The sequence below is a fragment of the Thalia democratica genome, chromosome 1 (genome assembly GCF_965202585.1).
Source record: "Thalia democratica chromosome 1, ktThaDemo2.hap1.1, whole genome shotgun sequence".
In the NCBI taxonomy this organism is placed as follows: Eukaryota; Metazoa; Chordata; class Thaliacea; order Salpida; family Salpidae; genus Thalia; species Thalia democratica.
This window is the reverse complement of record NC_139165.1, coordinates 78,621,780-78,693,868: the sequence shown is the minus strand read 5'-3', so window position 1 is coordinate 78,693,868 and position 72,089 is coordinate 78,621,780. Positions and strand designations below refer to the sequence as shown.

The 72,089-nt window shown below is 28.1% G+C and overlaps 2 protein-coding genes across 2 annotated transcripts; both read left to right on the top strand.

Moving 5' to 3' along the window:
• Positions 1-30,360: 30,360 nt before the first annotated feature.
• LOC145839748 (uncharacterized) lies at positions 30,361-31,350 on the top strand. Its single transcript, XM_082947242.1, has 2 exons — positions 30,361-30,815; positions 31,032-31,350. Exons 1-2 carry the CDS (start codon positions 30,361-30,363, stop codon positions 31,348-31,350), a joined length of 774 nt encoding a protein of 257 aa, XP_082803368.1.
• An 11,475-nt stretch (positions 31,351-42,825) lies between these two features.
• On the top strand, positions 42,826-44,995 carry LOC145839732 (putative lysine-specific demethylase 4F). Its single transcript, XM_082947241.1, has 5 exons — positions 42,826-42,924; positions 43,143-43,701; positions 43,862-44,195; positions 44,374-44,508; positions 44,755-44,995. The coding sequence occupies exons 1-5, from the start codon at positions 42,826-42,828 to the stop codon at positions 44,993-44,995; spliced, it is 1,368 nt and encodes a 455-aa protein (XP_082803367.1).
• The last annotated feature ends 27,094 nt before the right edge of the window (positions 44,996-72,089 follow it).

Below are 72,089 nucleotides of genomic sequence, written 5' to 3'. Positions count from 1 at the left end.
ACATACAGATAATAACATGACGCATCACATCAGTAATAACATGTATGCAAATAAAAACAACTTTTGCGACGAAGATTATATGCAGAACCAAAATATTTATAATAGAAATTTTGATAATATTAACTCAAACCATACAGTATATGGAAAATATATGGAAATGGACAGATTAATAAAAAAATTCAACAGAATAGAGAAAGTAAAAAATCCTAGAGATGTATTGGGGTATTTCCAGGAAGAATTTCATCGACTTAACATACGTGATGATTACGTGAAGTATAACATACTTATCGAAAAATGGCCAACTGAGGATGTTTCGAATTTTTATAGATTAGTGGACAGGGAACATCGAAACTTCGAATCATTCTGTGATTTTTGTGTTAATAGGGACGACTCTCTGAGCGATATTCTCAGTAAGGTACCACAATATGATGCTTCTACCCCGTTTGGTGTATTCCTCGCAGATGCAACTAAATTCGCAGAAAGCAGCAAAGTTGACCGCATAAAATTTTTCTGCTACTACTTAAGTCCACTTTCATTGAAAACAAAAATCAGAGAAAACTTTAATGAAAACTATGATATCTTCAAGAGAAGGACACAAGGTATTTGGAATTGTCAAGAGGAAAAAATACCTTCCAATCCGGTAAATTATGATAGTACGCCACGAACTAATCAAATTTATAGTACAAATCCTAGAAGGTATAACAATCGAAATATCGGACATAAAAACAATAATTTTAATTACAACAATAACAACAACGGAAATTTTAGACCGTATCGAAATCATCAAATTCCAGATTTTTACTCACACAATAAAAACAATAACAATAATTGGAACTACCAACAAACTAGTGCAAAACCAAATCCGTTTACAAACCAGGGTGACTTATGCTATCAACATTGGCGATACGGAAAGTGGGCTTACTCTTGTAATAGGAAAGATTGTAAGATGAATCATCTAATTGCGAATCACCAACAACAGAAAAGTTGCAACGTTGCTGTTATGCAAACAGACTTAACAAAGGACAAGGAAACTAAGTTATACGACGAAGATAATAAAAACTGCAGTTACAAAGCAATACCAGTGGATAACACAGAAAATAGTTTTGTAAATCAAAAGAGCTCATTAACGGTAAGCATGAAAGGAACGAAAGAGAATGATATTCATGAAAGTACAATGCCTACATGTTCGGGAAATACAGATCAAATAAACAACAATCTAGAAAATATTTTGAAAAAGATAAACGAATTGGTTTTGGACAAAAGTAATGTTCCGGTTAAACAATGCTCAGTTTTAGAAAATAAAACAGAAACAACCGATATAAAAAATCTTCCTAAAAACCTCCTATTCGCACTGGAAAAAAAATCGGGAGTCTTGTTATTAATCGATTCAGGTAGTGAAGTGTCTATCTTACCGAAAATGTTAACTAATGGAATAAATCAATACTTCCAGCCAAAAAGTAAAACAATAAAGGGTTTGGGAAACTCAACCATTTATCCAATAGGGAGTGTAGATGTGGATCTCAGCATTGGAAATATGCTTTTAAAAAAAGCCACATTTTGGGTTACCAAGGAATCGGGGGACTATGGAATTATTGGATTGGATATACTCAAAGCTAACAAACTAATTATTTCACCTCACACTTCCGAAATTCTTGAATACAATTTAAATCGTAAAGCCAGACTATATACAGCTGGGGAATTAACCACAGCTGCTGAGGGACCATGTAAAAAACTCAAAATAACTAGTTACCAAGAGAAATCAGATGACAAAAACAATATAAAAAGCATACTTGAGGAGTTCAAAGAACTTACGATGGAACCAGATTACAATAAACCAGTTAAACATGGACATTCACTTGAGATAAAAGTAAATAATCTAGTACCAAGAATGATTAAAGCACGTAAATGCAACGGAATGAGACGTAAAATAGTTGAGGAAAATTTTAACGATTTAATAATAAGAGGGGCAATGTCAAGAGGACAAGAAGCAATATATGTATCACCAATTACGATGGTACCAAAAAAGGATGGAAAAATAAGAATCTGCATAGATTATACAACCTTAAATGCCCACACAAACCCAATCTCATACCCATTGCCTCGCATTGATGAGCTTCCTGAGTTTATTCCAAATGGGTCAAAAATTTTTTCCTGTCTTGACTTAAAAGAAGCGTACTACAGTCTTCCAATTCACCCAAACTCTCAAAAATATGCTGCTATAATTGCTCATCATGGTGTGTTTATCCCTCATCGCACAACATTTGGCCTCATGAATGCGCCGATGCGTTTTCAGATGATGATGGAAGATATTTTGACTCCTTGCACAGGTTTTGTTTATGTTTATCTGGATGACATACTTGTTTTTAGTGAAACTAAAAAAGATCACGAATTGCATCTTAATAAACAATGAACTTTACCGCAAGATCAACAACAACAGCATCCGAGACAATCCTACGACCGGTTTCGTCCTTATTAGGACTCATCAGGCAGGAATAGTCGCGAGAAACCGCTATTGTGATCTTAAACAAGCGGGCTTAAGTACTAAGTACTGAAGCGTCCGTTTGTGGGTAAAGTTGAAAAAATGACACAGCTATATCATTCACAGCTCAACGTCTCAGACATTGTCAGCTTGTTGTGAGATTGTAGTCTGCGCTCGTTTGATCAGTTTTAGCCAATATTTATTTATTTATTTTTAGCTGTGTCATTTTTTCAACTTTACCCACAAACGGACGCTTCAGTACTTAGTACTTAAGCCCGCTTGTTTAAGATCACAATAGCGGTTTCTCGCGACTATTCCTGCCTGATGAGTCCTAATAAGGACGAAACCGGTCGTAGGATTGTCTCGGATGCTGTTGTTGTTGATCTTGCGGTAAAGTTCATTGTTTATTATCGATGGCATAAAACATCTCAACATTGTTGATGATGGCCGAAATAAATATTGGCTAAAACTGATCAAACGAGCGCAGACTACAATCTCACAACAAGCTGACAATGTCTGAGACGTTGAGCTGTGAATGATATAGCTGTGTCATTTTTTCAACTTTACCCACAAACGGACGCTTCAGTACTTAGTACTTAAGCCCGCTTGTTTAAGATCACAATAGCGGTTTCTCGCGACTATTCCTGCCTGATGAGTCCTAATAAGGACGAAACCGGTCGTAGGATTGTCTCGGATGCTGTTGTTGTTGATCTTGCGGTAAAGTTCATTGTTTATTATCGATGGCATAAAACATCTCAACATTGTTGATGATGGCCGAAATAAATATTGGCTAAAACTGATCAAACGAGCGCAGACTACAATCTCACAACAAGCTGACAATGTCTGAGACGTTGAGCTGTGAATGATATAGCTGTGTCATTTTTTCAACTTTACCCACAAACGGACGCTTCAGTACTTAGTACTTAAGCCCGCTTGTTTAAGATCACAATAGCGGTTTCTCGCGACTATTCCTGCCTGATGAGTCCTAATAAGGACGAAACCGGTCGTAGGATTGTCTCGGATGCTGTTGTTGTTGATCTTGCGGTAAAGTTCATTGTTTATTATCGATGGCATAAAACATCTCAACATTGTTGATGATGGCCGAAATAAATATTGGAATTGCATCTTAGAAAGGTGCTTCAAACATTACAAGATAGTGGACTGTATTTGAACGCTAAGAAGTGTATAATAGCAGAATCAAAAGTAGACTTTTTAGGACATTCAATTGGAGCCGATGGTATAGGTGTCATGGATAGCAAAGTGGAAGCAATTATTAATTTACCGAGACCAACAAATAGAAAGGAACTAAAAAGATTCATCGGTTTAGTCAATTATTATTACCATCACATTCCAAGATTATCTGAAATCATAGCACCACTTAACGAATTGTCTGGAGGACCCAAAGCTACTAACAAAAAACCACTAACACTAAATCAGTTCCAAATTAAAGCATATAAGGATACATTGAAGGTGTTGGCAAAGGCAGCAACCTTAGCTTATGAAGATCACAATAAGCCATTAATATTATACTCAGACGCATCCGAAACTCATGTGGGGGCGGTGTTGGAGCAGGAAGGAATAGATGGAAATAAAAGGCCTCTTGCGTTCTTTTCAAAAAAACTTCCTAGCCTTAAAAGATATAGATCTACTTTTTATAAAGAACTAAGGGCTCTGTATTTAAGTTTGAAACATTTTCAAAGTAGGATAATTGGTCGTGAACTTATTATTAGGACCGACAGTCAGTCAGTAGAAAAAGCAATCACAAATCCAATTAAAGATCAGTCACCAATGGAACAACGTTACATCGCGGCAATCAAGGAGTTTAACCCTTTTATAAAACATATAGCTGGTGCCGATAACATAGTAGCCGATATATTAAGCAGACCACCTCATAGCACATCCATGCACATAGCCCTACAAGATAACGATCCAGACTATGTTCATAACTCAAACACAGATTTGAGCTGTTCTGACACAGATGATGATCTGACTGAAAATGAAGAAGAGTTAATAACAGCGGCATCATTAAATAAGTTAGAAATAGCCCAACTTCAAAAAAACGAACCTTTATTATTAAAGAAAGCAAAAGAATTAAAAAAGGAAATAAAATATGTGGGATCGGAGGACTTAGCAGTAATCCAAGAAGGAGATAACCAACGTATAATCTTACCCTCGAAATTACGTTTGACAGCATTTGAATTAGCTCACGGATATCTACATTTGGGAGTAGAAAGATCTATAATAGCGACTGCAAAGGATTACTGGTGGCCAACTTTGAAGACTGACATAAAATATTGGTGTAAGAGCTGTGCCGAGTGCCAAGCTACTAAAACTTTTAGACACAATAGACCTAAAATAGGTCTGTATCCAAAAAATACAGAACGTTTCCAATTTATTCATGTGGATCTTATTGGTCCAATGAATGTAATTTCAGATGATAACAAATATATTATGACTATCAAAGACAGAGGTACCGGATTTTTGGTTACTTCACCTTTACCTAATAAGAAAGCTCAGACAGTAAAAAATGTGCTGATACAATCGTGGTGCGGGATTTTTGGAGTACCACAAGTTATTGTCACAGACAATGGATGTGAGTTTAATAATAGCCTTCTCAAGGAAGTATTCCAACAATTAGGTATAGACCATCGATACGTACCACCTTATAGTCCGGAAAGTAATGGTTTTGTTGAAAGACAACACAGAAGTATTAATGTTGCATTAAGAACGTTAGTCGATAAAGAAAAATGGTCTATGCTCTTACCTCTGATAACTACATCCATTAACAACTCGTTTATTGAAGGGAATCTGTTTACTCCGTCGCAATTAGCATTAGGAACGTGCACAAATATAAGTGGTAGGATATTTTTCAACAAGGTCAGCAACAACCATAAGGAGATTGACACTTATGAAACAAATTTCTTCCTTCATACGATGTCGAATGCATATAGAAAACATAAATGCTACACAGAAAAGCATACTTATTATGAGCCTGGTCTTTTTGACTGTGAGAAAGTGTGGATTCGAAAAAAGAATAAATCACATCTGAGTGCACAATATCACGGCCCGTACCCAATACTTTCTTATTCCGATCACTCCATGATCATAGAAAAAAATGGTAAACCGATAAAAGTCTCATTAAGAAACGTAAAAGGGTATTTCCCTCGTGAGGAACTCGACGCGGAGGGTAACAAATTGGGACCTACGGCTGCATACAATTTGAGGGAAAGAAATATTGAACTAAACTACGCAGATATAGACACTACCACATACGATGAATCCGATTAAAAGTAAGTTTTGAATTGAGAGTAAAAACTAACATTAATCAAATTGACATGTTCAAAATATTTTATTCGTACAATATTGTTTTAGTTAGCATGATATATAAAAATAGTTTTAATATTAAAGCATAGCTGTGTGATTCGTTACAATAAGCAATTGAGTGCGAAATACTTATTTATTAAGATTTTTTTTTGTGTTAATTTAGTAAGGCCTGTTTAAGCCTAAACAAACGATTGTAATCAACTTGTTGTGTTACTTTTTCATCTTATTGCATGTAATTAATTTTTTTTATTTTTTCCATATATAATAATAAAAATTTTTAATAAAAATAAAATAAAATAAAATAAAAATAAAAAATATAAAAAAATAATAAAATTAATAAAAATTTCCAAAAATCATAAAACTTATAAAAATTTTTTTTTTTTTCTGCACCCATTTTAATTTTATTTAGAATAATGTATTATATTATGTATTAACAGTATTTATAAATCTTGTATCGATGTTACGAGTATAAAGCATCGATGGGCATGAGTAAATAAATATTGTTTCAGATTTTATTTAACATATTATATAAATCATTAAGATGCTATAGCTTTCATTTAACACCTTTGTAATATAATATGAAACTTTTTGTCAATAGAAATTAGTAAAGCATGAGAATAAAATTTAGCTTCTGAATAAAATTTGTTTTTTAATAAATTTTGTTAATAAGTGCAAACGAATATTTTAATATTTTTAATATGCGATGTTATACACAAAGGATTTGTATTCGAAATTGTGACATTTAATTAACATGGGAATATAATTAGTGAAACAAATTTTTTAAATTTTTTGTAGGATTTTGAAAAATAAATGTTTTTTATTTTGTTTTATTTTGTAATAATATTCCCAGCTGATATTATTTAGTATAAATTTTTAGCTTGTCGGCGAATAATTGATTAATATTTGTAACTATTTAGATAAATAAAATATAATAAAATTAAAAAAAAAAAAAAAACGCGATACTTAAAATTAGAAATTGTTAGATTAATGAAAATGTTTACACAAAACTTTTTAAATTAAAATATTTAAAAAGTTGTGGCATGAATTTATTTTGCCAGCACTTGGATCATTTAAGAAGCTAAGAAAACTTGAGTGCTTTTATTAAGTTAAACTTTTCAACTTATTCAAAATTGAATTAATCAAGTATAGGAGTCAAGGGAATTCAATTGAACAAGAAACTGAAGATAATTAAATTTTTATCAAGTAGTTACAATTTTGATAGAAGATATTTAAGATTTTTTTCTTTTGTTGTGATCATATATATCTGCTTTTCAAGAAACATTTATAAAAAAAATCAACTGAAAGGAAAGCTCAGACTTCAAAATTTTTTTTTTTTAGTTACATTAGAATTATATGTAGCATACTGAGATTTTTTTTTTTTTTTTTTTTTTTGTGTTTTGTTAAATATGTATTATAATAGTAAAGAGTTAAATATTATTATTTTATTTTTTTTATATTATTACATATTTGTAAGGAAATCTCACTACTTATCTTAACTTAATTGTTAGGGATTTTAAAAATGTTTTAATCTATGATAAATTATAGTACCATAATTTAAATTCTTGAGTTGCGAATAATAATCAATTAATAAAGTACGCGTTGTTTTACAACACGTCAATTTCATACTTCAATAAGGCAGTAGTTTTTACTTTTATATCAACTTTTATCCTATCGTATCGTTGGGCCTAAAAGGAGAACATGGAAAACAAAATTTTGGTGGATAAACATTTTTACGTATTTGTTTGTTGGCCATATGAAGCTTTATGAAGTATAGAAAATGGACAGCAGAGCTTAACACTATTTTTAGAAAATCTATTCTAGAAATTGGGAGAGGTCAAATACATTACTTTTCTTATCGTTGGACCTAAGTTAGAACATGGAAACTAAATTATGCAGAGCCACAGTAGACTTAGCGGGAAATAGTATTAAATAGTCGATAATGAAACATTTAGGAAAATTTAAGCGATCGACAGGAAGCAGGACAACATCTAGGATACTTATTGATTCTGCGCGTGAGGGAATATGAAAGGAAGGTCACGATGCAGACGAGTAGGAATAACTTTTAGACCAGTTTTGAAGAAATCTTGTTTCTACATAATTCAGCTCATTCGGAAGAAATCAATTAAACTGTTAGTAACTATTTTATTTTTTCATTATTTAGATAATTTTTTTATATATTTTTTATTATTACTACTTGGTATTATAATTAAATAAACAATAAGTAGAGATGTTGAAATTTTATATTATTAACAAATATATATTGTTTAAATTATAATTTGTTATCCAAAGTTTAAGCTTATATGTTATTGTAGTATGTGGGTTAATTAAAATTGAATACTTTCATTTGAAAAAATAGAGGAACATTATTAGAAACACATTTAAACACATCAAACGTTATCCTGCGTTTTAAAACAAATTACTTTACGAATAATATTAACAGTTATGACTTCATTCAATAATTATTGTTATCAATATAGACTTCAATTCTTAAAACTAGAAATTTTTTTTTTTTTTAATTTTTTTTTGATTTTTTTGATGTGTTGTTAAATTTAACACCGTAACTATAAAATATTGATACGAGATATTAGAGATGATAATAATTAAACAGAACAGAGATAATATTTATAAAATGATTTTTTATATAATTTTGACATAATGTATAGTTAGGTAACTTCGATTTTGCTTAAGTGCAAACTAATATTTATTAGATTCATATTGTTCAAAATAATCAAAACATTTAAATGTTTTTTTTGTTACTCAATATACTAAATTTTAAGTTATTTTATTTTCATATGTTTAGTTGGTAAAATAAAGAATAAATAAGAAAAATATAAAATTAAAAGATAAAAAAAAAAACATAAAAAAAGTTTCAAATATTATTTAATAAAAAAAAATAAAAAAGTTTTGTTGTTTACATTTAACTATTTAACTATGTCATGTATATAATTATGTTGCTATTATTTTTGTTAGTGTGGTTTTCATTAAGAATATAAGAAGTTTAGATTGTTTTACTATATTCAAACTACAATTTGTGTATAATAAACTACACAATACTTATAACTTTAAGAATGTGTATTTTCAAACTTTAAATTATTACGATACAATCTTATAGCCTAACTTTTAATCTTTTTTTAACAACTTGTTTTATTTTAAAGTTTGGAACAACGGAAGGAGTTTAAATTATTTAACCGCACCTGTTTGTGATAAAATTCCCGTCGTATAAAATCGAATTTTCTTAAGATAAAGTTACAGCAATAAAATGTACTTAATCATAAACAATAGGAGTACTGGTTGACAGTTTTTGGAAATTTTCACATGAGAAATTGTTAAAAATAAATTTTTCAAACAATAACAAAATAAAACTTGCTATTTTCGTTTTACAAGCATCTGATAATTTTTTATAGTTACTGTCGTAAAAGTTAAACTTTCTTATCAATTTAAATTTCAGTTGGATTTTATTTTTTTATCGATAAAATCTAAAACATTAGGAGTAAATAACAATTGTAAAATTTTCATAACATCTGGCTTTAATTTATTCAGCATGGCGTTTGACTATAAATCGATAACAAAACAGAATCTAAATATACTATGAAGATTTTCTTACCAAAACACTTCATTTTATTAATTAATTGTCTTATTGTTCTCTTGTAACATAGCATAAAAAAATAAAACTTAATTCAAATTCAATTGATATATTACGTCACATTGTACGGCAAACTTGTAGTTCAATAATTAGCTTTCTTTGTAGTGATTTATATCTATTGATAAAGTTATAATGATAATTCAGTAAAAAGTTAATTAATACATTTAATATTTAATTATTGATTGCTATAATGATACAATAACTATCAAACATATTTCTGTGAATTTAGATTGAAAAACTGTTATCATTTAATTATTTTCATTAAATTAACTAAATAATATAATAAATATTTTGCTTTAATGAACTTATTAATTAAGTTTATTAAAATGAATTATAAAAAAATATAAAGTTTGAGTAGCTTTATCTATTTTTTAACAATCTTGCTTAATGTCTAAAAAAATTCCACTAATGTTGCTTAAAGTGTATAAAAAATAGGTATATAAACTTTTGATTAAAGCTTCACAAGCGGTTGTGATTTGTTTAGGTAACAGTAATGTTGATATTATGCATAAGGCATTCTATGGGTTTGAGCATCGATATAGGACTTTCGTTGTCTTAAACTACAAATTACTTATTAAGTTTATTCTCATTATGTCATGCTTAGTAGTATATTATGATTTATAGTTACTATATGTATAGTCTGTCTGTTGTAGTTTTCATATTAATTTATCTTATTTTTTTTTCGTATATATATATTGTTGATGTTATTTGGTTTTATAATGAAGAAATTTTTGGTTTTTATAAAAAACGCTAAGTTCTGGTCCTTTTTAAATTGCTAATTTAACTACTTAACTCGTAAACAACCTCGCATGGCATGTTAACAGTGAATTTAAGTATTCACTTAATTATATTAATCTTAGTGCATCGTATATCATAAAAATAATATAAATATAGTTTTTTATTTTAAGCCAGTAGAATAACCACAAATCAAGTGTTTTAAATTGTCAAATCATGACATTATGTTAAACATAAAAAAAAAAAAAAAAACATTTAATAAATAAACTTAAACAAATAAAAAACTAAAAGTTAGTAGTCTGGAGGACGCAATTCTATTCCCGTGACACTACATAATGAAACTTATCAATTTGTCAATATTTTAAACGAACTTCGTTGGCTGAACTCAGAAATATTTATCATTTTATGTGAGGTAAAATTTCTTTTTTAAGTTTGGAAGGGTAATCAGCTCCAGTAATATTAACTGAAAGATAGTCGTTGTGTGGGGACGAATAAGTTGATATGGAAGAAGTGTGGAGACGAAAAAGTTAATATGGAAGAAGTGTGGAGACGAAAAAGTTAATATGGAAATGTGTGGAGACGAAAAAGTTAATATGGAAGAAGTGTGGAGACGAAAAAGTTAATATGGCAATGTGTGGAGACGAATAAGTTGATATGGAAGAAGTGTGGAGACGAAAAAGTTAATATGGAAATGTGTGGAGACGAATAAGTTGATATGGAAGAAGTGTGGAGACGAATAAGTTAATATGGAAGAAGTGTGGAGACGAAAAAGTTAATATGGAAATGTGTGGAGACGAATAAGTTGATATGGAAGATATGTGGGGACGAAGAAGTTGAGAGGGAACTCACCTAATAGAAATTAATTAAACTTCTTAAATAGAAATAAAAATATTTATTATGTTATAAAGATAGTTGAACTATGAAAACATTCCGAGCTAAACTGCTCGAAAATATTTGGAAAAAGATACTCCAAATGAAATATTTTTTATGATGATGTTTCAACGAAAGAAACTTTGCTTTTAAATTCAAACGTCCATGATGAAACAAGAATATACCTTTTTGCTTGACAATTCCACGAGACATCTGTCAGAAAAAAACGACGAAGTTGAAAGGGTCATGGAAAAACGGACGTCAAGTTTTATTACAAAATTGAAAAAACAATATTTAGGTTTTGTTATAAGTTTTTTGTTTTTTTATGTAATTTTTCTAATTACTTAACTTTAAATAATATTGAATTTCAATATCATAATATCTGTTATTTTTTTTAGATTTAAATAGCAAATAAGCAGATATAATTAATAATAAAAATGTATGTTTAAATATGATTGTCTATATTTATAATTACGAAACACAAGTTTATAGTTTTTTATGAATTACTGAATTAATTAAGTAGTTTTACCTCAGAAAATGTTTTGTTTTGTATTTTTTTTAGCCATGTTGTTATTCCATCCCTCACTAATTTTTTATTTTTTTATTTTATTTTTACATCTTCAATTTAATTGAGCTAATTTAGCAAAGTAAAATTTATTGTAGGCATATTGATTAGTAATCACCCTAAAAATTATAACTATTTTAGATAAAAATTGTAATGTTCTTACTTATGATTAACCCCGTATATGGAGAAGACTTCTATAATTATATGAATTCGAATGAGAACTTTAAAGAATTCTTACATAAAAATTTTCATTTATATGAATGTTCAAACAATAATATGATAAAAAATTTCTGCACCCATTTTAATTTCCTTTTTGAAAACGAAGTAAGTGAGAAATGCTCGTACGCAATAGGTTTTGTAGGAATTACTCACATGATAAGTTTTCAAGATATTTCACTATTCAATTTGGAGATGAAATTAAGGTATTTCATCATTTATAACCAACCGTATTTTGGAATGGTGGGAGAGACCAATTAAGCCATCGTATTAATTTTGTATATATCAGATATATGATTTTTTTTTAAGAAATTCCATAACCATGTCACTTTAAACTCGAGCACTTGAAATTGTCACACAAAATTACCGTGTATCATATGAAGTATAATTAATGTGGAAGTTAAAGTTACTTGCTTATTATTTATTTTATTTTTGATGTTGTTATTTTTCCGCTCTCAATACTAAGATGATTGGGCAAAAAAAAAAAAAAAAAAAAAAAAAAAATTTTTTGGCGAACTATTTTTTTTCTCTCCACCTCTCTCGTTTTGGTTATAAATAAGAAAATTTAAGGTGGAAGGTAGACAGTATAATGAAGCTGGTCATGAAAACATTATGGATAACAACACTTTGCTTAGCTATGGTCTATTCAGATATAACAAGGAAGGTATATATAGACCTTTGCAAGAATGAGGTAATACAACAATTCAAAATTATACCCCCTGGGAAATGCATAAACAAAGGAAACACTACTAAAATATACCCAGTAAGGGTTTTTAAACCTTTTAACCAAATGTATAACTTAGGGGCAAAAGCTTGCAGAATGACAAAAGATATTTATAACTGCATACATTACCTTTTCGGCAGTAATGTCTGCAACTTAATAAGAACGGAACACCAGTTAGTAACAAAGAGGGAGTGTGAATTGTGGGAACAAAGACACTTCACTTCGGTTGGGAGACTCTTACCAAACGCGGATGGATCCATGACTACGAAAAACATTTTGGAACCGGAATATGGATGGTTTGGAAACCTAATAGAAGTAAAAAATGTTGAATTAAACTATCTAACAATTACAAAAAATGTGGTGACAGAAGAACTACATCACATATCGTTGGGCAAATTGTTTTGCAGTAGAAAATTCAAAACTTGCACAGCAGGAAACTGGAGAATCAATTATGTAGAACCTAGAGAAAAAACCTGTGAAACTATACCGAGGAGTGAAAATAAAACTCTAATAATTCATAAAACTTCAAAAGGAAACTTATTCGAACTAGACGAAACAAACTTAATTGTATCCAACCTGATGAAATGCTCACCAAAATCATTAGCCTGCCTAAAACAAAAGAAAAAATCGAAATTTTTTTGTACAATGACCAATCATGTGCTGGAAATTCCTGAGGAAAGCAACATTGAGCCAATTGGAACTGCAGATGATAATATACCAGCATCACTACGAAATATTCAAGCCACAATGACATCTATTGCACATGGATCGTTTTTGAACAGCGAAAATTTTAGGAACTATTTTAAATTAGTTACCTGTGAAATGGCACGGGCAAATATAGTAGCCCTTATGGGAAGTCAAAGTCTAAATCCATCTCAAGTCTTGTCTTATCTTCTCGAAAGAGAGGTACAGGCTATATTCGCAGGTGGGATTTTAAAGGAACTGAGGTGCTCAAAAGTCCAAGCAGTTTTGCAGCCTAATTTATATTATAAAGGTCATGTGTCAGATAGGCCATTATTTGTGGCCTATACTGGCACGGAAGCAAAGCTTACATCACTACGCCAAGGAAGATTTCTTACGGAAAAAATTAGCTCTACAGTTACACCTACTAAACGAAAGACATTTAGTTTCAATAACAGCTTGATAATATACAATAACAATACCCTAATCGATCAAATACCAGCACTGAAAAAGATTACAATAAAAAATGTTGAACTAGAGGAAAAAAGTTTCGACATCTTAGAGGAAAACCTAAATGAAGACTTACAAGAAGTTTCTTGGTCTGAAGAAGATGTTACACAGCAGCAACTCAAGAACTTGTTGTTAATTACCAAGGAAGAATATATAAGTGATGGAATCAACATAGAAGAATTACTGGCAGAAACGCATACTATGGACTACAACAATGTGAGGGCCATGCTGGAAAAAATTAAATATTCGATTTGGAAGAAAATTAAGAATATCTTAGGACTTTTAGGACATATTTATACAATTATAGCAACAATCTTAATTGTTGTTGTTATTATTCAAACATTAAGGGAGAAATGTGGAAAAAAACCAAATGAGGGGGATAAAAAATGAGAAATAGGTGGCCGTTACTGATCATGTATATATTGGTTTTATTATTTTTTTTTTTTTGTTTTTCCTTTTTCCTTCATTAGCAGCAAGGTCAGGGATAATTATTATAATATTAATCACATTATTTCTTCATTCACATTACTTTCAAAAAAAAAAAAAAAAAAAAAAAAACACAAAGCCACAGTATACTTAAATTGAGAATGCATTGAAACAATAGAGTAAAGTAAGTAATATGAACTTATAAAATTTACTAAAAATAATATTTATCCAAAAATAAAAAAATAAAACTTGAGTTGGTTAAAAAAAATAAATAAATTAATAAATAAAATATATATTTTAACGTTTGGATAACAATTATTCTTCTTAACAGCATTTTTGTTTAATTAAAAATGAGTTGTAACAGCACGAACAAATCCGAAGACGCTGTGTCTTTGTTGGCAAGCGAAACTGATAGTTTAACAGAAATAGATGGGAACAAAAATAGTGATCACAGAAGAGACAAATATGATTCTGAAGATAGAAGATATGACGGAAGAACGGAAGACAGAAGAATTATACGTCGAACAAATAGTTATTATCGCTGGGACAATAGAAGAACGCCACCTTCCAGGTCCTCATATTATAGACGATCAAACTATTCATTAAGAAATAACCAGCCAAGAAGAGAAGAAGATATGAGACTCAACAAATCAAGATACGAACCAACTAGAAATGTGAGTAGGAATACAATGCCATCGAGACGATGGCAATCTAATGAAGGGTCATGGACAACATCAAAAAATATTCAGGAGAGTCATATGAAAATAAATATCAGCGCTACGAGATCAAGAAAAGTAGAAACGCAATCAGGAGATAGGACATTTTCCTCGACAAATAACATACAAAAAGGAAATAGTGGGAAGCAGGTTACTATGCCAAAGAAAAGAGCACGAACGCCAACTAGCGAAGAGGCAGCCCAGACAACTAACAAAAAGCAAAAAGAAGATGGTACGATTCAAGAAACAAAACCACAAAAGGTACGAACTCAATCTGGTGTAAAAATTTTACATACGACGGAGGAGAAACGAAAAGAAAATAGCAAAGTTCAAATTCAAGAGACGGAGATATCTAAAGGAGTGAAAAATGAATCAGCAACTAAGCTAAAAAAGCACACTTTAAGTGAAATGGAAGTTGCAAAGGAAAGATCTAACAACCTCGAAGATGTGGGAAGTTTTGTTAAAAATTCTAAAGAGTCTAACCTTGCCTACGACCAAAAAAATGTCAAGAAAATGGTCAAACAAAAAGAGGTTATTAAAGAAAAGGATGCAACAAAAGTTATGGTAATTGAGGATGAAAAAAATCTTTCAAACGTTATACATGAAGAGGAAGAAACTCTCCAAGAAAATGAGTTAGTGGAACTTTTACAAGAAGTACTCATAAAGAAAGCTGTACAATCATTTAATGATTCTAGCGTGAAAGGGGCAATGGAATTTTTGGGAACTGAAGTAGAAAGGTTAAAAGCCGAACTTAGAAAAAAAAGTGAAGTTATAAATGACTTAAGGCAGGACGAAATAAATTATAGAAAGGAAGGAACTGAGCTTTGTGACAAAATACTTAACGCCAACCATACCATTGAAATATTGCAAGAAAGATTAAATAAGCAAAAGAGAAAAAAGGAAAACGTCCAAGAAAAACTAAGAACTAAAAAACTAAGAATAAGAAATCTCTTGAAAGAGTTAAAGGAACTCAAACAGGCAAACAAAGAGCATGAAGAAAAACATAGTAAAGAAATAGTCAAATGGAAACAACAAGTTAAAGAGCTCAAACTGAAAAATATAGAAGATGAAAAAATGAGTTGCTTGACCATTCAAGATGGACTCGAGAGATTTTGCAAAGCAAAAACAAATATACACCACCTGTTTTCTATTCAATGTGGAGATATTGATATCAATGTCGTGAAAAGAACTGCGTCCGAGGATAAACCAAATATCAAGATGAAATATAGAGACACAGGAAAGGAAGAGATTGAGACAGACAGTAAAAAATTGAATAAAAAACAAAAGTCATCTTTAAAAAATGAAAAAGAGAAAGTAGCAAATGACGGAGGGTTATTATCAAAAACTTGGAAAAGTGGAGATGAAAGAGATGGGACAGCCAAGATTATGGATCAGTCGCACGGAATCTCGAAGTCATCTATAAAAAAAGGAAAAGAGAAAGTAGCAAATGACGGAGGGTTATTACCAAAGATTTGGAAAAATGGAGATGAAGGAGATGGGACAGCCGAGATTATGGAACAGTCGCACGGAATCTCGAACTGCCTCCAGGTGGGAACGGCCTTGAAATCGGTTTCTAAAGAAGCTAAAACTTTTTCGGAAATAGAAGAAACGTTTAAAAATGAAGATCACATGTCGCATTGGTTCCCTTGTGTAAATGAGACAAATTTAAATACACCAGAGTTTTTCGGACAAGACAATCCGAGCTCGATGTAGCACTCTGTTTTCCTCTCAATCAAGCTAAGTTTTAAGTCCCTAGCACTTTTCCACCAAGGTTACGAGTTTTCCCCAGAAGAACGAACCCCTTGTCCGAGAGATTTCCTTTTCCAGCAACGGGAGGTTCCTATCAACGAGAAGCTGTGTTTTACGAGTTTTCCCCAGAAGAACGAACCCCTTGTCCGAGAGATTTCCTTTTTCCAGCAACGGGAGGTTCCTATCAACGAGAAGCTGTGTTTTACGAGTTTTCCCCAGAAGAACGAACCCCTTGTCCGAGAGATTTCCTTTTCCAGCAACGGAAGGTTCCCATCAACGAGAACTGTGTACGTGAACTTACAAGACAAATTGTAGCTTAGGTATTAATTAATTTTTTTTTTTCTCTGTTTTAAAAATTGTGTGTAATTGCTAACATCTTATAATTAATTTTTTTTTAATCGTTTTAAAAAACTATATTAGTGTATTTCTACAAAAAAATGTTTTTCTTAGTATTTAAAAATAACTATTAATCTGAAAACTATTGTTTATTAAAGAATTTTATTTTTATTTCAATGAAAATGCTTTTTTATTTTGTCATGCTTAACCAAATTAACATTGTTCAAACTTAGATTAAGAAGTGATAGAGACTTCCAGTAAATTTAAATACTAGCATTTTTTTCGTGTATATTTTCTCATATTTTGAGTCTCGAACAATTCATGTTTTAAGGTAAAGTTTTACAGTTTCCTGTAAAAAATTAATTTCGTAATTTAACTTTTTCTTAGTTCTACTAACGACTGTAGTGAGGTTTTTTTGGGTGCAGTGTCTTAAGTTGGGTAGAGGTTTTAGCATAGCAAAAGTAAATACAAACTACAAGTGCTCATTTAGATTATTAAAAAAAAAAAAAAACGAAGTTAGGGAAGGGTAGTATAACAAGTAGTAGCTTCTACTTGTTTCAAAAGCTAGAACGAGAAAATAACTTCAAATATTTTAGCACTCAGAAGATAAAAACAAATCAATTAAGTAAGGTAGGAAGGGTAGTATAACAAGTAGTAGTTTACTACTTGTTTCGAGAAGTACAATGAAGGAGTCAAAGATAAGTTAAGTGGAATTTACATCAAAGGAGTCAAAGTTTTAAGTGGAAAATTACAGAAAGACTTGTGCGTGACGTAGTAAGTAGAGAAGAGAGTGAAAAAATAAATAAGTTTTTCTTAGTGTGTTAAAAGGATGTTTTGGGTTGTTGTTGGGGTTGTTGACGGATTGGCCAAAGGGAATAGAAGCTCTGCAAAGGATAGTAGAATTGTTTGAGTTTTATAAATTGTAACCAGCGTACAGTCACTAAGCTTAAGAAAACCTCGAGTCAGTTGTGGTAGAACTTCATCACGTTACTTTATCACATTGTCGTGTTTTGTTTTTAAATGTATATAAATTCACCATTCACTTAAAGTTGTTTTCTAGATACTAGATTATAAATAAGCTCAATACATTAAAGTTATTGATCATTCCATTAGAACGTTTTATAATTATATTAGAATATATATTAGAATATATATTAGAAAGTTTTAATATTAAATATATATATTTTAACTAAGATTTCATGTCGTCCAAACGCTTATCGATGGACGACATAAAACGCATGACGCGGTCGCAAACTAAGGCGAAAAGCAACAATAAGCAATTACCTAACCTAACTACGACCGAGCCATCGGTCAGTGGTTATAAAGTGGGCGGTTGGTGTTGTACACAACACGTAGCGAAACGCTGTTAAAGGTGGATTTTATAGCCAATGAAGCTTGCTTAGCCAGTCCTATTGAGTTTTCACCCATATAAGGAAGGCGGAGGTACACTGGGCAAGGATGTGGGCCGAAAAAGGGTAAGCGATTCATTTTGGACTGAGTTGCCTTAATTGTCTTCTTGATGACTGTTTCGGGGTAACCTAGTGAGAGAAAAATTTTGTAGATGTTGTCAAATTCTAGATTCAAACAGTCAGCAGTGCAAATTTTAATAGCTCTGTTGGTAATGCATTGTATGATCTTCAATTTTTGTTTAGTGGGACAAAACGAATTCCAGGAAATGTAGTGTGGACTAAAATTTTCTTTTCTGTAGACAGAAGTAGAAAAGGTGTTGTTACTGTTTCTAGTGATGTTAATGTCTAAAAAGTGAATTTTACCGGAAACTTCTTCTTCAACGGTAAAAGCTATGCATTTGTGCATCTTATTTAGCAAAGTAAAAAATTTATTGACATTATTTTTTGAAGTAAAAATAGCAAAAACATCATCGACATACCTATAATATACAAGTGGCTTACTGTTATCTAATGAAAGAAGACTATTTTCATAGTAACCGACAAAAATGTTAGCAAGAATAGGGCCTAATGGGCTTCCCATCGCTACGCCGTCAATTTGACGAAACATAAGATTATTAAAACTAAACTGTACATTTTTCGTGGCCATACATAGCATATCATAGCAAACAGATCTTGGAAAAGGAGGCGGAAGTAAGTCAGAATTGTACAACTGATCTAAACAATTATTTGAAGAATTGATGAAGTGATCAATATTCGTTTAGATCAGTTGTACAATTCTGACTTACTTCCGCCTCCTTTTCCAAGATCTGTTTGCTATGATATGCTATGTATGGCCACGAAAAATGTACAGTTTAGTTTTAATAATCTTATGTTTCGTCAAATTGACGGCGTAGCGATGGGAAGCCCATTAGGCCCTATTCTTGCTAACATTTTTGTCGGTTACTATGAAAATAGTCTTCTTTCATTAGATAACAGTAAGCCACTTGTATATTATAGGTATGTCGATGATGTTTTTGCTATTTTTACTTCAAAAAATAATGTCAATAAATTTTTTACTTTGCTAAATAAGATGCACAAATGCATAGCTTTTACCGTTGAAGAAGAAGTTTCCGGTAAAATTCACTTTTTAGACATTAACATCACTAGAAACAGTAACAACACCTTTTCTACTTCTGTCTACAGAAAAGAAAATTTTAGTCCACACTACATTTCCTGGAATTCGTTTTGTCCCACTAAACAAAAATTGAAGATCATACAATGCATTACCAACAGAGCTATTAAAATTTGCACTGCTGACTGTTTGAATCTAGAATTTGACAACATCTACAAAATTTTTCTCTCACTAGGTTACCCCGAAACAGTCATCAAGAAGACAATTAAGGCAACTCAGTCCAAAATGAATCGCTTACCCTTTTTCGGCCCACATCCTTGCCCAGTGTACCTCCGCCTTCCTTATATGGGTGAAAACTCAATAGGACTGGCTAAGCAAGCTTCATTGGCTATAAAATCCACCTTTAACAGCGTTTCGCTACGTGTTGTGTACAACACCAACCGCCCACTTAACGGAATCGTAAAAGATGCCACACCTACCCATGATTTAAGTAATGTAGTTTACATATTTAAATGTCATTGCGGAAATGACTACGTAGGTCGTACATCTCAACGTTTCCACGTCAGGCGAGAGCAGCATGTCACGAAAAAGCTTAAAAGGTTTATTTTTAATGACGACGTGAAGCCTAAAGGTGAACAGTCATCTATTCATCAGCACCTCCTCAACAACCCTGTTTGTGCCGAGAACTACCTGGATAGTAGGTTTGAAATCCTATCCCGAGCTAGAAACACCTACCATCTTTCAGTTCTAGAATCTCTGTTTATTAGATCTCGCGAGCCAAAAATTTGCAAACAAAGAGATTTTTACAATTTAAAACTTTACAAATAGGGTCTTTAGTAGTATTATTTTTGTTGTCGTTATTGTCGTATTTTTTAATGTGCTTTTTATTTAATTTAGTTTAAGGTAAAAATTTCTACTATTTTAAATGTTTTTGTTTTAGCAATTTTGTCTTATAAATTACTTTAAGTTAGTTCAGTACAGCTCTATTCTATTTTTCAAACTTTTTCTAAACAGACTTTTATACTTTATGACGTAACTATTTTTTGTTAGACTTTTCAAATTCATTATATATAACTAAAATTACTCTACAATATTCATAGTTTTTAGCAATGTTATTCTGAAGAGAGCTAAACGAAATTAATAAATAAAATTTTTTCGAAAATGAGTCAGTTATGTTTAAACTTTTTAATATATTTGTTAGTGTTTGCAAATATTATTAAAAAGAACATGTTCATTCATTGTCATGCCTGGTTTTATAAAGTGTAGCCTTAAGGATTATTTAGTACTTGCATTAAGTATAGAATAAGAATAAATTTAATTATGGTTTTTAGTGTGGTTGTACACTACACAGGGTTGCCATTTTACCTGAAAACAAAGAAAAACATGAAATTTAACAATTTAGAATAAAAATTAACCTAAAAAACCTGAAATTTGATAAATTTAGAAAAAAGTAGAAAAACCTGAATTTTGAAAAAAATATCTGGAAATTTTTAAGTTTGAGTTTTTTCAATTCAGGGTTTTCCAGTTTTTTTTTTAATTTCTCGAATTCCAGGTTTTATTTTGTCTAAATTATTAAATTCTAGGTTTTTCCATGCTTCGAGGTAGAGTGGCAACCTTGTGCAGTGTACAACCACACTATAAACCATAATCAGGGTTGCTACTTTACATGGAAACCTGGAAAAACCTTGAAAATCTGGAAATTTGACAATTCAGACAAACAAAACCTTTAAAACCTGAAATTTGAGAAATTAAAAAAAAATCTGAAAAACCTTTAATTTCGAACACAAATCGCTGAAAAAAACATTGCAGAACCTCAAATTTACATAGTAAAATTTTTGTTTGACTCTAAAACTATATCATATAGACAAAAGTGTTTTGTTATCATCTAAAATTGTTTTCATTAAACACTTGTTTAAAATAGTTATAGAGTATCTTTAAAGTTTTTATACTGTTTAACACAGTTTCTTACTTTAAACTTAGCTTTAAACTAAAAACAGACCATGTGTACTTATAAAAACCTGAAAGAAATTTTGAAAACCTGGAAAAATTTACGCGAAAACGACTGGTAACCCTGCATAACTAAATTTATTCTAAACCTATACGTAATGCTAATACTAAACAAAAATTAAGGCTACTCTATATAAAACTAAGCATGAAATTGATTTAACATGATCTATTGAAAAAAAATTTCAAATACTAAAAAATTTATAAATAACATAAATATAAAAATACTTTAATTGAGGTCAAAACTTTTACACAACAATCTAGTAGTAATATAGTTTAAGAGTGTTTAAATTAAAATAAGAATTAACTGCTTGAAACTAAAATTATATAAACATTTAAAGGAAAAGAGCATTTTAAATAAAAACTTATCAAAAAAAATTTAAACAATATAAATGTCTATTCTTGATTAACTTGTTTACTGCCAAAGGCTGTGGCTAGAATGCTACCACCACCTTCTATGGCTGGTTTAGCTAGCAACGTTCATAATTTTTTTAAACGTTACACAGAGTTAAAAATTTTCAAATTTTTCCAGTTTTTTCAAACTTCTTCTAAGATTTCTAAATCTCTTCCAGGTTTTTCAGAATTTCCTCCAGGTTTTTGAAAATACATATTTTTTTGAAAATTTTTAGTAGTAAGTTATTGTTTAGTTAAAAAACTGTTGTTTAAAAAATATAAATTACTTGAGAGTTACTGTAAGTATTGCAAATTATTTTATAATATTGGAACCTGTACTAAATTATTCTAAGATGGTTGTTCAAAAGCCGTTATGTTGGTCTAATACAAATAGCTAAAAGTCTACTTAAATTTTTCTTAGTTTAATCGTGGTATCTTTTATTAAATTTAGTTTAGCTATTTTACTAAAAGATTATTTGATATATAAAAATTTGCATTATTTAGTTAGAATATTTTTTTTAAAGAATAAGTCCTAGAAGTAAGTACTAGAACTGAAATAAAATTTTACAAGTGCCAAAACTTGTTATGATTTACTATTTTTCATTGATTTCTAAATGCTTCTATTGACACTTTTCTTTCACAACAACTTTTAAAGTAAAACTTATACTTTAAATTTAAAAACAATACTTTTCAAGCTTTATAAACCCTTTAATAAATTTAGGACAAAATTAATTTGTCTGAAGTATGTTAAGTTCATCTTGTGCTAAAATAGGAGAATGACAACATACAAAATGCGCTTTGTTAACTGTATTTGAAAAAAATGAGGAGTTGTGTGTTTACTTCATATTTTTCTGTAAAAAAATTGAGAAGTTTTTGTTCAAGTTCAAATGTTTTTTATTTCTTTCCTAGTGACTTCCACTCACTATCAACATCAACAAAAAATTAATGTTAAAACATTGTTGTTTCTATAAGAACAAAGTTAGTGAACAATATCTCAAATTGCACTTGGTGACTGTTTAAATTGGGTAGCTGTCTAAATTGATCGAGGGGAAAAAATTGCACGAAGATACTTTGGCTCGAAGGGTCAGTTTTGCACAAAAAAAACACTTTTGCACGAGCAGACAATTTTATATGGTTTAGTTTTTTTTATTTAGTTTTTATTTTTTTTTCTATTTCATTATTGTTTTAAATTTTCATTTTCACTGTTACTCCTAACCCTTACCCTAGGTCGGTAAATTATTTTTTTCACTATTTTTAATTTTAGTTTTATTTTTAATTTCTTCTTTTTTTTACTATCACTGTCACCCCTAACCCTTACCCTCGATCGGTAGCTTTTTTATTTCAAACTAAATTTTTTTTTAGTTTTTTTTTTATAATTTTTATAAGTTATTTTTCTTATTTTCATTTTTTCTATTTCACTATCACTGTTACCCCTAACCCTTACCTTCGGTCAGTAACTTTTTATTTCTTTTTTTATATAATCTATTATAATTATTTTTTTGTATTTTTACCCTTGTGTACAAATGTAACTTGTGCAAATTGACTCTTAGTGCAAAATCGTCTTCGTGCAATTTCGTTACCTCGTGCATTTTTGTGCTCTCGTGCAAATTTGGCTTTGTGGAATTTTTTGCTCTTGTGCAATTTTGTTTTCGTGCAAACAAAAGATGTTTTTGTGCAATTTTGTTTTTTAGACCCGTTCTAGTTTGAATTATATTGAAAGCTTTGAGCTAAAATCCTTGTTAATCCATGCGTTAAAGTGAAAGCCAGCAAGACAAGTGTTAAACTTGTGCAAATTAAGATAAAGAGAAAATAAAGCAGATAAACAGATAAGCAGATAAGTAAGATAAGCAAATAAAAAATTCCAGATGTAATGTTGAATAAATTTATGAAAGATAAACCAGCCACAGAGAGTGGTGGCAGCATTCTAGTCACAGCTTGTGGCAGTAAACATTTTATTCAAGAATCGACATAAATGTTGTTTGATTGTTTTGTGAAAAGTTTTTATTTAACAACGTGCTTTTCTTATAAATATTTTTAAAATTTTAGTTTTAAGCAGTTAATTCTTATTTTAACTTCAACACTCTCAAAGCATAATTACTGTTAGATTTAATTCTTGTGTAAAAGTTTTGACCATATTTAATGTGTTTTAAAATTTGATGTTCTTTATATATTTGTTAGTGTTTGCAATTGTTCTGTAATACAACATGTTCATTCATTGTCATGCCTAGTTTTATATATAGTAGCCCTAAGTATTGTTAAGTATTAGCATTCAGGTATAAGTTATGTATAAATTTAATTATGGTTTTTAGTGTAGTTGTACACTACATAAGGTTGCCACTTTACCTGGAAACATGGAATTTGACAATTTAGACAAAAAAATTGGAATTTAGAAAATCCTGTAAAAACCGTTAGCTTTGAAAATAAAACCTAGATTTTTTTAAATTTGAGTTATAGTTAACTTTTACAAACAGATAAAATTAAAATATTTATAGTTTTCATGACTTATAACAGGGTTGCCACTTTACCTGTAAAAAACCTAGAATTTGACAATTTAGGCAAAAACTAAACCAGAAAAACCTGGAATTTTTACTAATAATGTCAGTAGTAAAATTTTGATTTAACTCAAAAAATCTATCGTTTAGATATAAATTTTGTCATCATTTACAACTCTTTAAACACATTTATAGCAGCTTTTCAGTGTCATTTCATTTTTTTTTACTATAAAACACAGTTTTTTACCTTAAACTTAGCTTTAAACTAAAATAGACCCTAAAATTTGTAGCTTTAAAATCCTGTTACATTTTGAAAAAACGAATGGCAGTCCTGTTATAAATCTGTAGCTTTAGCTAACTTTGTTGTTTTGGAAACAATAATATTTTATCATCTACTTTATATTGATATTGTTAGTGAGTGGAAGTCGTTAGTTAGTAAAATTAAAGTATCTGAAATAACGCGTGATAACGTGCTAGCGGGAACACATTAGTTTAAACTACCTCTAATGTTATTGAATTTAATCTGAAAATATGCAGTTATGTTAACACATCAAAAATGGAATCTTGAAGTACGAGTGATAACTGTATACAATGCAATTTATTTTGCTCCACACCCCCTATGACTCATTATGTCATGCCACTTGTGTAAACCCAGAAAATATTCATTAAAAATAAGTATAGAAAATCAAAATTTAACTCAAAAACATTTATATTGTTTTCAAAATCAAACATTTAACGTAGTCAATATTAACAAGAAGTTATGCAAACTTTTGTGACATAAAATTGTATGATTTTGAAGAAAGCTTCCATTAGAATCAATTTTGCAATGCAGTTTTTTGACAATTTAAAGCTTTAACGCGCTAAATGTTACAATTTGGATGTATTTAATTCGTTTAATTCATACGACACTAAAAATGATAAAGAGTACATATATGTCAAAGTTATCTCTCAGGAGTGCATAACTAAGTATAAATGAATACTAAAAGCTAAGAAAGCAGAGTCTTTTCAAGCTGAAATAAAAGCAACTTTTTTCGCACAAAAGTATTTGCAGAATCATACCAAGGTACGTCCCTGATTGGTAATATTTTACTTTACAAACTTAAGGTGACTTTTAGCTATTTGTATTAAACTAACACAACGGCTTTTAAACCACCATCTTAGAATAATTTAGTACTGGTTTCAACATAATAAAATAAATTGCAATACTTACAGTAACTCTTAAGTAACTTATACCTATTCGACAGCAGTTTTTTAATTAGATAATAACCTACTACTAAAAATTATCAAAAAAAGATGTGCTTTAAAAAACCTAGAATAAATTAAACCTGGAAGAAAGCTTGAAAACCTGGAAAAAAACATTAGACTCTGACTACATTAGAACCCTACAAAAATGTAAAATCACAAAAAATTAAAAATTCCTTAAAAGTGCCCAAAAACCCTGAATAAATTAACAATATTGCTCTAAATCTAGGATATTCTGTCTCAATAAGCTTTTCATATTACAGTTTAACTGAAGAGCGCAAACGAGAAATTTATAAGCTGTAAACTGTGAGTGAGCGCAAGCTTCTAGAAAAGTTAAAACCCTATAAAACTCTACTAATCTTATAAATTTTCCCAAACCTTTTTTTCAAATGGCCCCCTTTAAAAAAAATAAAAAAGCCATGGCTCCTTCCAACAAGACTACTCAATGATCACCTAAGACCTTTTTATTTTTGCTCTTCATCTGCAACTGAAGAATATCAACTTTAAGTTTCAAATTATGACCTCATGACCCTGTTGCTCCTTTACTGCTCGTGGCTCCCTTAGAATCTGTCACTTCGCCAACTTTGAAAACCCTATTATATTAAAAATATGCATTTTGTTGATAGACTTATAGACTCTTTATGGGATGTGAAATTGATAAAACTTCTTATTATTTAATATTTAACTACTTGTATTTTACAACAGTAGTTTTTTTGTAATTTTTTGTTTGGTGACTGCTAGTGCTTTACGATATTATTTAATAAATTATTTTAATACTAACATGTTTTTAATACTTGCTAATTACCATTTAAAATTATCATTCTAGTTTATTAAAAAATGTTGAGGTTTTTTTTTAAGTTTTTAAAATTTTTCTCGATAAAACTTGTTGATATTTGTAAGTTTTTCATTCAAATTTTATAAAAGAAGTTACTGAACCCTTTTAAGTTGCTTTGAATTTGTTATATTTCTTAGATTATTTTGGTTCTTACGTATACTTGAATATATAACTTAAAAACTTTTCTAAGTGTTTTATTTACAGTCTTCAAACCTTTATTCGTTAAGCATTTATAAAAGTATTTTTTAAGACTGTACTTATATACATTTTTGACTTTAATAAAACTTAGTAATTTACAACGGTCCATAGAAAAAAGTTAAAATTTAAGTCTGTTTAAATACTGATTTTATATTTGATCTAAAACTATTTACAACTTCTGTTAAATAATTTCAGGTTTGTAAGTAAGTAAGATAAGCAGTATGAAAATTTTCTATTTGATTCTGGTAGCTTTGTTTTTTGCCCACTGCAGAGCTGATGGCGCTGGACTGGTAGTAGTATCACCAAGTGAATATTACGCAAATCAACCAGACTCCTCTTTTTTTCATGAATTCGACGAGGCTGTTTTCAAGGATTACTACAAGAGCATTGAAGATTTCACTTACAATTTCTACCAGGGCGGTCTGAACAAGATTTCCAAGTTCGCCCAGGGTGTTAAAAGTTTCAGCGTGAACTTTTACGAAGTAGTTGTGCCCGGCTACTTTAAAAATGTTCAAGAAACAACTGAAAATTGTGCTTTAGCCCTTCACAGCAGCGCTATTGAAGCTTTTGAGGAATCTAAAGAGCGTGCTTTTGCAGTTGCTCAATACACCAACGAAGCATTTCATAACCATTTTGAAGAGGTGAAACATATTTCTTATGAAGCCTACGAGAGCGCCAAGGCGTACTTCAACACTTTTTATCAAAACAACAATGCTGAAGTTTTAAAGTCTTATGTGATCTCCGGGCTCTCCTACGTCGTGATGGAAAGAATCATACAAATGGGAAATACCAACTGAACATTCAGTTCATCTGTTGATTGTAAACATAGAGAAAATAAACAATTTATAAAACTGTTCCGTGTTGTTTTGTTTACACTCACTAACTGTTGATTTTTCAATAAACTAGCGGAACTATAAACTTAGTTGTGAGATTTTTTTTTTCAATAGCTATTAATAAATAACTAAACGGTTTTAATAAATAGCCATTAAATTAATATTAAAAAATTAAATCGTTAAAATATGTTGAAAATAAGAATTAGTACGAGCCATGGGTTTTCCCTTCTCTTATTACTCTAATACGATTACAAATAACTTTATTTTGTTGAAATGTAGCTATAAATAAGATTTAATTTTATTAGAACAATGTTTCATTCAAAAAAAATTAGATCATCAGTTACTGTTAAAATCTTAAAATTGGTATGGTACAAATATATAAGGACATTAGGCTTAACTTGGTGTAAAACTGTCCATAAGGAATAAGAAAAAGATAATAATTTGAAAACGAAAATACCTAGTAACTTAGCGAAAAATTCTAAACTCAATTTAAATGTTAAAATGATTTTATTTTAAGTTTAGCAAACTGTAGCTACCAAAGTTAACAAAATTTTTTCAAATTTTAGGCAAAAATCAACAAATTAAGAAAATATATATTCATAAAACTCACATTGTGAGAAAGTTATGATGTTTGTTTTACGAAAATCGCCTCTAAAAATTGACACACATAAAAGTTACAGAAATCACCATGCACATCAGGATTTCCCAAACTTTTTTCATAAGGCTTCCTTTTGAAAGTAAATAACGAGAAATAAATAATAAGGTAAACAAAAATAAATAATAAGAAGTAAAATACTTTTTCCCCTCCGGCAAGAACATGAAAATGTCTTTGGAGCAAAAATAAAACGTTATTAGACGCAAAGTTTTTTAGTTTTGCTTCAATGTTTACTTAAAACAATTAAGTACAATATAACAAACGTTATACTATACAAAGTAAACCTATATTTTTGTATAAACCAATAAGTTACTTAATAAGATGAAAAATTACAGCTTTTAGTTTTTAAACCAGTACTAAAGGATGCAAAACCTTATTAATTGGTATAGAAATTTGTTTTTGATCAAAGTTGTTAAAAATGGAAGAAAATATATGTAACGATTTTTAAACTTTTAGTTTTTTGCGTCTCATAGATTTCGCACCTAACGTTTACGTAAAAGATAAAATGTTGTTTGATTTAAACTCAAATTATGGTGATTTGCATCAAACATGATTTATATGAAAAGGATTTGAAACAAACGGTCTGGTTTCATTAGCAAGACTGTAATTTAATATAATATCGAAATTAATCTTAAACCTACAACTAGGTTGTAAAAACAAATATTTAAAAACTGCCTAGTTTGTTTTATTTATAATATTTTTCAACTTTCATGTTTTACTCAATTTTCTAAGTAAATTGATTCAATATTTTTAACAAGTTAAGAATGATTTAAGATATTAGTTTACTTTTTTACTTTAGTTTATAAACCTTAAGACCTTTTTAATTGAACTAACTACTGTTAAAGGTTTTGAAATACAAATGTACTAAATAAAAAAATTAAGGATTATTCAAGTCAAATATGATTTGTCTACAAAAGATGTTATTGGACAAGCATAACTTCTTGATAGGCCGAATTTGGGATTTAGCCGACCTAAGTATTTCTGAGCTTTGTCTTTTCGTTTGTAACTATCAATGTTAAGCGAATATAATCGAAAATGTACCATTAAAACAAAAGCTAATTTAGTTGCTAAAACAATATTCAAAGTTCTTAAGTTTGTTGGCTAACTTTTTTTTTGCCTAAGTAGTAAATTGCTATATTGAATTAGGAAAGTATACAAATGTATTATTCTAGAAGTTTATAAAACGGAGTGTTAATTATTGTTAAGAGTATTTCGCATTGACTTTTAGTCTTTAACTATTAAGCTAACTGACTAAGTTTTATTTACCAAGTTGTTATAAAATAGTAGCTTGATTATTTAGCTTTTTATGTTCAAGAACTGTGTTGCTTCAAACTGACTTATAAATCTATTTACAAAATTTTAATCCATAGTTTATCCAAAACGACCTCGTTTTATAAAAAAAAATTTTGTGACTTATATTTAAAAACTCTAACAAGTGAAAACCTTTAAAAAATACTAAGCCTATAAATAAAATTAATAATTTTAATTAAAATTTTACCATGATATTTAAAAATGATTATATATTGTTAAACATACTTAGTACAGTGTAAAAGTGATTGGTAAAGTTTTAAAATTGAAAACAATTTACTTCGCTAAAACGTTAATATTTAATTACATTTTATTCAGATTACATTAGTAAGTTAATGATTGTAATGTTAGTTTGATACTCACAACAAATAACTTTTTAGTTTATAGTATACGAATTCATAGCAACACTTAATATTAAAAATAGGTAAAAGAAAGACCTTACAAATAACATGATTAAGAATGACTAGGTAACACTTTCAAACCTAAAACTTATACTGTCTACGGCATGTGTGTTTATTAAAAACAAGATTGTTTCAAGTGACAGATTAAAAAAAGCTACTTTTATTGATTAGATATAGCTCATATTATTTTATACTTAATAAAGTATTCAGCAAGTAGCGTTTACTTTTGTATAGTAATACAACTTTAGTACTTTTCATCTAATCATTCTTGTAGTTTAAACTGGTTAACATAAACTAATTAAAAATGAAAATGATTTGTTTTTAATACAACTTAAAGTAAACAAAATGACTCAAAAGTAAGTAACTTTATTGTGAAAACAAAAGCAGTCACGAGACATTTAATCCTTTCAAAAAGTATAAAAGAAGTTTACTAATATTTGTTAACAAAAGCTAGTTTATATAGCAGCAAGTTGCAGCAAAACGCAAGAATCTCTCAAAAAGAAAAATGGCTGGCAAAAAAGGCTACTTGGACGTGTGGGCCCAAAACCTGAAGTCGGCCCTGGTCACCGTGGAAACGGTGTCTCGAACCAACCCACTGGTTGCCATAGACACCGAGTTCCCCGGGGACCCGTTGGGGAGCGACGAGTGCTGGATGATCCCTGGGAGGAGGCAGGGGGCGTATGACGTCATGCGCAATAACGTCAACGCGACTAAAATGGTCACCTTGGGGTTAAGCTTCAGCGATCACCATGGCAACAAGGGAAAGCTGCACACGTTCCACTTCAACATGAAGTGGGATTTGGACGCTGAGACGCACAGCGCGAGCTCGTTGGAGTTTCTTAGGGGTCACGGGGTCGATTTTGAAAGGTTGAAAGTTCACGGGTGCGACCAGAAGCAGGTTGCGGAAGGTTTGAGGTGCATCATGTCCGATAAAAGCAGGAAATGGATCAGCTTCCAGGGGTGAGTTTTTATCTGTAAACACAAATGTAGTTTAGTTTGAGTTTTTATTGTGCAATTGAAATTAAACGATCAACAAAGCGTTTGTTTTAAATTACAACTTTTAGCTGATTAAATAAACAACAAAAACTTCGGTATTATAACTAAACTACTTTTTATAACTTAAATTTTTAATAGTATATTAAAAAACAAGCTATTTATATATTTTTTTAATTAAAGAATTAAGGACAAGGCGTACCTGATAAAAGCGCTGACGGGCAGAAATCTCCCTGAAAAGGTCGATGACTTCCTGATTCAGGTGGAAACCTACTTTCCTGACTTCCTCGACCTCAAATACCTCGTCACGCACCATTGCCTTCTCACCAACGTCAGACAGTTCGGGTTGACAAAGTTGATGGGAATTTTCGACCTGAAAGTTTCCGCTGACGCGCACAACTCGGGTGCTGACGCGGAAATGACGTCATCATTGTACTTCTTTCTCTGCAGGCGGCTCGGGGACGTTGAGTTTTTCGGCAAACGACTGTGGAGTCTGACTTGACTTGTTTAATAAAATTTTTTAAAGTTTTCATTGTATTTTTTGTATAATAAAATTAGTAGAGTACTGGTAAAGCATGTAAAAGTTTGTTAACAAGATAGAACTAGCTTAAGTTCAACTTAAACTTTGGACTTTATTAACATTTAAAATAAATAACACGTTAACAAAATGTTAAGGTATCAAAAAGCTAATAATGTTCAGTTTAACATATTTAAAAAAAGTTGTTACTAAAATATTTTGCTAACAGTCAGTAGTTCTATTTTTCAATTTAGTGCTTATAAACATGTAAAGAAAATTCAGCTAAAAACTAAATATTAGTTAATTTTTTCACGAAATTGTATAAATACAAAATTTGTGCATGTAAGACTTAAGAACGTACAACAGCGACTAATAAATTTCAGTAGTCTCGGCTGTAATTGTTTTTACTTTAAACTTTTATATTTCTAAAAATTATCAATATCAGGCTTAATATTGGCGAAACTCATTTTAACTTTTAAACAAAAGTTTAGCACTGGCTTATATTTTACAGCTTCTCTGTAACAGCCATCGTGAGTACCGCAGCTAATTGTTCAAAAATATTGGAATCTTTGTACTTCATCAAAGATTAGTAAGCAGACTTTATAGATAGTAGTTAAATTATAATTATTTAGACTGTTTTTCTTTTTGAAAGTTTAACTTCTTTAGTTTTATTTGAAACTTTTATACCATTATAAAAAACACTAAAAATAAATTACTTATTGACTTTTTTTGTTATTACTAAAATATACAAAGTTTCAATGGTCATTTAAAAGTTTATCGCTAATCTTTTAGAAGCTTGATGAACTTTTTGACATTTATCAAATAATAGTTTTAATAACTGACTAAAGGTTTTTATATAATAGTTTTAAGTATAGACTACACCTTTAAAGCTTAAATACTTCCTGTTTAAGTAATTTTTAAAAATTAATAAAATACATGTTTCTGAAGTTTTTATTTTATTTACGAGTTACCAACAAAATTAAATATCAACTTTAACATAAAAACATAAAAACATATTATACATTTTTTTTGTAAATTAAATTGGTTGTCAGCTTGTAAAGTTAGGTTTTTTGAAAAAAGTAAACAAGCCAAATTACATTTAAAGTTATAAGAACTACGTTTAAAAATTCTTGCACCTAAAATTCTAAAGTAACCAATATGTAACTGTATGATAACAGATAAACAAAATAATTGATTTTTTCAAAACTAATTCACTTCTCTTCTTGAGGCTGACTAGTTGTCTTATATCTTCTTAGATACCTTCTGATTGCTCGTCGTTCGTTCTCAAACTTTTTCTAAAATTTAGCATTATTAATAAAATTTTCATGTTGTACTTTTTAATTTAACTTGATTACGTTTTGTTACATTTTTGTTTTCAGTTAGTCGAATTCTGTTGGCTTGCAAGCTTGTAATACATGCCGAATAAGCGCTACTTACTAAACGTAACAAAACTAAACGTGCTTTTGAGCATTTTTTAGCTTATGCAGTTATTGGCTCAACTTACAACCAGTGGAGATAGGTGGTATTTTTTCTGATTGTTGCGAAAAATTTTCAAATATTTAAAGAAACCCTTGGCTTAATACTTTTTAAAACTAATTGAGTGAGATAAAAGTATCGCATTTATTGTTTGTAAACAAAAGTTTATCTTAATTTAATATTTTAAGCAGTTTTATAATACTGAAATAATTTTTTTGACTGTGTAAGTGGATCATCCACTCAAGTACAAGCAGTGTTTGGCTCATTTGGCAACTTTAAAATATCTGCTTAATCTTGATGAAACGACGTTCTTAAGAGGTAATTAAAACGACTCACTTTTATGAATCGTTGACTGAGTCCCGTCTTAGACACCAGTTCGCCCAGGGTTGTTGGAGTTAAGTATTGGTTCTTCTGGAATTCTTCTTCGATGATGGCCTTTTGCCTCCACGAAAGTGTTCTCCGAATGCTTTTTGTTGTTGTCAGCTTCTCCGCTGAAATTTCAGATAAAAAATGTCAAGCTAAGAAGAAAGCTAATTGAACTAAGATGTTTTTTGAAAAATTTTAAATTTGATCAAAGTGGTCACATACTAACAGAAATCTCTTGAATTTTTGAAGTTTTCTGGCTTTTCTTTCATTAGCTGACTTGCTGTTCTTCTCTCATTAGCTGTTTATTTTGTATTAGAATGTTGATAATAAGGTAAACATCGAGAAAACATTTCAGTAGTGCTAACTTGAGGTTGTTTGTTAAATTTATTTAAACAAGTAAAATTTTCTCAAAGTTCCATTTCACAGTTTCTTAAGACAAAAACAAGATTTCAAAATTGTTCTTAATCAAGTGGTGTTATAATACTTTTAAATAAATTTCAAACTAAAATTAATTTAATTTTTGCCTAATTAAAAGTTACTTTTTTAAGAAAATCAATTTTTTGAATTAATTTTTTTTTAATACTTAAAAACATTACTTCAGTGTTTAAAAAATAAAATTACGTTGAAAAGTTTTCCTACAAGAACTTGAATGATTCTCTTCCCAATTTTCAATAGTATTTTCAAATTCATGTTTTTTTAGCTGTTGTGTTAGTTTCATTCTCTTATTAATTTCGGCTGTTATTTTTAAAGCTAGATTTGTTTTCAGTAGTAAAGTTTTATGAAACTTGAGTACTTTTTAATTTTACTTTTAACAAAAGTATAGTTTGTAAAACTTGTTTTTTAGTGACCAGCCATGACAGAACTCTTGTTTGAGACAAACAAGTTTTTATGACAATCCTAATATGTTTGACGAGATTTTAAATTACGCAAATCATAAATCTTACTTGATGCATTAGTAAATTGATTGTTGAGATTTAGAATTTGAGAAGCTTTATTAAGCTTGTTTTAAAAACTCAATGTTAACTGTCATACAAATTTTGTTTTAAAACCTTAAACAAGCAAACTGAAATTTGTGCCTTATTTTATATATAAGGTAATGTTAGTTTACTTAACATTGTATTTTTTGCTTAGTTTTTTTTTAATATTTTTCAATCTTACTAAAGTTACAAAACAAATAATGTAGTAATTTTGTTTTTCTTTATCGTTTGTTTCAAATGTTGAAGTTTTAAACTTTAAATAAAAAAGAAATTATTCTAGCTCGTAAAAAAATGTGATGTACGAATCAATTACTGTTCTTTTGTACAGCAAGTCTTTAGAACAAAGTTTGCTTTTGTCGTTCAACAAAAAACTTACACTCATAAAAAATTAATAAAATAATAAACAAATGTCTATTGAAAAAACAACGGTATGCTTGCAATTTCTAAAAAGTCAATATATATACTTTACTAATGTAGTTTTGTCTTAAGATCATATTTGTTTTATTCTTTTACAAATTCTGACAGGCATAACTTAATTATTTATATCACTACTGTTCAAGTGAATTCAAATAAAAATGTTTAGACAAAAAAATGTTTTAAAAGAAATACTTTATACCTTGATGGTTTCCTTCAAGTTGAGATGGCTGTCTCGGTGTTTCACAGTTAGTTAGAATTCTGTTCAGTAAGTTCAATGAATCAACTATACTCGGATTGGGCATATGAGCTGATTTAGAAAATAAAATTAATTTAAGTATATAAATTACAAAAATGTTTTATGATATTAAAATAAAAACAGTATGACAGATTTTATATTATGTTGAACTCATTTTTGTAAAATTGAAGATTATTCAAAGTTTAAACATAGTTTTTTAAAGTTCTAAAGAATATTTTTTAATGGTAAATAAAAGCTTATGTTAGTTTTTTTGAATGAAATTAAGAATGAGTGTTGGTTTTTATTTTTTGTTCGTTTAGCTAAATCACATAAATAAAGTAAATAAAAAGTACATAGTTACATACCTTTCTCGAAAAGGAACAAAATTTTAAAATATTAAAAAATTGTTTAGCTTATTCTAGAATCTAATGCTTTTTTTTGCTCAAATTTGTGATAACTTTATTCTAAAAAGCGTTTAAAAACTTACAACTTTTAGCTACTAATATATTTGAAACACTTAAATTACTAATATACTCTAATTTTATATTAAATAAAACGTGCTTCATACCATAAATGTCTTTTTGCTACAATTTATAAGCGAAGTAAATATATTTTATACAGTAGAAAGGTTAAAAGTCAAGCTTTTTTCTTCTAGAGGTTCTAAAACTTGTATGTTTTAACTTGTATGTTTATAACGATCTAAAAGTAAGAAACCGTAGTATTTACAACCACTACAACTTTAAAAATTAAAACTAAGACAATTACATTTCATACCTTTAATTTCGACCAGTTTCAATAAAGTTCACGAAAACATTTTTAAGTTTATATTAAGTAAATGTAATTATACCTGTGAAATGTTGATTTGAAGCAGCATTTGTTTGAGTTGAATCTAACTTTGACTCTTCCATCAAAGATCCAATTCCATGAGCTGAGTTTAAAAACTTTAAGTATGATAAGAACAGTTTCATGTTAAGTCTATTACATATTGATAGTTGTACTTAGTCTGTTTACAAATATTTACATTTTGGTTGGGTTCAGCACATGACATTGAAAAACAATGTTTAAACTTTATTTTCAAAAAAGTAATGTGCTTGTAAACTTTAAATAGTCGGTAATTTTAATATCGAAATGTAACATTTGTTTATCTTAACGTTTTAAAACTCTAAATAGCAAAATAATTTATTTTAAAATTGTAGCAAGGAATTATATAAAGTAATTTTATTTGAATGACAGTCCTACCTATTTTATATGCTTAAATAGGTTCTTAGAAAAATATTTTTATAGAGAAAGATTATTGCAAAAAATTATTAGTACCTTGGTAGTTTTTGTCCAAATTAGAATTAGGATTGTTCGATTCGTCAAGTTTTACTATAATTGGAGGCTTCAGCATTGGGTCTGCTAATCATTAACTCATTATAGAAACAAAAAAAAAATCGTTTTTAAGTTTTAAAAAATCTCTTACTTGTTAAAAGTAAAAGTCTAGGAATCAATTTTTTACTTGTTCCTGTATACTTGTCTGTTAATCTAAAGTAGAAATGTTCTAATATAGTTTTACAGATTTTTTGTTGCTTATTACTAAGAGTGTGTGTGTATATCCATTTAAGTGTTTAACTAAATTAAAGTTAGGTGCTTTTTTTATTCATGTGAATAACTTAAATTTAATATATAAATAAATTCAAACGAAAACTTAAGTAAACAATAGGTACGAAATTAGATGCCTTGTTTAAAAAAATAGCAAAAATATAAAAGCACAAAACGTTGTAGTTTGTTCTAACATGACATTTGCTGAACTTTATGTAAATTTTAAACTTAATAAGTTTTTTATTGCTTCAGCTTTTAATTAACTTATTATTTTTTTAACTTATATTGTTTAAGCAATAAAAAACTTATTAAGTTAAAAATTAAAGCTTTCAATTGATAAGCATTTTAAAAACAAGCTGTTAAAGTGCTACACACTTATTCTGCTAACAAAACCGAATGTATTTTTTTTAAAGCAAAGCGGTTATAGATCAAGCTTTCTTTAATTAAGAAGTTCAAAAAATCGTACAAAATGCAGTAAAATTTAAAGGCTAGACTCATGGCTACCTTAAATAAAGAACTCATTGAACTTACAAACATTTTGTAATAATAAACTTATTTGTACTCCTTTTTTAAGTAGATATCTTTAGTTTTTAATATTTAAACCTATGTTACTTTCAAATTCTATAGCTACAAAAGCTCAAATCATTGCAACTACACCTCAGTATTGTAATGTAAGTAAATATAACTGTACCTGTATAGTGTTGACTTGTTTGAGTTGGATCAAATTTTGACTCTTCTACTACAGAACTCATTGCATGACCTGAATTTTTTAAACAAAACATGATGACAACAATTTTACTTTTGTTTAATTATTGACCAAACTGGTAATATTGTTTCAAAACTACACCTTAACTCAGGCGTCGGCAGCCTTTTGTAACTCGCGGGACAATTTTCTCAGAGAAAATTGCTCGCGGGCCGCACTTTTTAGAAAAAAGTCATCGAAGGCCGTAGTTATTTAAAATCAAGTATAGTAATTAGTAGAAAAATACTATTTTAATCCGAAAATATATCAAAATAAGCAGTAATATAGCACCTTTAAAGTGTATTTATTAAACTAAGAACCTAATTGTAAGTTTTTTATTGCAAAACCGTTTACTTTTAAGTTTTCAAAAAAGTATTTTTTTCGCTAAAATGAGCTCGCGGGCCGCAGATTTTGGCTATTAGGGCCGCATTTGGCCCGCGGGCCGCAGTTTGCCGACCCCTGCCTTAACTTATAATGAAACATTTCAATGATAAAAATCTACGATTTAAAATATTAAATATTAAAGTAGTTTTGCATTTTGTACTTAAATTGCAATTAAGAACTAAAATAAAGTACAGAAAACAAGTTTTTTTTTTGCTTTTTATGATATTTGAAATAGTCTTTTTTAATGTTTTTATAAACCGAATATTTTTTGAAGCCTATGAATTGTATCCCTGGTTAGATTAAAACAAACTAAATTGACTCACTTGTGTTATTGAACGGCAAACACCCGAAGTTCGGAGGATAGATTGGTTGAGGCTTTACAATCGCTGTTTTAAAATAAAGCTGATTAAATCAAAGTAAAATAATAAAACAGTAAAAAACTTAATTTAAAATTTTAGTTTACGATAACAGTATACTTATTATCGGAAAGTTAGTGTTGTAAATTTTTTAAAACTTAAGATATAAACTACTAGTTGATACGTACTGTGAATAATGTTGTATAAAACAAACAAGTTCAAATATAAATTTTTTTAATTAGGTTTTGTAAAAGCATAACACAACAAATTACTTTGACTGCTTAACGGGTTGATCAAATTAGGTTGTTGGTTCGCGTAGATGCTTGAGTATGATGCGTGTTGTTGAAGGTTGCTTAGATACGCATTTGGTCCATTTCGCAGGTGAAAATGAACGCTTCTAGGTTGCAAAACATTATCTGTTTTTGAAAACAAAACATTTATCAAAAAAATAAATTTGTCATCAGAGTTTGAAATTTTTTTTTGTTTCATTGTCAAAATTAAATTTTAATTGCACTGTTTGTTTGTATGAAATGATTAAACTTACAATTCATAATGTGTTTGTTAGCGTCAAGCAAACCGATATTCATACTTTTTACGTAAAAATTTCTATAATTTTTTTTTTGCTAGCTTCTAAATCAAAAGAAAATATTTTATAGAAAGCTTGTATAAGTATATAACTACATAAAAATTTACTTTTAAATATTGTTTTTTCTAACTTAGATAACAACAGTATTTTTATTTAAGTAAAAATATATTTACAACAATAACTTTTTGTTTCCATTTTTGTTTACAACAATAACTTTTGTTTTCCAAAATACATACTATTTGTATGTAGTATTAGTACATACAATTGCAGACTAGAGCTGTAGTACTAAACTAATTACTTGTAATATGAAAAGCTTAAGGAATAAAACAAACTTAAATAAAACTAAAGGTCGTTTAAAGTAATAAATAAAACATAATTTTAGTATAGAGAAAAGAACTTCTTGTATTCAAATAACTGAAAAAATAAGCATACAAAGTTTTTCGGCTTTAAACTTATACGATAGTAAAAAATAATATCTATGTATTTTGAACTCTATTCTGTAGACTACATTACATTTGTAAAAAATAATAAATAAACTAGTAAAGCTATAACTTAAATCTATAAACAATTACTTTTTACAAAATAAATTCAAACTAAACAGCATTTTTTAAACTTAAACACTAATTCAAACACACAAAGAGCTTATATATTATATCGTAGTTCGTTGATAAGATTAAATAAAACTACCCCTGTGCTTTCTAACAAGCAATTTAGTGTATATTTCAGACGTTTAGAAACTTGAAAAGATTTATACAAAGTTCAACTACTTGTATACCTACTCTCATTCAAATGAAAATTGTTTCGATAACCACAAGTTTTTATACAGCGACTCTCTGTAATTTGAACTGCACGAAGTTCAAAAAACGGAAAACCGCTAAATTTAAAGTAGTCTCAAATTACTGTTCACTAAAGTGCTAGCCAGATAGGTAATTGAATTTCTAGATTTTTTCATTTATTTTTAGCATTGTTCAAGTAAGTTAAGAGGCTTCCTGTTTTAAATTACTTCATACCTCGTCAACTAGCTTTCACACGGTATAAACAATTAACTCTTTTTGTTAAAAAATTCTAACTATTAACGAAATTAAGAGCAAATTCAAGCACAACTAATATTTTCGCTAAAGTAACGTTCATATATTGTTTACAACACGTTTTTAGTACTGAAAACTTCATCTAAATATTTTAATAAATTATAATTTTTGACAGTAATTAAGAGTTGCATACATACATACTTTTAATATAAGAAATGCTTAAAAAACAAGTTTTGAATATTCAAAAAATGTTTTTTGATTCGTACTTGATACATTGTTTATAACTTCAATTCGATCGGTTTTGCATTAGAAAAATAAGAGCTTTGTATAATTTTTGTATTTAGGTCAGTTATATGTTTAATGTATTAATGCTATTAAGAAAATAAAACAGTTCAAACAAATAAATTAAAATCCGCTGTAAAAAGATTCTATATACAATTTTTTTTTTATTCTTAAAGTTTCTACAAGCTATTTTGTATTTTCTGTAATAATTAAAAAAATACATACTAAGCGTCGATAAACGATGTTCCTTTAGAATTGTAAAATCAGTGACTGTATCTTTCGAGTGAGAATGAACAAAAACTAATGAAAATGAGTAGTTGTATAAACTATAATCATTCAACTACTTTGTTATACTTTTGTCAGACGCTTGAAGTAAGTTAACGTTAATAAAATTTCAACAAGCCTATTTATTTTACTGTTTTAGTTTGTTTTAAACTTAAGTTTGTACTGCGACTAGTTATTTTTACTGAAAACATTTCAGTTGTTTTACTTTTGAAATATGAAATATTTTCAGCAATATATATCGATTAGATTATACAGTTATTACGTTTAAATATTTTGTATAGCGAATCTTTTTTAAATAACTGCATTATATAACCATTTAATTATACACAAACAAAAATTAGAGTTGGTACAAAATTTTATCAATAAAAAAAAATAAAATACGGCACAGCTACTATAAGTTAAAACCTCTGTTAGTATAATCTCTATTTGACAGAACTTTCACTACTGGTTAAGGTTTTTTTAATAGCAGGCAAAAATGAAGTTTGTATTAGTAGCGGTTCTATAAATTCTACTATTGGCTAGACGGTTGAAGGTTTAAGAATCTAAAACATAGAATTTTCAACAGCTAGTTTAAAAACTTTATTCATGGTAGTCAGGCTTGTTAACATCGAAATCAATACATACGTCTAATGCAACAACCTAAAACCGTTAGTTTTTAAAGTAAGAGTTTATTTTAACGAGGTTTTCTTATTTTTGAATCTGTTTATAACTAAGCTCAAGTTATTTTTATAACTAAAATATGTCACTACTTTCATTAACTAAATTTTACCTGATTTACGATTCTAGTTTTTAAATTAAGTTTGTAGTTCTTTAACTATTTGAGTTAAATTTAATTAGTTAAAGCTTAAACTTAAGTTTAGTCTACTACTATGTTTCTTGTTTATTAAGTAATTTTTGCTTTAAGTGTTTTTTGTGCATACCACAGTAAGTTAAATTGTAAAAAAAATAAAACTCAAAATTTATTTTCGAAATTATTTTTGCATTAGTGGCCTTTTACACTTTTAATCTAGGACTTTGTTCAAGTTTTTTGCTTTACTATTCAATTTTGTTACTTTTTAATAAATAAAATATTAATTTACGTTCAGCAACTATGTTTAAACCAATAAACAGAAGTTTATAGCATAATAGAATAAAATTGACTCTTAATGGACAACTAACTATTTACTTACATTGTTACTTGTAAGTTTTAATAAGCATTTTTAATTAAAAACCTATTGTGACTTATTGTTAAATACATTTAAATCAACTAAATACTCTAAATATTTATAATTCTTCATAACTGCTATTCAATTAGTTTATTAGATTTCGTGAAGCTTTTATTTATAGCATCATTTAAGTTAAGCAAAAAGCTTCCTGTTTAAATTATTTTCGTATGTCTCGACTAATTTTCTAAAGCTGTACTTCAAACCCTTTAATAAAACCCATAAAGTTGAACGTTTAAATTTGAACACAAAGATATCTGTAAAAAAAACTTATTTCAGATTAATCTAAATACCTTTATAATCTTATTTTTTTAAGAATTTTTTTAAAACATACTTCAATCAAATAGGTAACAAAAATCTCAAGTATAAATGATAGAAAATAAAAGCAATAAAAATGTAATACTGCGAATTTTACATAGTCTTATATCGTGAAAAAACATAACTTTGCTTAAGACTTCATGTCAATTTCTTTTTGAAAAAATAAAATGTATTATTTATTATATTAAAGTTATTTTAACGTGCATAATTTTCTAACATTAATTTATAGTAAGTAAAAACTAGTAAAAACGATCACACTTGAGTATTGGTGCGTAAGTTTCAACATTGATGATGACGATGCAGATGAAACTTGAAGTTGTGAAAGAAATCATAAAACAGCTTCCAGGGTGATCTAAAAGTTGTGTGTTTGTTTTAGTTTGACTTATATTGTTGCTTAACACATTTCTTTACTTAGATAATTGTTGGTTATTCCAACTTTTATTTTATTTTAGCTATTTCTTGTGCTTAAAAACAAAATTTAGTAAGTTTGCCAGTAAAAGTTTCTTTTATGTACGAAAAAGAACAAATTTATTTAGTAGTTTGTAGTATATAAGCAAGTTTAAGCTTCTTAAAGCTGGTTTCTTTAAATTTTAATTTTTAAGTTGTTTAAACTTATATATAAAGTTTTCATACTAACGCTTTAATTTAGTTTACTTATTTTACTAATTACTACAGTTGTTTTTAGATAAAGTATTAAAACTAAGTAATTAAACTAAGAGTTAAACTAATTAGACTTTTAAAGATAAATAATAGCTTTTAATTTGTAACTTCTCTCACTTTACTTTGTTTCACTTGTTTATTTGTTTTTATTTTTGCGTTTTTCAGAGCTTTTTACTCATATTGTTATAGGAAAAAATTTGTTAAACTAATACGTTACTTTCAGCAGCTTTGAAAACAACTTTTTAAAAGTTTAATTATATACATTATATTTACCTTTTGTTTAAAGTATTTCGTTTTTATAGAAGTTCATCATAGTTTTGGTTGGTAAGATAAATATATATAAACAATCTAAGTAGTAGTAGAAGTTGTAACAAATATTTCTAAAACATTTGCTAGTAAAATTTTAAAAAGTTCAAGCTTTATCTTAAATCTTACATATCTTACGTTCTTTTTAAATTTCCTGATTTAATTATTGATTATTCTTGCTATTGTTACTTATCATTCAGTTAAAAGCATAGTTGTTTTATCAGATTTATTTAGTTCATTGAATAAAAAGGAACAATCGATGGAGTTGAAGGAGGCACCAATTTATCAGGCCAGTGTTGAAGAAATGCAAGACTTCAACCACTTGTATGGCAACATGCTAAGACAGGGTTATCACAAGGTAGTGATAAGTGTTCATAATTTTCTATTAGACAAAAGTTAATTTTCTTAACTCAGTACCCATTTAAAATTTTCAAATAATAAAAATAAAGTTTACTTTTGTTTTTTTAAATTTAAAGTTTAGGCTTATGACAGACTTTAAAGCTTACTTGCATACATTAAAGTGTCTAATTTAAACGTAAATAAAAAAAAGTAACTTAAAATGATTGAAACTTTTAGAAGGGGATCGTCGCCATAGAAACTCCCGCGCAGTGGAGAGCCAAGTTCGAACAGCACGCGGCGAGCAAACTGAAGGACAGGAAGTGCGAAGTGAGGACGGAGAAGCTGGTGATGACGAGGAACGACGGGTGCTACCTGCGGGAGTACGTCGGCGAGGAACCGACCAAGACCGTCAAGTTTGCGGCCTTCAAGCGGAGCAACGAGCGCAAAACGAAGCGGTTCGAGTCCGGGCGCGCCATGGACCGCAGCGTGTTCGGAGCGGACTGCCTCGCGCCCGTCGAGTACGCGTACAACAACGAGGGCAGCCTCTTCCTGCCCAAGTTCGACGAGAGCAACGTGCACAGGCTGGACACGCTGCTGCAGCTGCAGACGTACGCGTACGGGGACTTCGTGAAGTACGGGGGGTTCACCAGGAGGCAGGTGCCGGGAATCACCAGCTCGATGCTGTACGTCGGCGCCTACGGATCGACGTTCCCGTGGCACACGGAGGACGCCGACCTGCCGTCGGCGAACTACATGCACCGGGGAGACGCCAAGATATGGTTCAGCATTCCGGCAAGTTAGTAACACTCTTGCGATAAATTTGTCATTTTGTGTTTCGAGAAAAAATACTTTGTATTATAAAAGTCTGATAGGTGACTAATACTTTATGCTTGTCAAAGCTTTTGACTTTTTGTTTACTTCTACAAACAATAAAACTAAACATTTTTAAACAACAGGCAATGCCGACAAGTTTGACAAATTACTCGCCGAGAAATATCCCGACGAGTACAGAAGGTGTTCTAACTTTGTTAGACACCGGACGATTCACGTCGACCCCGAGCTCGTCGCCAAAAGCGGCATCGAAGTCTACCGAGCGGAACAAAGGGAAGGTTACTTGATGGTAACCTTCCCAAGAGCCTACCATTGCGGATACAACAGCGGGCTGAACGTGGCGGAAGCGGCCAACTTCGCCCACCCGTCGTGGGTGGAGTACGGCGTCAAGCACAGAAGGTGCGATTGTGAGGAGAAGCACTTGTTTGACTACAACGTGGACGTTGAGCTTCTCAGGAGGTTTGTCGTTTGTAGGTTTCTTTGATAACAATTTCAAGTCAGTGCTACCAAGTGTTTAATAGTTTCATGTTTTTAACAACATTTTTACAACTATTTATGAAGGTTTAGACCATTTTTTGTTTAATTTTAAAAAGCTGTGATTATTAAACGGAAACAAATAGTTTTTTTTTAAATACAGAGTTTACAACGACCCAAAGTACGACGATCCAAACTTTTCCATCGACTACGACCAAGTCTACAGCACCTTCGACACCACACACTGGATAGAGAAAGCGAAAAAAATCCTGCTGAACGACAAAAACGACGTGAGGAGGTTTGTATGAGTACTTGCCTAGCTGTAATTCTTGATTTATGCTAACAGTTAAACTCATTATGTTTCGTTTTATTTCAGATTTGATTGTTCTTGTAGTTTACTCATAAAACAAAGTTAAGCATGAAAGATATTAATGATTTTTTTTGCAATTTTTTGTGGTTTATTCAATATTAAAAGCTGACAAAGAAAACTATTTATTTTTGATGAAATCTTTTTTTTTCTCAAATAGAATAATATTTGTTCAAGGTTCGTGAACGCGCGTCACTACATGGACGAACGCCCCACCGTCATGTTCAAGTGGCTGGGGCGCAACGAGACCACCCTCGATCCGGACATAGCCGACTGCGATTGGAGGCAAAAGTCCTCCTGGCAAGTGTACTTGGATCGCATGCTGGAAGATGGGGGCAGCGATGAGGAGGATGAGAAAGAGGGATCGGAGGTGAGCGAGCAGGAAGGTGGTGCGAGCATCAATGAAGCTAATTTTTAGTTTTGTTTTGTGTCTTACTTTGGTGTAATAATGAAGTTAAGATTCACTGGTATAAATTGTAATGAAATAAAAGTTTAATTTTTGATGCGAGGTTTTTGTTGTAGTTTTGAAGCAAGTTTAACAATTTCATAATTTTATCTACAACTTTTAGCTTTACTATTTTTTACCTGCCTGAGTTTTTTTTCATTATTTTAATTATGATAGTTTAGTAGTTTTGAACTTCAGTTGTATTCAGGATTTATAGCAGAAATGTGATTTGAGAAGAATAATTACAAAATATCAACTAAACTTTTTTTATGTAACGATAATTTAAAAAAGAAGGTGTAGTAACAGGTCTAACCCGGTCTAAGCTTGCATAACAATCAAGTTTAAAATATTTCTTTTTATTTTAAAATTATTGTTTAATAATTGTAAAAAACTGGTTAAAATAATAACAAAATAAATCTTTGTTCATATTATTCGATTTATTCTCAAAAGGTTTTTTCTACCCCTACCTATAATATTCAACCCAAATAACTCTTAAACAAGTTTTATTTCTGCTATTCAAAAGATAAGCTTATCTTAATTAACCTAGAGCATTGTGTTAGAAACATATATTGACGCTTTTTAACCCTTCATCTGTGAAATAACTCATAATAGTTATTTATTTGAATGATCCTTATCATATATTAGCACAGATGTCCCACAATTCTCTCTGAATCTCTGATATTTTTTATGTTAAATCACCTTTGCAAAACTACAAAAGACGTTTTACTATAAAATAAACTACAAGAATTGATATGGCAAATTTTTTTGAAGACTTTAAAAGCTATTTGTATAATCGTAGTAATGTTCTAAGTACTGCTTAAAAAAAAAAAAAAGAAATAATCAACATTACAGTAATTTTTATTACCAATAAACAGTTAAAAACCTGACTAAAAAAATATAGCTAAAACTTTTAAAATCATTTATTATAAAATGTTAATAGTTTTACTTAAATAATGCATCGCGGACCAAAGACCGCAGTTGTACGACTTATTTTAACAGATGACAAATATCGATCATATCTTAAGGCTTAAAACGACGATGCTCTTTTGCGCTATAAAATGTTCAAATAGCCCGAAACGCTTAATTTAATCTAATAAAAATGCTGTTAACACTCGCTTGAGTTTGAAGAGTCCACTCATAATATAAAATGTTAAAATTAAAAGCTTAATGAAAATTATCTTCTTTTTTTTATAAAAAAGTTTGATAATTTAAATTTGACCTAAAAATTTATTCACTTGCAAACGTTTTATTAACATAGAACATTACCTCAGAATTAAAAACATATTGATAAAAAAGCAAAATTATTTTAACTGCTAATTAGCTATGAAGTTTTAAGGTCTAAGAAAAGAAGAAGGTACTGAAAACAAAATATATTAATAAGTTTGTTTTAAGTTCTCTACTTAAATTTGAGTATGTTTAGCTTTACAAAAGCAAAAGGTTTTTTTTTAATTTTGTTCTTCAAGCCAAATGTGCTTTGTTTTATAATTATTTATGTAAAATTAAACTAACTTATGATAAAAATGTAACTGATTAAGAATTTGGGTCACTTATGATAATTAACTTATATGGTTATAGTGTGTTTTACACCAACACTACCAACCATAATAAATAAATAATAACATTAACATAACATTCAAGTTACAATGATAATAAATACTTAAGGCTAATATATATGCTACTTATAAAAACTAGGCATAACAAATGAGTGTATATATTTTATATTAAAGAATCATTGCAAACACTAATGAATATAAAGAACCATGTAAAATATAAAAAGCTCTATGCTTTAGAAATTAATTTATATGGTATTAAAACCTTTGAAAACAATTTAAATCTAATATAACTTACTTTGAGATTGTTTAAATTAAAATGAGAATTAGCTGCTTTGAATTAAAATTAGAAAAATTATTAATAAAACATTCTTAAACTAGAAAATTTAATTGAAACAATCAAACAATATAAATTTATGTTCTTGAATTGCATTTTTACTGCAGCAAGCCGTGACTAGAATTATTGTGCAATATAGTATTTATATATGGCTAAAGTATGTGAGTGCAAAATTGCATCAGTAAAACACATAACCTTGCTAGCTTTCTCTTAAACGCTTGGATGAACAAGAGTTTCTCAATTTTTTTTATTAAATCAAAAAGTTGTCAAATGTAATTTGATATAACGTTACAAAAAAAGTAACTTAAAAAAAATAAATCTAACGAGAAAAACTGTTCATAAAAAATGTAATAATTTAAAAAAGTACCTATCCTAAAATGTCTAGTAGCATTACTTACTCTAAATTAAAATTTATATGAAAAACTTCAATAGAAAACAATACCTATAACAGTTAGACCTTTTCAAACCACCGAAAAACTTGCCTAACAAGCTAAAAATTATCTAAAACATCAATAAATTAACATCAGTTTTGGATAGAAAAACCGCTAAAAGTACAACTTAAAATACTATATAATTAAAGAAAGCATTTTAAGAATATTTTGCCTAGCAATTAGTAGTTGTGCCATGTACTAATTTGGCCACCAAGCTATTCTGGGGAAATCCTCTGTTGGTTGTTGTGTGCAGAAACACCCATTTGATGAAAACTATTACATTTAAAAATGCTTAATAAATTCATCATTATGTTTCTAGAATTTCCTTGCAAGCCTGTGATATTTGTTATTTATTATATCCTGTTCACTTCTCAAATGTAACTTATGGCAATGTAAGTTATGTTTATAAAAAAGATATAAATAATCTCACCATTAGGTCTTGTTGGTATAGGTTGTCTTATTTGATGTCCTGAATTGAATCCGTTAGCTGTAACCTTATTCATAGTCCGTTTTGAAGCTGTTAAAAACTTTATTGGTTCCATACTATGACTGAACAATAAAAAGTTAGCATTATGTCATTGAAACAAAAGAAAACTTTAAAAAATACCCTTTTCAATTAAAAGTAAAAACAAAATCAAGTTTTCAAGCTGTTATAATCCTTCAATTATAAAGGCAAACCATTCTTTCAAAAATGAACTTCTTAATTTATTTTGGTTTAAATGACTGACAACACTCATTAAAAAAATATTGATAATACTAAATTAAAGTATAAATAAAAAATGAATATTATTAAACCTGATCTGTGACGTTGATCGATCATGGGCTGTACAATTCTTCTGCGAGCATTTACAAACCTGTAAAAAGATGCATAAAAGTTTATAGCTGAATAACACGTTTTGTGTAAGCTACATACTGAGATAAAAAATGTATCATCTCAGAGTTATAAATATGAATATAAAAATGATTGAGTATTTTTTAGCCTTTTACGATTAAGAGTAAACAGAACAGCCGTCTGGAAGTTGCATTTAACACAATAAGACTTTTTTTTGAGTAAAACTAAGTTTATGATGCCATGTTCAGATTTTATGACTTCAATGGTAGATATTTAAAAGCTCAAGCGCAATAATATTTTCACTTTTAGTTTTAAGTTTTTAAAAAGTATTGTTTTAGTGTTAAACAAAATAGTTAGTGCAAACATTTTTTTCACTGCAGTTGAAAAAAATCGTTTCCACGCAACCAATGTTAACAGTATTAATACAACTAACCAGCTTGTGACTTGCTTGTATGTGAGCCCAGTTTGACTTGCTAACATTTTCTTGTTTGCTTCTGATGGGTATGGATGCTAAGTTAATAAATAAGTTTTTTTTTTTTGTAAATCATACTCAGCTTATACTTTGACTTATATATGCTTTTCTGTTTTTTTCTTAAACCATTTTGTTATTCAGGCACGTAAAATTAGGTAATAAGTAGAAATCAAAGATTAAAATATTAATTTTTTTTTACTGATTAAAAACAAATCTATAACAAAAAGCAATAACTTAATTCAAATTAGAAAAAAGTACACTTATCTGAATCTATGTACATACTTATGTTTTTTTATATCTTAGTAGTACGGTTGTTGATGATAAAAATAACTTATAAAAATATCTTAAACAACCGAGGAATTATAGAAAGCTCTTACTAAACTACTTTAATTAAGTTAAAAGACAATAAATTTGAACTTCAAATCTTATTAAAGATTTAACTGTTTGAAATATTGTTCAAAAAAACTTTAAAATTTTAAGATTGCCTTTACCTTTAAAAAAAACTTTCTAAATAATATTAAGTTATAAATAGCAGGTATAAAAATTGATATTAGATTTTTAAAATAGAATTAAATAATGGAGTTAAAAATAAGAGCTATAACTTAGTATTTAAAAATTCATAAAAGTACAAAGTATTTTAAAAACTTTTTTAGCTAGTTCATAGATTTAATTCTAAACTAACAGTCAAGTTTTTAAAAAGCCATGTTTTCAAGATAGCTTTTGTCGATTCAGGAAAATATATTCGTCTTTTCTTTAGCTTGTTATCCACTGTACCAGTAGCAAATTCTCCAACATTTTCAGAGCAAGTTTTAGTGCCTTAAATATAAATATTCAATTATAGTTTGAATATCAGTAGTAATAGAAACCTAACTATATACATAAATACTAAACATACATTGTGTAACCGTTTTGATAAAAATGATAAATTTCTTCTATCTGTGGGATTTATGCAAAACAAGTACATATAAGCAATGCTGTTTCGTAGTATTCTCTTAACTAAACTAGACACAAAAAAAGCCAACAGGATTTATAATAAAAAAGTACTTTTATTAAAAAAATTGAATATGAATTTTATCAAAAATAAATAAAAATCTTTTAAAGCCAATAAGAAAAAATTAAAAACAAGTTAAAAAATTTAGTGAAGCAACATTTAAAAAAAACAGTAAAACTTTTATTTGAAAAAAGTTTGTTGAGATTTGTTACAGCAATAGTTTTTAATTACTTAAGCTTTTTTTTAGTTGTAGATAATTAAAAAGTTTTACATTTAAGTTCCAGTATTTGTTTTTATAGTTTAATTTTACACTCAACATGAATTCACAAAACTAAATCTAAATATATCATAATCTTACCATAAGAACTGTTATTGTCAGTTATGCTTTGCGGCGTAAAAGTTTTGTTGTTCATAGTCGTTTCTGATTTTGACAGCTGATTCCCTTGCAATGCTTGCACATTTTCTACTAGCGTCTTTACATATTGTTCTAAATACTCATTGGGTTGGTAGTGAATCTTTAAAAATTGCTAAGTAAGTAAAAAGTATTAAACATGTAAAAAATCATAAAAAGCATTATTCAGATAAATTTTGATTTTAAAAAAATAGCTTTTCTTAATGAATTACCTAAACGTAACTATTTATGTCAAGTTTGTTACGAATTGTAAATAAAATTTAATTTACCTGAGCTAAAATTTTTTTTGTAAAGGTTTTTAAAACGCTAGTATAAAATAAAGTATAATAACCAATATCAATTTGACTTTGAAATAAATTTTAATGCTTTTTTATTAAGTACACATATAATCCTAAAAATTATACTAAAGTATCTGAAAGCGAAAAGAGATAGAAAAAAACCTTACGATTCACTTAAGTGAGTCTAATGTTGTTGCTTAAAACATTTTTAAAGTATATGTTATAGAGCTAGTAACTCCTTAAGTAAAACGTTAACATAAGCTCATAGAACTTATTTAATTAGAAAACTTAGTAATAAAACTTTACAAAATATGAAGCATTGTTAGTACAAAAAAAAACCTTTTTTTCTGTAACGTCACCCGACGACGGATGTTTTTCGTTGCTGTTGCTAGAAACTGATGAGTAATTGTTAGAAGTTTGTGAGTTTTCAGAACTCTTTGGAGATCTTGTTTCCAATGATGGTATGCGACTCGAAGTATTGGGCCCAAAGTTAAAAGTTTCTTCTAAACGGCTGCTGCAGCTTTTAATAAGGCTATCAAAAGTTTCTTTGGTCTATAAGTTATAAATACTTTATTAAAGCATATACAGGGCAATTTATTTTTACTACTATAATAATTTTCAGTTTATTATTGTTATTGTTATTTACAGTGAATCATAGATAAAAACTGTTTCTTTAATTTTTTTATTTAAAAACTTACGCTTTCTAGTTCTATTAACTGATTTTGAAGCACTGTAATCGCAAGAACCATCTGTAAATAAATAAAACCTTAAATTACTAAATAAAAATGTTAAATTAATAACAAGCAAAAAATTTAAATATTTTAACTAATCATAACTTTAAGAAACTCTAAGAAAAAACATCGCTAAATATGTTTTTTGTTTTACAATAGATGCTTAAAATTTATCTTAAAAAGGATAGTGACAAACTCACAAAAGTATTTCAGCAAAGTTTAAAAGCTATTTTGTAATTGGACAAATTGTATAGGTTATGAGCAGTTGCTTTTTTTTTTTATTATTTTACTTTAATACTTATAATACGTTTACTATGTGGTAAAATTAGGAACCTGTTAAAATTAAATATAAGTTTAAACAGGTAGACTGTTTTATTTTCAACTTACCAAGTGATCTACTTCATTGTCTGGATCAAAGCTCCACGTACGATTTTCCCTTTGCATCTAAAAGTTTTTAATTTAATAATGACTAAAAACAATTTTTACATTTAACGTACACAAGTTTAATACTCAAAAGTTTCTTATTAGAATATAATTTGTTTTCAAAATACTAAACGGAAATTAGCACTTTTTTATATTATAGAAAACACTCTATATATTTTTAACGATGATTTAATGAGACAGTAGATATGCTCTGTACAAGTAATTGTTGGTTCTATACATTTTTAATAAAAAAAACAACTTTTTTAATCAAATTGTTAATTTATTCAATTAAATTGGCTCGTTAGTCATAGAATAAATAAAAAATAAATAACTAAGTACTCACCCGTTCTTCAAATAGTCTGATGTCGTCATAAAAAGATTGTGACATCATAATGTTCGTGTCGTCAAAATGTGAATTTTGAAGTGTGAGAAAGGCAAGTTCGCACTTTGTAACAATTGTTTCCACTATGGGGTACAAAGCGTGTCTGTTCATAAAAACGTGTTTGAGTGGTGACCGAATTTAAATATTTGAGAAATAACTAAACGTACGTTATTCAAGTTTTTAAACTGAAGTATGATTTTTGAACAGAATTTGAATAACTTGTTATTTGTGATGTTTTTAGTCTTTGAATACTACTGGCTTGTAAATTTATGAATTTATTGAAATGTTTATCAGCTTTAAAAGACTAAAATTACGGGTTGAAAACCCTGTTAGTTGAAAATGTTTTTAACTAAATCTAAAACAGTCATTACAAACTAAAGTTATTAAAGTTTGTATTGCTAGAGTGTGAAAGTAGATAATAAGTTTTATTGTTTTTCAAAATAACCTTAAATTTTTAGTAAGTGATATTTTAATTGGTCATTTTAATTAGAAAGCAAGTTTAATTTATATGATTTTTGGGAATATTACAAGTTGTTTATCTACTCTGACTTAGACATCTACTATAAATAATTCGGTCCAAGATAAAAGCGTATTTGGCAGTTTAAAAACAATTAACTTATAATAATAAGTTACTGCAGTGATAAATGTCTATCTATTATGTGAAAAAAAAAATTAGATTATCGCAATAGGCACTTGGAATCTTTAAAACTAAGTTTGTATTAAAAATAAAAAAAAAACTATAACTTATTCGATCATTTTATATTAAGGTAACAAATACAGTCAATAATAACTACAAGTATATAATTACTTAAAAGAATTTAAGGCCATATTAAGGCGATAACAAATAAGTTAACAAATAAGATGATGTCGGTGAAATAAGGCCATACGTTTGAAAATTACTTAAACTCTTTGAGTTAAGTTTTATCAAACAAAGTTTAAAGATAGAAAAGTGTACAGTTGAAGAAAAAAAATTGTTAGTTTTTTAGAATTTTTTCTTGAAAAACACTCCATCATAAACGAATGAAAAGGAAAAAGTAGAAAATTTTAAAACACGTTTTTTTGTGACATAAATTAGATCGATGATCACTGAAGTATTTCAAGTAATGTTTTTTTTTCTGTATCATAGCAGTATGATCAATTTTTAATAAACAAGAGTTTTTTTTAACACGTAGACTAATTTAAATATTTAAATTACAAAATAAGTTAATTAAAACAAACTTGTAAATAGCGTCTTTGTTGAGAACTATGTCTAAGTTATGTTCAAATTTTTTAGTTCCAAAAGTGTATATACGCTGAACTTCGTTGCGACTTGACGTTGCTACTGAGGATGTACTGTTACCATGTTTATCCTCACTGTAGTCTTCCATATTCCATTGCAAGTTCGAGCTTTCATGAACACCAGTGCTGTCGGATTTCATTTTTTGTTTGTAAATTCATGAATACCAGCAAAATAGTTGTTAGCAAAAAAAAATATCATAATTTCATTTTTTGTTCAAATAGCAATACCATTAAAGCCAAACGTTAGAACTATATAGTTTATAAAAAAACAAAAAAATGTACTTTAAAAAAAATCGAAACGGGAACCACTCAGTTTCAACCCGCGATCGATTCCCACCCGATAAAATCCGAGAGGTCTTTTCGGCCAAGGGTGAGGGAAGCAGTGATAGTATAAGATTAAAAAATTAACAGATAAAGAAAGAAAAAATATTAATTTGGGTAGGAATTGAGCGCGGGTGGGAATCGTGCAGGTAAGAATTGATCGTTTTTTTTTTTTTATTGTCTTTTTAACTAGAAAGTAAGTTAAATATTAATGGTTTTCAAATTTTACAGGTTTTTTATTTTATTCTGACTACTAGATACTTCGGTCCAAGTTAACAGCGTATTTGAGACTTCAAAACAATTAACTTAAAATAATCAGTTTCATCGAAAAATTCTTATTGTTTTTGTGACAAATAATCTAAATAAAAGCATATCAATGTAAATACTTTTAGTTATTAAAACTAAAGCTGTGTTAGTATTTTAAAAACTATAACTTTTTTGATCAATTTTTATTGATGTTACAAAAAACAAACAAAAATAGTTGTAAGTATACCACTAATTTCAGGAATCTATTAAGACAATAAAAACAATAAAAGACAATAAAGGCATAGTCGGCGACAAAAGAAGACCTGACTGTCGAAAATTAATTACACTATTTAAGTTAAGTTTTGCAAGACAAAAAATAGATAAAGAAAAGTGTAACATTTAACAGAAATAAATTTAACTTCGTTAGATTTTGTAAAGCATTCAAGCATAAACGAATGAAAAGGAAAAGTTAAAAAAATTAAAACTTTTAAATCACGTGTTTTTGTGACATATACTAGATTGATAATCGCAAGAGTTTATCAGATAATGTTTTTTTCTGTATTATAGCAGTATGAGTATTTTTAACTAACAACTTTTTTTTTAAATACAAAAACCATTTAAAATGTTTATTTTAAAAAATAAATTAGTTTAAAACAAACTTGTAAATATCGTCTTTGTGGAGAATCGTTTCCAAACTTTGCTCATCAGTTCTTTGAACGTTGTGGTGACTTAACGTTGCTATTGAGGATGTATTGTTACAAGAGTCATCTTCACTACTACAATCCATGTTTAGTTGCAAGTTTGAGCTTTTATGTACACCAGTACTGTCGGATTTTTTTTTTTGTAAAAAAAACTTAAAAGATTTTAAACTTTTAGCAAAAACATTTTTAGCAAAAAAGTATAAAAATTACATCATAATTTCCTCTTTTATTCAAACAACAACACCATTAAAGCCAAACATTAAAACTATAAAATTAAAAAATAACAAAAATGTGCTAAAAGTTCAATAGAAACGTAAACCATTCAGTTTCAACCCGCTATCAATTACCATTCGAACAACTCCCACCCGATAAAATCCGAGAAGTCTTATTGACCAAGGGTAAGGAAGGGTTAGAGGTAACAGTGATAGTATAAAATATATCAACAAAAAAAAAAGAAAATTGAACAAACAAAAAAAATGTTGGTAGAAATTGTGCGCAGTTGGGGAATTGATCGATTTCTTAAAATAGTCATTTTCACTTAGAAAGCAAGTTTAATTTCAACGGTTTTTAAAGTTTTAAATGTTTTCAATTCTTTGTATTGATAAATTTTTATCTGTTTTGTGACAAAAAATCTAAAAAAAAAGTATATCAAAATAAATACTTGTAGTCTTTAATAACATGTTTGGAGTTTTACATGTTTTTAATTCTTTTCTTACTAATAGATAAAAACTTTAAATACTTTTTTCAAATTAGCAGCGTATTTAACACTTCAAATACAATTTATACTTATAATATTTAATTTCTGTTATGATAAGGTGTTTATGTTTTGTGACAAAAAACTTAAAAAAATAGTTTATCAAAATAGACACTTGTATTCTTAAGTACTATAATTTTTTCGATCACTTTCTTTTACGGTTACACAAAAAATCAACAATAATCGTGAGTTTATAATTACTTACAATTGAAATTGAAAAAAAAAGAAGTACAACTTCGTTAATTTTTTTAGAATTTTTTTTTGTAAAACACTCAAGCATAAATGAATGAAAAGAAAATGGTAGAAAATTTAGAACCTTAAAACACGTGTTTTTGTGATATATATTAGATGTAATGAGCAAAAAAACTATGAGTAAAAAAAAATTTTTTTAATATTTTTATGTTTTATTTAAATAGACTTTTGTGGTCAAAAGTAAAAACTAGGACATCTGTTAATAAACATAAGTGTGTTAAAAGTACAATCAAAACACTATGTCAAAAACTTTCATGTCAATCTAAATAAACTTTAAAAAGGTAAAATTTTCAATACAAACCTGTTGTGGGTATCTTTCCACAATTTCAGGCCGGAAACCCCGTTTTCAGAAGCTCCAGAACTAAAAATATTTCGTCTATAATTCATATCACTATCGCATGTAGTTGCATCTGAAGATGTAAACTGTGTCTGATTGTTTAGGTAACTACTGTTTTTGGTCATGTAAGAATTTTGTGATACTTGTTGGTTTAATCCGTCCATTCCGTTTTTAGATGGATGTGGTACCATTTTTAAACAGAGCTGTTTTTTTTTTTAGATTTTTGTTATATATTACTTTTTTTAAATTTCCGATTAAGTCAAAATAATCTTAAGATCATATGAATCATTTAAAAATTGTTAAATTAAAGAAATACCTTGTATAAAAGCCAATAGTTATACTCCAAAAAAGTAAATACAGTAAAAAGGCTTTCAATAAAAATATTTTTTATAATTTATCTAATTAATTTTTTGGTATAAAAGTTTTTTAAGCTTTAGGTAGAAACATTAAATAATTTATGTTATAATGTTAAATTAACTTCAAATGCCATTGATTGGTTAATTAGTGAAATAGCAATCAAAAAGTAAATATTTTTTTATAAAATGTAAAATATTATAAATTAAAGTGTTTTAAGTGTTAGACATGTAATGCATTGCATGTGTTACTTTCTAAAGTATTAGTAAACTAACAAATTTTTGTTTCTGTCGAAACAAAAAATCAATTTAATGGAACAGTAATGTCACAAATATCAACCTGATTGACTGTCATGTTACATACTATATCAAGAATTACACATGCCATTATATGTTTATTTTTGTAACTACACATGTTTTAATTTATATTATTCTTATAATGTTGATAAAATTCAAAAATTTTGTAAAAGTGTAAAACTTCACCATTTTGATTTTTTTATTATTATTATTGATTACGAAATATTTTCTAATTAAGTGTTTTTTTTTAATATACATAAAGTTAGATTTTAGTTTATAAATAAACTTTTCAAACTTGCAATAAAAAAATTTTGTATTATTTTTTATGCTACCTTTTCTTTCACCTACTTAAGCTATCTACTTAATTAAAAAGTTTTGAAAAACTAAATACATTCTAATCTATTTTACACTGATGTACTTGTAAACTTGTAAAAAAATCAAAAATCTATAACAGTATGTTTTACTAGTATACACACTTAATTTTTCAGTACAACCTTTGCTTATTTTAAAAACAAAAACTAGAGATAAAAATATTTTTATTTAATCACTCTTCGTTTCAACACAGCTTTACTCAGCTCAAAACTTCAACTATAATTTATAATTGCATAAAAAGCTTAATCATAGAATGTTCGAGTGTAAATAATAATATTTTTTTAATTAAAAGAGAAAAAGGGGAAAAGTAGCGACTTTAGTGGTAGCAGTAAAATTTCACAACATAAACAAATTGGCAGCAGTTGATGGTTTATTTTTGTCACTAATTATATGCTTCAATTGATTTCAGTAGGTAAAACGAACCCTTGTACATTAAAACTGAAACCAACTTTACAACTTTTAAGCAACAAAAAGTAACTTGACACATAGCCACTTACATGTAATTAAAATTTTTTAGAAAAACATTAATTAAAATTTTAGTTTTTTTTTTGACCTCACAAGTAGTGTGAAAATTTTAAAACACGAGAAAACCTTCCTAATTTTTCATAAACTCGCCACTTTTGCCACTAGCTATTTTTCATAAATTCCGCGACACCGAGGCGCCTCTTTAACTAAAAAAAGCATTTGTAGCTACAAACATCTCTGCTGTAGGTGGCAGGTTCGTGAATAAAAAGCTGCGAAATTCTAGAGTTTTAGGACCACACATTATGACTTAAAAAACTGCAGTTTTGCGGGTCCTTTCTCCTTGGCCGGTTGTCAGCTTGTTCTGTGTTTGACAAAATAAGATAAAGTTTTAAGCTCTTTACGTATACCTGAAAAATTTATCTTAGAAAGTATAGCTCATTATATTGAAATCGACAATATTTAAATTTAAGATTATGAGTTCTATAAAATTGTTAACCATAAACTATGAGGACAGCTATGTGAATTGAAGTTTTGTTAAAGCTTTTAAGACGTTTTATCAAAATTACAACAGTTTATTTAAAATGTTTTACTTAACTATTTTTTGATAACTAGAAAACTTAATTACAACAGTTAGTAATTCATTTTTTGTAAATGCAATGATAACTAGTTCTTGTTTCTTGTGTTTTTAAACCACATTATACCTCATATCTATGATTTCCAAACATACAAAAACTTTGTTACTAATTTTATTTAACTCGTAATAAAAAAATTATTTACTTTGAAACAATTTGGATTTAGTTTAAGGCAATTGTGTTATAATATAAAAACTCGTTAGGAAACATTTAATTTAATATTATCTAATAGTGAAAATTATTTTTCAAAACTATTCACGAATTATTATTTGTAAATTTGATAATAAAAAACTGCACGCTAAAGGTTTGGATAAAGTACAGATAACCATACATTGTTGTCAAAAATTGAACTCTATGATTTTTCACAAAATTCTTAAGAAAAATCCAGAATATAATTTTAATAATGTTGATACAAATGTTTAAAAATCTTGAGTATGTGATACATACTAAAAGTTTAATTTAACCACGTTTTTTGTATTTCCGACGCGTTTAGTCTATACTCTATAACACTTTAGAGAGAGCAAGAAACCTGATAGCTAAATAATATTTTGAACAGTGTAATCATTAATGTTGAAAAATAGTTCTTAATAAATTGCTTTACAAATATTTTTTTTGCACTAAAATCTAAATTTTATCAGAGCATCACCTGCAAAAAATGTTTAATACATCATTAAAAAAATAGTAGCTTACAAATGGTCAAAATACTAAATACCAGTTGTAAGCACCTTTTTTGCCTTATAATTTAGTCAGCCGCTATTTGAAACCAAATTATGAAACATAATTTTTGGACACGCTTCAAGTAAAATGTTGTTTTCCAAATTTTTGAAATAATATTTCTATCAAAAAATCGGCATTTTTCACTGCATGTTTTGACAAATTATCTTGTTTTATAACAGCAGTTATTAATTTGTCAGTCACCTGTCATGTTGCCGCACGTGTAGTAAACTTACGTCAGTAGCAATAAAAATGTATATCTTGAAAATATCTGTTTAGTGAAGAGAAACACAATAACGTTAAACTAAAAGAAAATGACAACTCAAGTAATTTATTTTTATCAAAACTATATGTTTAATGATTGATATTTGTAAACGTAATTAAAAATTTTCACAAAATGCCCGAAATAAGTTTTTAGATATTTTTTTGATGATTTTTACATAAAACGTAGTTTTACTTTATGGTTTACTAAAATTTAGAAACTTTTATTATAATCTGTAAATTGCAAAACATACAAAACAATTTCTATAAAGCTGTTCAACTATTTTTTGGAATTTTGCTTTAAATGAGATTAAATTGATTTGCATGGTTTTAAGATCTATAGATTTTTATTACAAACTTATACGTTGTATGTTTGCAAACTATTAGTGTAAAAGTCGTTTAAAAAACTTAAATTGAAATTTGAAAGCATGAAATGTAGCATTAAAGTTTAGAGAATATCAAATTCTAAAAAAAACAAACTAAAATAAAGGTAAAAACTATGTTTTTTGTATATTTGTTTTTAAATAATGTTAAAAGTTAATTTTGCGCCAAGAAAAATGTATTTTATCAATTAAAACAGGAAGAGTTTTAACTTTGTAAAAAGGGGTAAATGTTACCAATTCGATCATCATATCACAATTTTTGACTTAATAAGTACGAAAGTCCGATCTCAGTCTACCGAAAACTTGTGGTCTGATTATTAGCCGTTTGTTAAGTTAAGCTTGCCTCACTTTATAAGAAAGCCCAAGCTTAGACTTAGGCTCTGTAGACTTTCGCCGAAGTTTTCTTTTTTTAGTCGTATATCAGAACTTTTAAGTTTAAAACGCAAGCAATTAGAAATTTAGTAGAAATTAGAGAGAATTATTGCAGAATTAAAATGACACTTTAAAATGTTTTACACCCTAAGCATTTCAAACAGATAAGCAGTAGTTTAAACACCTAAAATAGTAAAGAAATGTTTTCTATATTTTTATTAAGTATATATAGACTTAAAAAACTTTAGGTGTTTTATAATTCTTGAACATACAGAGAAAAAAGAAAAATCTAACAAAAATCTTAAAAACGTTTAAACTTTTCATTTTCTGAAACTAATGGCAAGTATGACAGTTTTTAGTTTAAATTTATTTAAGGTTTTAAAGCTAACAAAGATAATTATGACTGTTAAACACTGTGTAAAACTTTTGAAACATTTTGTACCGAGTGCAATTAAAAATTAACTGCATCACATCTGATGTAGATTAATTGAAATAAAGCTTATCAATCTTTTATATTTTACTTAAATGCCAAAATTCTTAAATGCTTCATCCATACTTTAATACACCAATAAGAGTTTTGCTAAACTATGTACGAAAACAGTCTTTTGAAAATCATAAATGTTTACTAGAATTTCATACTACCTTTTAGGGTTGTTGAAAACTGTTTTTTTTTTTTTTTTAATTTTATTTTGATAACGAGATTGTGAAATTAGCCAAACTGTTTCTTCGATGTATATCAAACTATAAGCTAGAAATTAACGATCAAAAGTTGCATTAGTTATTTGCTAAACAGATATTCAACCACTCGATGTAACACATCAAGAAGTTTATTTAAAATGCGGTGTTAATTTGGCGCTAAAGGGTATTTATGTTTGCTTTGATTTGTGTAATCAGTTGTTATAGGTTGAGTTACTGTATGTTATATATTGCTTTTAATTTAAAAAAACCCTTCATCACAGATTGTTGGAATACGGTATATAATTTTGGCAGTAATAACTACTAGTAATTTGTAATAAAGTTGTTATGAGTGATCCAGATAGTTTTAAAGTTGAACGCTCAAAACTTATTGCTAAAAATAGAAGCAACGCTTTTACCCTGAAGGTAACAAACCTAATCAGGCTGGGTTTGTTACAAACGCACGTGACGCGGCTCTTCCAGCTGCCAGTGAGGAACAAGGTGCATTGCATGAGGTCGTTGAAAGTTCAAGTTAAAATCATGCTGACCAAACTGATCGAGTCGAATTTTTTCACCTCGCCGGGATTAATTCATTCAATCAGCACCAGCACCGTTCTGCTGAGAACCGGAAGCGATTCGGAAATTATCAGGTTGCTTCCGTGTCAGTCTGAAAAGCTGGTTCCAAGTCAATCAAGAAGGTCAGTCATGTGTCAATCTGAGAAGTTAAAAGGTCAGTTTCTTGTCAATCTGAAAAGTCAGTTCATTTTCAATCTGAAAAAGACGACAAAGTAAAAGCTTGTGAGCTTGATTAGAATGGAGAAAAAAGCGGGGGAGTTTTTCACAACTTTTTTATTGTTTCTAAAAAGGTATTAAATTCTAAAAGTTTAAAGTATTTTATATTGTATAACACATATTTAAGATTTGCATCACCACTAAGCTTAACAAATTTTTTGATAGTTTACAATTTTCGTATTGTAAATAAAACTGCTTCAAAACTTTCTTTTAAAGTATAAGTAACACTTTAAATCTAGTAAACAACATAAAAGTAGTCTGTTGTTAACAAAGTTTTACTTTCTATTCTTTGGCACTCTTTTACAGTGAAAAAATGTATAACTTTATATTAAAATGAATTTAATCATCTTAATTGTAAAAAAAAAACTCTTCTTAAATAAGTGCGTTTCTCGTTGACTTCAAACCAAGTTTAAACAAAATAACTTTTTTTTGGTAAAAACTAAATCGAAGTTGTTTCAGTACTTCATCTATCAGCAATGCGAAATATAGTTAAGTATGAACTACAAGTTTCACAAACATACAAACTACAATTGTAAGCAATTTCTCAATAAGTTGTTTATATATATTAAACATTTACCTCTGTAACAACAGTAATTTTAAAAAACCATACTGAACAAAGAATTATAAATCCAGTCTAAACAAAAACAAGTGCGTTTCAAATCAGCTTGAGTTGTTTTAATATTTTTAAGAATTGTCAACTCACTAACATAATACTTGAAATCTTTATGCGTGAACAGTGTGAAACATCGCAATCCAGTTCATACGAACTTCTTTATGTTAGTAGTGAAATATCAGCACATTGATACGAATAGCTAAAAAACCAACGCCGTTATAAACTCAAGTTATTGCTTCCAGACAAGTAGCAACCTAACTTAGTGGTCATTGGGCTGTTACGCCGGTGTCGTGATTAGATTGATAAACAATGAAAATGACTATGGCCCCGTTGTACCCCGATTACTCTTCATCAAAAACTCCAGAATATCTAATGAAAGTTTCAAGCTTTGACCTCATGTCCCCCTTTGGCCCCTTAGCTGCTCCACGGCCCTCGAGTGTCTATCATGGCCCATTTTAGGAAACCCTGTTATATATTATAACATATAGTAATCTAGCTTTATTTATTAAAAAATAAAAAGACAACAGTACGAGTAAAATTGTTAAATAATATTCAGAAAATGTTTAACTATTTAACAATTATCATCAATTTGGACAAAATAATACTTTTCGAATTTTAACAAGAATAATATATTTAAACGTTTGTTTGTTCATAGATACAAGCTATTAACAAAAGAAGAAAAATTGAAACCTTTATTTAATATTATATACTTTAGTTTATTACAGAAAGTTTTTTTACTCGATTATGTTGATAAGTTCATTATTATTGCAACTTTAGTCACCTTTTACCACCAAATTTAACAAATAGTTATATAGTTATTAATTTATTTAAACATGAAAAATAGACTAGAAAATAATGTCTTGAAACTGTTCTTAAATCAAATAAAACAAAATTTAGAGTATTTTTTCATTTTAATTTATTGTTTAAATGTTGTAAATACAATTGGTTTTTATTTTACTCTTAAACTTGACAAATTAAGTTCAAAAATTTTTCGCTTCTAACAGCTTGATTTAAAAAAAATAATTTATAACGACTTATTTTTCAAACTAAACTTACTGCTAGCAACGAATTTTATGCAGAAATACATGTACGATTTCAACAGAGTTGCTAAAGGTTTTTTGTAAATTTCTTCTAGGAATCTAGGGTTTCTGAAATTTTTCCAGCTTAAAACAAAACAACTTATTTGGTCCATGTTTAGTATAAAGTTAAACTTAAGTTAAAAAAAACTGTCTTCGAAACTCTTCTAAAATTCCAGGTTATTCAATATTTTTTTTTCGAAATTTCAGGTTTTTCGAGGATTGAAGGTTTTATACCTTATTATTAAGACTTTAAAAACCCCTTCTAAAACATCAACCTATATCTGCAGGAAGTTTTTCTTTCGAGTTGTAGAAATGAAATTAAACATGAAGATTCAAATAAAAGTTGAGCTGTAGTAATGATTTTTGAAGTATTCATAATCGTACGTGTATTCCTGCAACAAATTCGTTGCTCAAAGGATCAAATATTTTGTTGAACGTCTTTTCTTATTTGTCGTTCAATAACTATAAATAAATTTTGTTTGAATAAAAAATTGTTATAAATAAAGTTTTTCTCAATCAAGCAGTTGAAAGCTAAAAACAAAACCCTGAAGATAAGTCATATACTGTCCATTTTTTTTTTTGTTTTAGAAATTTTTTATGAAATATATTCAGAGCAGAGTCGTTTTAAGCAAAAATAATTAATTTCTAGTTGTTTTTAAAACTTACCCTTTTTTACCTTAATAAATCAGATTGTATAATTAAAATTGAAACTTTAACTAGCTATAGCATATACAAGCGCTAGATTTAGCCACATTTGTGCTCTTCTAAATATATCTACCCCATTTGATATAGCTTTTTGATTAGCAGTTAGGGGAATACCTTAATTAAACCAAAAACCAAGTTATGGAATTTTTTTATTTCCAACAATTGAGCACATAGTTTTTTAAATCAGGTAGTTAGTACAATAAATAAAAATTTAATTATAACTATGCTTAGCAGAAATTAAGCAGTTGAAGGCTGACCTTGGTATATTTCTTACTGAATTCAGAAAAGATCTGAAGGGTTTAGTTATAAAATAAAGGAAGAAATCACACTAATTAAGTTAAAGTAAAAAGTTATTCTATTTTTATCACAGTATTTTGTGTTTTTTTTAGCTTGTAACTTAATTGTTTAAAGGTTTTAAAAACTTTAAAAAACTGTAAAAGTTATTTTTGCACCAAAACCTATTCTTGTGTTTTTATAGGTGGTTTTATATAAAAAAAAGATAAATATTTGTTAGTTTGATAGTTATCTATCAATTTAAAAATGTCTAATCAGTATATTTTTAAAAATATAGTAAATTTCAGGTATTAAGGAGAAAAATTACTCATTTTTATTGGAACTGGTGAAGCTTCAATGTGCCACTTGATGATGTCCAAGAAGTAATTAAAGTTCAGATAGATGGTCCCTTTCGAAAGAAAACAGGCTATTATTATTTCAAAAGCTTATTTTTACAAATAGGTGGGTGATTGACTTCTTATTCTAATTTAATTTTCAAATCAACTTTTTAGAGGCTTGTGTGTTTCATTAAAATAGTTTGCATTGAACTTTTGATATTTAATTTCTATTTTTCATTAACTGTGGGTTTAATTTTACACTAAATGTTACACTTTTTGTGTATATATAATTTGAATGTAATTGATATTTACATTTTGTATTTAAAAAAAAATAATAATTTGATGGTTGTACCATTTTTAATGTTTTTAAAATTATGTTCTGAATATACTTAAAATGTTTAAGAATCCTGAATACAAATAAAAGATATTAAAGAAAAAGTTATTTGTTGAAGAAGTGTTAAAGTATACTGAGAGTCTTAAGTTTTATGGTTTGATGTGCTTTAAAAATGTACTATAAAATTTAATGAATCTTAATAATGATTTTAGAATTTAATTATTAATTAAAATTTAAAAAATTAAAATTCTAAAAGTAGTAAAAAACTTCAATGTTAAATGAGAAGTTTGTTATGCACAAATGTGAGGCAACTTAAAATCATGTCAAAGGAAAAAAAACTGATAAAAATTACAAATAAATATTTTTATTTGTTATACTTAGAAATGCAGTTTATGTTTAAATAGGAAGATTTATAACTGATTAATTATTTCAGTAGTTACAAAATATTGATATTTTAGAATTAGTGTAAGTATTATTTAACTGAGTTTAGACTTATAAAACAAAGTTGTCTAGAAAAATGTTTTATACAGCTGCCCAAAATGTCGCTGACTAGACATTGAGAGTAAAATTTAGTATTAAACTGATAATTGTAAATATTTTCAAATATGATTTTTCAAGTAATCCAAAACTATACCAATATAATTTTTTAAGTGAAAAACTTAAAAAAAAACTTTCAGACTTTAAGTATTAACCTTTTTTTTTTATGAGGTCTTATTTTTTTAAATAAAATATCTCTATTTAGAAACAACTCTAAAATAAAACAAGTACAACTTATATTTAATAACTTTTGTTTTGTTAAATCATGTAAATGTCTAGTAGATCCTGAATAAAAAGTTTTGATAATTAACATTTCTATTAAAATTAATCAACAAAGCTTAAAAAGATTATTTTTTAAGTTTGTTTTCAAAGACTACTTTTGGTAAAGCAGTATAAAAAAGTTAATAAGTGTATATTTTATCATTTAGCTAGAAATTAGTTTATAACTTTATTATTTTGTACCATATCTAAGGTTTTAAGAACTATATACATACATATATATTTTCATCTTGTTCAGAAAATACTTGATTTTTTAAGTTTTATAGATTAAACAGATAAAAAGTGAGTTTTTGAACAAAGATGTGAGAAATATCTGATAAAAATAATTTTTTAAACAATAGTTTAAATTTCCCATTTTAAGTAAAAAAAGAATCAATGTTTTTTCTTAGACAATCAATTTTAGTAAATAAAGAAAAAGGAAGCAAAATTTAAATGAATCGTTAAAATTACAGGCTTTTATTAATACAATATGCAATGTATGCTAAAAAAGACAATTAGAAAGTTTCACCTCGTAATTTTATACTAATATATTTGTATTTTTTAAAACAATGAGAAAATACAAATAAATATTTGTAAACCTACAATGTACATCAATGAGATTTTGTAGAAGTATCAATACCAGGAAATTGTTTATGTTCAAAGTTTTCTTGTGTTTTTTGAGGGAAAGTTTTGTTATAAATCAAATGTGATTGTTTTTTTTTTCAACAAAAAATGACTAATGCTTGTTTCAAATAATTAGAGCTAGATCTATTGAAAAAATAGTACTAGGCTAAAATGGGATCTTTATGAAAAAAAGCCATTTCCAGTAGATTACTACATAATAGAAGTTATAAAAATTTTTAAATACAAATCAAAGCACAAATGTTCAACTGGCATTTTTTGACATGTCTTAGTATGATTAATAATAGCATTTTGATTTACAGTAATTTTGCTTCCTTCAACTTTAAAATGAATTTGCAAACTGATTTTTAATTTATTGAAAAAAAATATTGCAGAAAAAAAGTTTTAAATTATAGAAGTTCTTAATTAGATCGTTTAAAGCCTATGTTTAAAGCTATTTGTGAACCGTTCACAAAATCAAATTATTCTAATAGCATATGAATGGTATAAATAAAAAAAAAATTGTAAATATGATGACAGGTAAAAATTGGCTAAATTTAATTCATTGATTATTAATATGAAAACTTAATAAACTCTATTTCTAAACTTTTCTGGTTTACTTTGTTGTATTTCTTATTATAAATTATTCACACTATCATTCTCATTAAAACTTGCATTGTGGATAAATAGAAACCTAATTTTGTACTTTCTTTCATATAGTGTTGCTAAAACTATGGATATGATCTTTGATTTTGTTTAGAAATTTATATCTCTTGAACCAATACATTGCATATTTTTATATTTTTGAATAACTTAAATTTTCTTTTTAACTTTTTCTTATTACTATGAATTGCAATTTTTTTCTAAAGTTACAAAATTCTTTACTTTCACTTCCAGATTTTTATTTTTCACTAATTTTCTATGGTTTAGCTTTGAAGTCTAAAATTGGCAAAGCATGCGTGTTTAATGTTAATTTTGTTAAGAATATTTTTTGGTTCCTATTAATAGTTCCTCAAGTATTTTTTGTTAACAAATAATGCTTTCAGTTCTGGTTGTATGTTTTCTTTATGTTTAATTTGTGAATGAATGATGTAATTTATTTTACAAATCAAGTTATTTTACTAACCATTTCAGATATTTTAGCACCATGGTGTAACTTTTTCTAAATACAAAAAACTTATCTTCTTCTGCCTTGATTTTAATCCATAGCTCCTTTTTGAAAATAAGAACTGTTTTGTAAACATGTAGAGTATTCTCTATTTGTAAATAGATTATTTTGTTTACTTTTCTTAGAAAAGTTAATAGCCTCAATAAAAAAACCATTTGTGATAAGATTAAATCTTATTAAAAATATTTTAAAATCTTATTAAAAATTTTTATAAGTAGTTGCATGTTTTATTTATTGATTAAAAAATTCATACTTCAGATGGAAGATATTAATCAATATAAGCTCAAATATAAAGATGCAGATGATTCGATTCAATTTGAAGTCTGACAATTCCAATTTAACATTTGCTTCAAATAAAGTAATTGTATCTTTTTAGTAACTTGTTAGTTTCAAAAACTATTATAAATCTTTAAAAAAAGTCGAAGTTTAGTTTCTATAGTTTTGATTGTTTATTTAGTTATTGAATCAAATTAAAATATAGATGACTTTTTTAGTATACATTACTTTTGAATGTATCGAGAAATTAATATCAGGTAATCAGCAAAAAGATCTTTTTGGAGGGTTAACGATATACTTTTATTACATATATAAACACAGGTCATTATTTAATGTCTAAGCTATGACAAATATTTTTTAAAGCATAAAAATTTTAATTTTTTCGAAAGAAACATTCAGTTTTATAGAAAAAGTTCTAGTAGAATTGCATAAAGATCAAATTTTTAATGATCATTTTTATGAACTATAAACCTTAAAGTTAAGTTAAAGTCTGCTGAGTTTTTAGCCAGGGACCTTAAAGACCAAACATTGTTTTAGCATGACTCGAAAAAATTTTATACTAGGTATTGAAAAATAAATGAAAATTAAAGCATGACCCAAAAAGTCTTTTTCTTGTATACAGGGTTGCCACTTTACCTGGAAAAACCTTGAAAAACCTGGATTTTGACAATTTAGTCAAAAATAACCTGGAAAAACCTGGAATTTGAGAAATTTTTAAAAATACCTGGAAAAACTTGAAATTTTGAACAAAAATCACTAAAAAACCTGGAAAAACCTGGAAATTTAACAATTTTATAGTAGTAAAAGTTCGATTTGATACAAAAAATCTATCATATAAATGAAAAATTTTTGTCATCATCAAATTTTTTATTATTAAAAAACATTTTAAAAGTAGCTTTACATTATCTTTCAATGATTTTATACTAATTAACACATTTTCTTACCTTATAGTTAACTTTAAACTAAAAATAGAACCAAAAATGTTTACTTTTAAAACCTGGAAGAAATTTGGAAATCCTGGAAAAATTTTTGACAAAATAAGTGGCAACCCTATATATATAGTTCTGTTTAGGAAAAGAAAAACAATGTATGCTATCAAATTGATTTCCTGTTCCAGTAAGACTTGTTAAGTGATTTTTTGAATACAACCTTTTGTTAAAAAATTTATAAGTGTTTCCTAATTTTTCCTGTTCATAAAGATTTATTTTATAATTTGTTAGGCTTCAAAATTATTTTCTTATAAGTCTGACCTGTCATTAGAAATGTTTTGCACACCTATTATAGGTAATAAACGAAAAGAAAAATAAACTTGCAGTGTAAAAGTTTTACACTTACTGGATCCTGATCTTAATTTGTAAAACTGATCTGGATCCGGGTGGATTCTAGTTTGTAGACCTGCTAAATTGATAATAATACACACTAAAATGAGCTACAAGTTACATAATTCTACATTATTCTAACAGAGAAAGATGTAAGTTATGAAAACTAAAATAATTTTTTAAACTGTCTGTTTATAAATAACACACATACAAGGATTACACTAAGCACAAGTTGAATTTTTAATTCTTCAGATGCTTTTTTTTTCTAGCTGAGAGCTCTAAAAGAGAATGTCTACCTCAACTTGTAGAATTTGGTGTACAAGACAGGACCTTGAAAGGAAATGAAAGGGTGTTGGTGAGTTAATTGTAATTTCTTTAAAATGATCAGAGTTTACAATTACTTAGTCACCGATCTTCTTTAATTTTTGTAATTTTAAATATCTGATGTGACTTATTTTAAAGTTGTTATTCATCGTAGTTAAGTAGTTATTATATAAGTATGTAGGAAATTAAAAGCCATTTAAGTAAAAAGTAAACTTACATATTATTTTTGAATGTTCTGTTTATGTTTAAGCCATCTTTTAAATAACTTTTTTCCTCTAAATTTGAAAATTCTTACTTGAGCAAATAAGTGATTATTAGGTTGACGAAGTTTAAAAAAAATAATTTGATAACTTAAAAGCTAACAATTCAAAATAGCAAAATAACTTAAAAACGTTAGGAATTTTCTTCATGGAATTCTGACAATTTAAGTTTGTGTTAACAATTTGTTTTTGGAGTGTTTTAGCTTAGCGACAAAATAAGTAGAAGCATATTATGTTATTGAATTGTAATGAACCTACTGCATCTACTTGTTGTCTCATTTGTTCTGAACTCTGAATATGTAGAGCGAGACAACAATGACCATATATGGAAGTGAACTTTTAAAGCACCCAAGTTAACTAGAAAATGAGTTTAATTTAAGAGTTTTATTTAGAAAAGTCAGAAAAACTGAAGTAAAAAAATCAGTAAAAGTCAGGAAATTTTTCTCAGCTTGATCTGTGGCAACCCTGCGTTTGCAATAAAACATTTTAATTTTTACTAATCTACAAATCTGCACGCAATTTCATAAATGACAAACTTAACTTAGCTGGTCGGAAATTTGTGCTGAATTCCATGTATAAATTTCCGAGCATGAATTTGCTTTAGAAGAAATCGGTTACAGTAGGGGTGGGCAACGTACGGCCCGCGGGCCGGATCCGGCCCGAAGAGTGAAAATGACCGGCCCCCAAACCTTTTTTAATTTTAAATGGAATCCGGCCCGCGGACAACATTGATCCGGCCCGCAAGTGGATGATCCGGCCCGCTAAGCATTTTCAAAATTTATATTAAAATCCGGCCAGCCAATTTAATTATTACAAAACTTGTACAAAACCTTTTTGAACTATTTCATTAAACAAAACTGTAAGACTTTGACTTTGAAAACGTTTGTTAAAATGGCTTATTATTTTGTGGTGATAAAACACTATTTTGTTATAGTATCTTGTTCTGTTTCAAGTCAGTTGAAGTAATCCTTTCTCAAATTATCCAAAAGCAATTGTTTGCTGAACTAACTTTGATGATGTTACCTACCATAATGTTTTCATAAAAAATAGGCGTGTCAAAAACTGCTGTCTTTTCAGATAAGTATTGAGTTTATTTTTAATGTTTAAAAAAGTAAAAAAAAAATATCTTTTTAAACTGCGATAAATTTTTAAATTCAAACTACTCAAATTTAAATTTTTGTCAAATGTTTTAAGTTTAAACTACAATTTGCACTTTTTCTGCGATTGTTTTTCATTAAGGACTTTTTGATTAAATATATGGTTAAGTTTAGTGATGACCAATTGATAACAATAGTTCCACTTGATAATAAGTTTGGTCGTCGTTTTGCAGACTTTTAACAATTAAGTGAAGAATTCAACATTATTTAATCACCGTCGACGTTTGACACCGAAAATGTTCTTAGTAATATTGTTAGAATTGTTAAACTTCAATGTGGCAGTACACAAAAAGAAAAGTTCAAAACTGAAAAATCGACAGATTACTTCAAATAAACTTACAGATTTTAAATAACTTGTTAAAAAGTTTAATGATTCAAAAATGTCTCATTGACTTCTTTTTAGTGTAATCATTCTTGCTAAACTTTTTAAACTTAAAATTTTAAGTATAATGTGACTGTGTTATGTTTTAGTTTTTTGTTTAGTAATATTTTCACTAGTGAAATCGATCTTACTCTAAAAGTCTATTAAACTAAAATGTTTTTTATGCTAAAAAAATATATTAATTTTATTTTTGTTTCAATATTTCGTTATTTTATGTTTGTACTCTTATTAAAGTATTTTAGGTGCACTGTTTGCTAATAATATTTTTAAAGTACAGAATTTAGTTAAATTTCGTATGTTAATTATAACTATTTGATATTTTGAAAGTAAAAGTGTTAAAATTTCAAGCCAAAGTAATTTCCTATCTAGGCTTAACTGTTTTTAAATAAGTTAATAAGAAAATTTGAAGTCAAACATACAATTTTTGTTGCTTTTAAAAGATTTTTAGATAGATTTTATGTATTATTGATCGAGCCAAAGTTTGTCAACTTCTAAAGATGACCATGGAACTAGTTGTGTTGTTCGATACTTCATACATTTGAAAACAAACATTTCCGACCATAAACATTAACAAGGATAAGCTAACTTCAAACCTAATCGGTATTTCAGTGCACTTGCAGATTTTCCAAAACTGTCATGTAACTAGATTTAAACAACTCTAACACATGATCAACCTTAAGTGTTTCATCGAGATCTATTATTTATTTTTTTTTTGCTTTTTATGGTAAAATTGTTTATTATATCAGAATTATGTTTTGTTTTGTATCTTTTATACATGCAAAAAAATGTAATGAATCTTCTTTAGCTTAATTAAATTAAATAATAGTAGTTTAATATTGTATTGCTTGCTAACTTTTGAAAAATATTACTCCAGATAGGGATTTCCAAAATTAATAAATTTCGAATAGTTAGCAGTTTTTTATGTTTTAGCTTGAAATGTTAGACTCGAGTACTTTTAGTAACCAAATAATTATTTTTTTAGGACTAATTAGTATTAATTCGGTCCAGAGTTATAATATACATAGAATTATGAATACTTAACTAAATTTAACATAAAATTTCATACTTGAGAACCTTGGTAATTTATATATTGATTCAATATTCTGTAATACCCGATCAATAAGCATCTAACCGGATCCAAATTTTTTTGAAATTAGCTTCCATTCGATTCCAGATCTTTATCTAAAATTAGTATTTAGCCGGATCGGGATAATATGTTTAAAATGGGATCCGGATTTATAAAAGGATCCAGCTGAATCTAAAAGATCACTAACTTGAAATGATCCGGCCCGCTGAGGACTATATTTTTCTGGATCCGGCCCGTCAACTATTTAACGTTGCCCACCCCTAGGTTACAGTAACCTCTCGCATCTTTACGC

What these genes read in the sequence shown, in the direction of transcription:
- LOC145839748 (XM_082947242.1), top strand. Translation starts at nt 30,361, where the DNA reads ATGGCTGGCAAAAAAGGCTACTTGGACGTGTGGGCCCAAAACCTGAAG. An exon ending in AAATGGATCAGCTTCCAGGG is followed by an intron (nt 30,816 to 31,031) that starts GTGAGTTTTTAT and finishes TTTTAATTAAAG; the next exon opens with AATTAAGGACAAGGCGTACC.
- LOC145839732 (XM_082947241.1), top strand. Translation starts at nt 42,826, where the DNA reads ATGGAGTTGAAGGAGGCACCAATTTATCAGGCCAGTGTTGAAGAAATG. An exon ending in ATGGTTCAGCATTCCGGCAA is followed by an intron (nt 43,702 to 43,861) that starts GTTAGTAACACT and finishes TTTAAACAACAG; the next exon opens with GCAATGCCGACAAGTTTGAC. An exon ending in GACAAAAACGACGTGAGGAG is followed by an intron (nt 44,509 to 44,754) that starts GTTTGTATGAGT and finishes TATTTGTTCAAG; the next exon opens with GTTCGTGAACGCGCGTCACT.